This window comes from Rhinolophus ferrumequinum, chromosome 5 (assembly GCF_004115265.2).
Source record: "Rhinolophus ferrumequinum isolate MPI-CBG mRhiFer1 chromosome 5, mRhiFer1_v1.p, whole genome shotgun sequence".
In the NCBI taxonomy this organism is placed as follows: Eukaryota; Metazoa; Chordata; class Mammalia; order Chiroptera; family Rhinolophidae; genus Rhinolophus; species Rhinolophus ferrumequinum.
In genome coordinates, this window is record NC_046288.1 from 54680935 (window position 1) to 54753023 (window position 72089).

Here is a 72089-nt window from a genome sequence, read left to right on the forward strand (position 1 = left end):
AGGACAGACATCAAAAAGTAATCAATACCCCTTTTTTTTGTTTGTTTTAACTGAACTCAGGATTACTTTCATAATCTTTCTCAACACAGTGCTCCAAGCTGCCATTATCCATCATCAGAATGGAATACGGGATAGTTATTTGCTATCTATTGACACTCAATTGGTCTTTAGAATATGGCAATTAGTGTTTTTATTTAACATTTAATGTTAATTTAACTGGACAATAATTCCTATGAAGACAGGGACAAAAATCTATCTTCCCAGACTATGCAGGGATCTACACATACTAGGTAATAAATAAATATTTGCTTTAAATGATGAAATCCATGCAGAAGCAGAAATATGTAGTTTCAGGGTATTCTGATTCATTTCTACAATGTAACAACACCAACGAGTAGGCTCAAAAGAGGCTAAAAAATTATAGTAAAACATGTTTCCATTATTGAATGTTATGCGTCTATAGAGCATGCTCAGTTGAAATTGCTGACACCACAAGTCTGTTGAGGATGCCAGTCAAATATAAGCCCAGTTGGTCGTATCGTTTCCTGCTGCCCTACCCCTTTACCTCAGAGTTATTCTACAATTTGAGATTTCTTTCCTCGTGCTTAAAATATAGCAGAGAAAGACAGTTATAGCATTTTTGTGTGTGAAAGTCACACACACGTTGCCCATTCTTGTAAATGATGATGTGATCAGCTCTTCTATAAATGCCATATAAGAAAAAAGCCTTCATCAAATAGTTATAACAAAATATTAATGTATTCACCAAGACATGGGAAAGTAATGCATACTTTTACCGACTTTTACTCACAAAAGACAGATGTAGGCCAAGGTGTGAGCAGTAAAAACATAATCACATTTTCACCAAACAAAACATCATCACGTGGCTTTGCAGCTAGGACTCTCCCATTTTTCCAGGAGCCACAAGGCAATAGCAGCTACACTCTGACTGAAGAACTCTCTTCTAATGTGGACTAAAAATGGCACAGCTCTCATAGGAAAAAAAAAATCCTTTTTAATTATCTTTCCAATCTGCCTCTAAAAAAACCTGGAGAAAGGGCATGACTTACAAACTGTGGAATAAATTGTTTCTCCTATATTCTTTCCTTTATAAAAATAATGATTTTGATAGCAGTTAATGTTTCAAGGTGAATCCAGCCAGGATCCTTTCAGCAAACTCTCCTTCGTCATGCTTGGCTTCTCTATCATATCTCCCTGAAACTAGATAATCCCTGCCCCTTTTTGGCTCACAGAGCTTTACACATACTACCTCATTAACTTCACAAAGGCCTGGGTGAGCTGGGGAGAAGGGCAGTAAAGCAATACAAGACCTGGGACCAGGTTGCCAAATCTCAAGCGATGCACCAAATGCAAGTGTGCCACTTACACAATTGAGTTCAAAAACTAAGATTTCCAGTTGTTTATTTTTCTCTTATCTCTGTTAACAAGTCCATAGGTCCTTTTATACATGTATTATAGACAGTCAAAATTAAACAAAAAGTGGATTAATTCCCCAGGAATGATCTTGTGTGTGTGTCTGTGTGTGGGGGGGTGGGTGTGCACGTGCACACGCACACATCCTGGAACTACAGCTTTCTGGTGGTATATATACCATCAACCAGAATAATTCCAGCAAAAATAATTTGAATTAACTAGCTACTCTGGAGTAGCTTTGTACAAAATAAAGTGAGATTATTAGCAATAAGTAAACATTATCCAAACTGGCTACTTACCTAATGAATTTACCAGATAAAAACTTAGTTATCTGGTAACAACAGGATGACTTCTGTCGGGTGAACCTAACTTTTTTGGACATATTTTCATTTGTAATTAATCTTTATACTTGATAGAGTCTCCTTGCTTCTTTAGTTAAACTCAAAATCAAGAAATAACTTTTTAACAGATTCAAAAATACAATTTCAGGAAATAACTATATATGTATATATGTAACTATATATAAACATATATGTGTGTGTGTGTGTGTGTGTGGGTGTGTGTGTGTATGTTTCCATTGTTTCATATATACAAATATAGAAAACACTGAAAATATATTGTGAGGGAGAATCCCAGATAGGCCTCCAAAAAGATATAACAGATGTTTCTGAGCTTACTTTCTAAGATTATGAACCATATTATTAGAATATTGAATATAACACAACTGTGAAATGGAAGTAGTGGGTCTTAACCCAATTCCTGCAGAATGTGTATTAACTTCCTGTGAAAAAATCTGTTCTAGATACTCTTTAGTACACCTTTTTTCCACGCCACTGAAATTTTAATTCCAAATAGCCAATCAGATCTAAGTGAATCACTTCATTTGGTTTAATAATAAATAGGTATCAATTGAGATTGGTAAAAAGTACAACATAGGGATTAGAAATTGAGGACTGCAGTATCATCAGAATTTAATTCTCCTTGAGTTCATTATCTATATATCAACTTCTCAAACTACCTTTATTTGCTCCCTGTCTCAACAAATATCTTTATTATTATCTATCTAACCAGTTGGCTCAAGCTACAAACTATTGACTTCTCTTTCTTTCTCATAGTCCTCCACATACCTAGAAAAGTCCTAATTATAATACTTCTTTATCAGTTCTGGAATCAACCTCACTGCCACTACCCACATCCAGGCTACCATCGTCTAGACTAGAATTTGAATTATTCACCAGCTTTAAGCTGCTTCTATCCAGTTCATTCTACAAGTTTTATACAAAGTGGTCTACTCAAAGCCTAAATATGATATTGCCACACTTCAACTCAAAATTTTTCTCTAGTACTGTAATTTTCTTCGGAGAAAGTCTAAATATGGAATAAAATGTCCTTTATAAACTAGTCCTTTTCTACTCTCCAATTTTACTGTGTTTAATTCTACTCCTCCTATGCATGGCAGATGCTGCTATATGTTTATTAAAACCCATTTATTTTAGAGCTAGATTTCATTTCCCAACAGCCTTTGCCATTAGCTATACCCATATGACAAAAATCTGACCAATGGAATGTGAGCAGGAACAATGTGTCTCTTCTGAGGCAGAGTGCTTAAGACATGGGTGTGTCTTTCCCATAGTGTGGTTTTTCTATCTACCTGCTAAATAAAGAGGACTTAGAAGGCTTAAAATGGATAGATATATAAGACAAAGAAAGCATGGAATCCTGAATTCTTACATGGGAGACTACCCCACCAGGAATACTGGCAGTGGGTTAGAATTTGTAGTTTATCTTTTATAGCACTTAGCATCCTTTTAATTTCCACATGATTCTATAGCTGATGCTAATTACCAACTTTTCCTGGAATGTTTCAGGTCTTCACTCGGTTCCAGGTTTGGCACATGCTTTTGAGTGTCTAGAATTCTCTGCCCTCCCTGTTCCTTTAATTTCTCTCACTCCTCAACATCTGTCAAATGTTAAACTTCACTTGTTCTGAAAGCTACCCTTTCCCAAGGCCAAATGTGTACTCCTCTCGTGTGATTTCATAACACCTTGCACCTACTTTATTTAAGCACTTGTCATACACACTGTATTATAATTGCTTATTTATCTGTCTATTCCTCTAGATCTAGCTAGCTATCTTCTCAAAAAGTGATTTGTTCATTGTGTATATTTACTGAGTACATTCTTGTATTCATTCCATTCCCAAATATTTATTGATACCTTATATGCCAGGCACTATGCTAGACAAAGTGGATATAGTAGTAAACAAAATAATTCAAGTCCCTGCCTTCATAGAGCTTAGAGTGGTAAAACAATATAAATTGTGATAAATGTCAAAAAGAAAAATTACATAGGAAATAAAAGAGTATCAGAGACGGAAGGACTAATTTGGATTATGAACTGGCCCATCCAATGGCCTTGAATTCTGAAATACAGTCTTTCTCATTCTGTGGGCAAATTGCCTCAATCATGATTTATAAATAAAAGAACAATGTCAGTATAACATGGAAATTACATTAGTTCGTGCAGTTTTTTCTCAGGTGTGTTAATATTTTGTTCCTCCAATTTCTCACACAGCTGAACCCAGCATGTGTGTACTGGGGTATCATTCTGAGCAAGACACTCATTCACATCAAGCTCTTGCTCTTATTATAGCTCAGTCTTGGCCACATGTTCTGTATTGGAAATATTAATACATTGCATAGTCTCCCTGATAGTTGTGCATTTCCCACTTATCTCTGTAACTCAGCTACCTCATACTTTTGTTAAAAATCTTTTCATAAACCTTCCTTTGCCTGTTTTTTTGAAGGGTAATTTTCCTGTACTTTCTCTAGTAGTTCTTTGGTATGAGGAAACTAACACATCTTTTAAATTGTGTTAGTATTTTTATTAGGATAGTTACTGGGTTTTGTTAGTGCATTGATTACAAACTTTCAAAGTTTCTCAGTTTCACAAAACAATGAAAGTTTCAAGTGGTCTACCCCAAACCTATCATCTCATATGCCCTGCTGTTCTTCTGTAAATGTGATGGAACACAAGGTTTTTCAGGAGCCTATTACTGTGTTTTAGCAGAAACTCTCCTTCCTCCTTGCACGATCTCCTTCTTCCTTCTTAAACTGCTTCCATGAAGTTCCCTCTGGAAATTAACAGGTGTCCTGCTCTCTTGCCATACACCAAACATTGGGCATGTCATGTGGTTCCATCTATATACAGAAAACCTGTCCAAATTTACTTGTCTAGCTGTGAACCTGACCTCTCTACCCAAATCGGTGAGAGTTTTCTGTACGAGGCATTTCAAACTGCATGTACTGTCACTAACAGAAATGAAATGTGGAGAAGACAATTCAGCTTATCATCTTGCAGTGACAGAGCGCTGTGCCTGGTTTCTTTGTCACACTGGGTAATGCCACTATATCAGCAGCTAGCTACACAGGAAATCTTGGCGTAATTGTCAACTCATCACTGTCCTTTGTTCTGTAGATCCATTTTCTTCAACTCTTGCTGTAATTGTACTTTTACTTCCCAAATATGGTCCTTCTTCATTGTGCTTTCACTTTATCCCCTTTTTACATGTTTCATATTAAAATCCTCTCATTATCAGGCTTTGTGTGTCCAGTTACAGTGTAATATTGAAAAACGAGTGAGTTCTAGGGCCAGACAGACCTGCATCAAAACTTTACTCTGTGGAATCTAGAGCAAATCATTCCACTTGTCTAAATCTCTATTTTCTTATATGCAAAATGGGGATAATAATGCTTATTGTGTACAATTATTATGACATTCGAATGACTATATATAAATTAAAATGCATATGTCAAAAACTCTGAATAATAAGATTTAAAAAAACAATTAGGCAAGTATTTGCTAAGAAATTTAAAAGTTTAATATTTTAAAAGGTTTTACAGGCTGTTAAGAGACACACGGGAAGCTCAGAAAAATAGGAAAAAGGTGTGAATGGATGCCTAAAGCACTAAATATAAGATACTAAAATTAGAGAAAGATTTTAATCATACTAGTAATGAGACAAATTCCAATTTGAGATATTATTTTATCATAAAATTAGTGAATAACAAAACAACAAAACCCAATATTGAGATGAAGATGTATTAAATAGAGACACTAATGGTTAGGAGTTTAACCGTTACATACTGTCTTAAAATTATTTTCACAATATTTATTAGAGCTTTTGATTTTTTTTTAATTTTGACTTAGTAAATATCTTTCCAAAAAGTTCATGCCATTAGCATTATCAGACTTCTTTCATAGGAGAAAATTTGAAATATAAGGCAACTTACCAAGTAATTATGATATATGGGATTATATAGCTAAAATGATATCTTAATAGTGCCCTTTGAAAATGAAAACATTTTAAATAGACATTTAGCATGCCTTGGTCCCACTTTATGTGCTAGGTTGACTATGTACAAATCAATTAAAATCTAACTGTGAGATGTTCATGCATTTATATGCATGAAACTTGCTCACTTTGTTTAGCAGATAATCAAGAGAATACTGTTCAAATATGTATTTTAAGCTAGGTTACCAGATGTCTAGCAAAAAGAGAAAATGTCCCTTATGTCTCTCCTCATACTCATTTGCTGCAATAGCCTCAGACAAGCTTTTAACATCTAGAGTGTTTACTATTCTTTTACTTTTACTTTTTTTTTTTTTTTTTTTTACAATTTCTCATTCAGTAATTTTTAAATTTAAAGTAATTATTTGTCTAATCCATCTTATTCCCTAGGGTAGCCCCATTCCAACAATTCCTAGAATTCATCACCAATTTAATCTATTGAATATCCTAATTTTTACTACTCATGATCCCCCTTCATATTTTTTTCCCCCTTAACTTAGAGTCCATGTTACATCATTATAATCACTGCATTACATGAACATAACTCCATTGCCCCTTCTATCTATTCATGGTTCTTTCCAGCTAAATCTAACTATTTACATTAGATCACACTCTTCTGGTGAACATAGATAGAGGAAAACTCACAGCCATGTTGACAGGTTTTACTTTTAATCAATGACCACAGATTTCAAGTGAGCCTTCACTCTGGCCTATTAAGCCTCTCCATTAAGCCCCAATTTACCTTCCTGTTCTCCTGAACTTCTACTTATCTGCATTTTCTCCTCCTTGCTCTTCCAATCACCAACACCTCACTCCCTGACTCTCAGATGATTATGTTTCCTATTTCACTAAGTAAATAGAAGCAACTAGAAAAGAGTTTCCTTATCCTCTTCCCACCCAATCTGCATCTAATTTGATGATGGAGGCATTCTGTCAGTTTCATTTCTTCTCATCTGCAGAGTGAAGCAGGCCCACATGATGAGTCTACTTTTATTCAATCTGTTTCTTTAAAGCTAAACTTAAGGCTTCAGCAAAATACTCAGAAATTGGTATTAGGATATGTAGAAGGGCTTTTCTGATTAACCTTTTTTTTTTTTTTTTTTTAGTAAATTATGAATGTCTCCAATGGTTCCTGTGAAAGTCAGCCATCAATTATTATACCATGCTATCATCTATCTAGTAAGAATATTCCAGTTTATGGATCATGTTGCATAATGCATAGCATTAATATTAATCTAAGGACTTTTATCTTTGCATTTTCCTTCACACTTCCTGTTCATTGCCTTAGATTACAATTCAGGAAACTACTATGGAAGTGTGAACCAGGAACCTGGTACAAATGCCCTTTTCTGTTTCCAAATCAGTTTCAAGATCTATACCACTGTGTATACTGAACTATAAGGGAAAATTGTGGCAGTTCTGAAAGAGAGAGATGCCATTTTTTAGAGCTCTGGTTCTTGTAATTCAGCTATCATGCGCCACATATGTGTAACAGACAAACGATAGTGACCAAATACTAGAGTGGTAGTCAGGGTAAGTAGAGAAAGGACAAAGTAGGTTCTGGTTAAAAAAAAAAAAATCAAAGCACAAAAACGTTAAACAAATTAAATATAAAGTGGTTTCCAAACATGTAAAATAAATAAGATTGCATTCCTCAAAATAAAATATTTCAAATAATGGCACATTATAGAGTATAGACAGACATCTCTATCAGTAGAACCACTTTTAATGGAACCCAAGGGTCCTTTGTTTATACATTTTTTCCTATTCTTTATTCTTTTCCCTATGTTCATAAATATTGCTAAAAGAAAGCAACAAGAAGACAGTATGATGTACCAGAAAAGAGTTAAAAGATTGGAATCCTAGTCTCATTTTTACTGGTTTGTGGTATTGTGACCTTAGCTTAACTCTCTAAGTCAGAGTATCTTCATCTGTGAAATTAGGAAAATAGGATGTCTATAGCCTAGCTATGTACCATGTTTCTACAAAAATAAGACCTAGCCGGACAATCAGCTCTAATGCATCTTTTGGAGAGAAAATTAATATAAGACCCAGTCTTATTTTACTATAAGAACAGGTCTTTATAATATAATCTAATAATATAATATATAATATAATATAATACAATACTGGGTCTTATATTAATTTTTGCTCCAAAAGACTCATTAGAGCTGATTGTCCAGATAGGTCTTATTTTCGGGGAAATACGGTAGTACAGAGCTAATACATATGAGAAACTGACTACCAAAATGCTTAGTATACTCTGAATACTAAACAAGTGTTTATTTTTTTAATCATTGCAGAAATTTTGCTGGTACTATCCTTGTCCTTCTCTTATTAAGTGAAACACCCTTCCTAAGTAATCTCAACCATTTCGATAGAAGCCACTATAATTATTTTATGGTGATGCTCAAATCTATATCATTAGTGCAGGGCTCTTTTCTGAACTCCAGTATCTACATGTGAGTGGCCTAAAAACAAAACAAAACAGAAAAAGAAACCCAAACCCTAAAGTGAACTATGCTGTCTTATCACTTTATTCCAAAACTTATCCTTCCCTGACACTGCAAGTCTCATGAAACGGTGCTACCAACCACCAAGCCAGAAACCAGGCATCATCCCAGGTTTCTCTTTCTTCTTCACCTCCATTTCCAATACATGGGCAAGGGTTATCAGTTCTACCCCTTCACCATCTCTTTATGCTATAATTCAGGCATCATCCCAGGTTTCTCTTTCTTCTTCACCTCCATTTCCAATACATGGGCAAGGGTTATCAGTTCTACCCCTTCACCATCTCTTTATGCTATAATTTCTTTAACCGATCTCTTGCCTCTTCCCGTTTCTTTGTTCTTCTCCATGTCTCCAGACGTGTTCTCCTTCAAATATCACCAAAGTGCTCTGTCTAAAGACAAAGCTTATTTTACCACTATTAAGAGCATCAACATCTCTCCTTATGACACACAGAATGAGGTCCAAATTCCTTAGTTTGACATATTGGACCCTCTAAGATCTGCAGACTTTTCTGGACTCACATACTCCTTCTCCCACGGTAAGCTCTGGCTCTCAGGAGGTTGCAGTTGTCTATGTACATGATTATGTCCCAGGCTTTCTTACTTCACCAGTTCTGTTCTCTCATCTGAGAATGGCATTTCTGCCTCAGTCGCAGCTCCGTCCTGTCATTGACCCATTGATAACCAGTTCATCTTTCCACTCATCACTCAAGTATTACTCCAGAAATCTCTCTGATATCCTCTTCCCAGATAGAACCAATCAGCCTCTTGTATGACCTTTCTGTATCTTATATCTACTTCTATCACCTGTCCTTAAATTTGCAATCCATTCATGTATTTACATGGTTGACTCCATTTCTACAGTTCAAGTTCCTTAAAGACAACACCTGTATCTAATTCGTCCTCATGGTGTACTCAAAGTCTGCACCAGCTGGTTCAGAAGACAGATGCTACACTACAGGCTTGTGATTTGAGGAGTGTTTAATAACGAAGCTTATTTTAAGGGGTGTGGCAGGAATTTGGGAGACCACTAATGGATAAGTCAGAACTTGGAAGGTAACAAACATAGAGAAAAGCCATACTGGAAGGATAAGGGAAGGGAGGAATTACAGAATGCAGAGAGGATAGTTATGTAGACGGGGCCTCCTGTGGTGCAAGAGCTGTGGCCTTTCCTACAGGGGTGTCATCAGCCTAAAGCAAACCCCACAAGGAGAGAACTAAGGTAATAAACACTTTTGTTTCAGTGTCTTCCTTCCTTGCTAGTGGCTTCCCATATTCTGAAACCAACACCCAGAAGCCAGGGGAAATGCAGCCCACTGACGTAATCCATATGGTTAGCCTTGGGGGGGGAGGGTGGGCAGAGCACACTGGAACGACAAAGGATAATATAATGCAGGGTCTAAAGGGGCTGCCAGATCCTAACTGCTTAAAACTTCTATGTTGAGTGGGAATTTATCGAATGATTATTCATGTGCCTTTGCAACTTGTACAAAATGGACAGTAAAGAGTTAAACACAAATGCTCTGGAATAGCATTTCTGCCAGCTTTACACAGGATTATGTTGTGCAGCCACTTAGCTGCTTCAGCAGAGAAATACTTTAAAGGGAAAGAACAAGAAGCATTGGAGAAAAAGGTTCTGTCACATTTCCTGGGGGAGAAATGTATTCCTGGTGGTTTTACCCAGAAGGTGGTCCTTTCTGACAAAATGGTGATGTTTACGGAGGGGAGATGCAAAAAATTATGAAGGCTTGCATATGACCACACATAAGCAAATAGACACAACAAGAATGATGTCCAAATGAGAATGCCAACAGCACAAGGATAAAGAGAAGTGAGTTTTAGAGACAGGTGGGGAGAAGCAGCAGCAGCATGACTGGAAAGGAAGGAGAAGATGGAAAAATAAAGTGAGATAATAAGGATTTACTGCAAGGAAAGCAGGTAGTGATATCAGCAGGAAAATGAGATATCTGCAGAAGGAATCAGTAAATCTCCCACGAAACTCATAACAACTGCGAGAGCCTTGGAATAGCATGTCTGCCAGCTTGGAAGACTGTCCAAGAAATGACAGCCTGCTCAGCCAGCAGGATCTGCAAGGACAATGTATGTTCTGAAAGAAGACAAGGAAATAAGAGCGAAAGATGAGAAGATCTGGACCCAGGCTATCTAGATGTAAACTAATGCATTCCTAATAATTGGTTAGAGATCTCTTTCATTAACTGTACATGTACGAATTACTTCTTTGCTAAACTGATTATCATTTTTATGTTCTGTATATAGAGAGCTAATTTCAAATAAATCAGAGTCGATTAAGTTCTAATCATGTGGTGTCTAAATATCCTAACCAGGTATTGTTTATGAAAGAAATGCTGACGTCATCAATGCTAGAAAAGAAAAATTCTACGAGGCAGTGCTTAGGAATGTGGACTTCATATCAGGTATATCTTTATGTCAATTCTTGCTTTACCAATGAGCAGTTATGTTAACTTGGTCTCTGTCTTAGTTTCCTCTTCTGTAAAATGAAGATAATCAAGTCCTGCCTTCAGAGGTTTCTTAGGAGGATTAGAGGAGTTAAGACGTTTTAAATTATACATAGTTAACGTGTGCTAACACAATGTCTGGCACATGTTATATGTTGAAATCCTAAACTAATTATTACTTCTAATGGAGCCTACTTTTTACCTTTTTACTTGTTTTGCATGAGGTTGAAAGGAAAAATAAAAATTGTTACATTTTGAAGACTGTAAAATATTACACAATTTAAAATATCATTATTACTTATAATCATTTAATGGTATGGGGGAAATTCACCTAAAAAGTAGTGTGAGCCTAACAATTAGTAGCAAATCAAAATTCTAGATTGATATTGGATCGTTAGATTATCATATAACATTGTGATTATAGTGATAGATTAATGCATAGTATTATTTTATGAATTAACTATATGTTAGTCACTAAACCACAATATCATAAAGTGCCTCAGTTTTTTAAATAATAGTTTTCCTGAGATATGGTTTTAACAAGTAAACAGAGAGTAGAACACCATATTTGTATCATCTAAATCTTAGATTAAGAGTTATTCCACTTTGTAAGTAAAACAACTACCTTTGTTTAACACATAGTGGGTGCTTAATATTGAAATTTTCTAACTAAATAGCTGAGACTTGTTTTGATCAAAATTATGGTAAAAGTCAGGAATCAAACACATGGAAATAAAATCTTAGTGATTAATTACTTTTACCTAAATGAAAGTCTTTGTAAATATAACTGATGCAATTAGCTGAAAAATGAACAGGTTTTAAACATTGAATTAATGAGTATGAGCCATGAAAAACACCACACTTCCCAACTATTTCCTCCAACAAGTGAAAATTATAGGCTAGTCAAGATACATTTTTGCTTAATGTTTATCATTGTGTAATTTCTTTGCCATAACTTAAAAATTACAATTTTTGAGTCAAAATGTTAGATTTTTATTTTCCTGTTCATTTCTATTTTCTCTTGGTACATTGTAGAAAAATGGTTTTTAAAAAATCACCTTTTTCATCAGAAAAAGCAAAGGAATAGACTGATTAAGAAGTACTTACTTGAAGTCATTGAGGCTGCAGTGTGCTCAGGAGAACAAGTATGAGTCCTTGGCATTTTCCTGGTCCTTGCAACAACACAAGCTGGTGAAACATGAAGAGACCCGAGGTCAGATATTTTGGCCAGTTTAATTTGGAACTTAACTTTATTTATTCTGTACCTACAACATCTGTAAACTTAAATCAAAATCATTCTTCCATCCCAACATCCCTGAATAAAATATCACACTACACTTTCCCCCCACTAATGGTGATTCACTAAAGCAGTGTCAGTACTTTTGAAGTTGGGGACTACAAAGGAAACTAATGGATATATGATTTTCAAAGGTAATCCATTTTTTTCTTCCTGGTCAAGATGGTGAATAGGTAAATGCTGTGCTTACCTTCTCTCACAAACATTGTCATGTGGGAACACTGGTCCCGCTCCCTGCACCAGAACACAGGACATGGTGAGGCCAAAAATGAACCAATGGAGCCACAGATAGGGGAGTCATACCACTATAGTCTTGCTGGTGGTTGGGTTGGAGACACAGGAAGCAGTAGCCACACAATCTGCAATCTGCCGTCTGCTTCTCTGCCAACCAACCCCTTGCTAACTGCAACACGTGCTTGTTAGCTCAGCCATGGCAGTTATATCAGTGGCCAATGGCTAACCAGTTATAGTTGATGGCCAAACAGTTACAGCTGACGGCCATCTACTACCCGAGCCAGCACCTTTCCGTGTGAGGCTGAGAGCCTGGAAACTGCTCTCTGGGACTCTGTCCCCAGAAACACATCAAAATTACAACTAAACTACAAAACAACCATCACTGAGAATCATCTGATGTCTAGCTAAACCAAAGCCCTACAGCTAAGGACATGCAGAAGAAGCCACCTCGAGAATGGCAGGAGGGGCAGACACTGAACAGGATGGTTCCACACCTGTGTGTGACCAATAAAAACCAGGAGGGCTATCTCAGCTGCAGAGGTCCCTGCAGGAGGAGTGGGGGGCATCAGCCCCACACCAACGTACCCAACACAAGATTCCAGTGCTGGGGAGACAAGTCCCCACAATTTCTGGTTGTGAAAACCAGCAAAGATTGTGAATGAGAGAGATGGAGGGCAGGTTGTACTCCCAGCTGCTCCTTTTTAAGGGCCTACGCACAGACTTACTTGCTGACAGACTCACTTGCTCTGAGGTGGATAGGCAGCTCAAAAAGCAGAAGGGACATACAAGGAGGAACTGAATGGTCTGACTTCAAGATGAAGGCTGGAGTGGCAGCTTTCTCCCAGACAGAGAAGCTGGTGGAAGCCATTGTTTCTTTGTTGAGCCCTCCCCTCTCCCTACGTGCAGACACAAGCAGATGCCATATCCGAGTCTCCATTAAACTGGCTAATGCAGAGACCAAACCCCACCCAACTTTCTGGAACACCCAAGCAGCTTCCAGTGGCTTTATCATACAAATCGCCCCTGTAGCTCTTGCTGCAGACATTCCTAAAGTCTCTCAAAGGATCACAGAACTGAAACAAGCAGCATCTGTCTTAGGTAGGTCCCGCACCTCTGCCTGAGCAGCTCTAAGCCTAACACTAGTGGCAGCAAGCCTTAGTTCCCAGCTTGGCCTCTCAAGGCACCTCCAAGCATAGCACAAGCAGCAGCCATCTGTGCATTACTTTCAGGCTCATGCTGAACTTGGCCTGCAGCAAGTCTCTTCCCAGGTGGCCTTGGCACCCAGTGGCCAGCTTCAAACTGACCTAAATCATCATCTAGCTGCTTCCAAGGATGACGTACCCAAAGAGCACATGGGCAGGCACCAGAGTCCTGCTAAATCAAATCCTGCTCCATAGGGTCAGCCTGTTCCCAACAGCTCCTTCACTATAGTCCGGGCCAGTCCTCACAACCAATGAGTCTGAGGGTCAATCCCTTCCATTTATATGCAACCATAACCGGGGCTCAACTTTAAAAACAGAACACACACAACCCACACAAGTGACACACCTAGAGCACCAAGCTCTAATGACCAGGGTGATTGTGCCACTGGGCCCCACAGGACACCTGCTACATAAGGCCACATTATTAAGGCCAACAAGACAAAGCAGCCCTACATAATACATAGAAACAAATACAGGGAGGCAGCCAAAATGGGAAGATAAAGAAACGTGTCCCAAATAAAAGAACAGAACAAAGCTCCAGGAAAAAAAAAGAAAAAAAAACTAAACAAAATGGAGATAAGCAACCTACCAGATGCAGAGTTCAAAACACTCATTATAAGAATGCTCAGTGATCTCAGCAAGAACTTCAACAAAGATAGAAAACATAAAAGAGGAACCAGTCAGAAATAAATAATACAAGAATGAAATGAAGAATGCATTACAGGAAATCAACAGTAGATTAGATGAAGCAGAGGATCAAATCAGCGATACAGAAGATAAGGTAGCAGAAAACACCCAACCAGAACAGCAAAAAGAAAAACGAATCCAAAAAACTGAGGACAGTCTAAAGGGCCTCTAGGACATATCAAGTGCAACAACATTTTCATCATAGGGGTACCAAAAGAAGAGAGAGAGCAAGGAATTGAAAACCTATTTGAAGAAATAATGACAGAAAACTTCCCTAACCTGCAAAGGAAATGTATATTTAAGCCAGGAAGCATAGAGAGTCCCAAACAAAATGAACCCAAAGAGGCCCACACCAAGACACATCATAATAAAATGCTGAGGTTTAAAGACAAAGAAGGAATCTTAAAAGCATCAAGAGAAAAGCAGTTAGTTACCTACAAGGGAGCTCCCATAAGATTGTCAGCTGATTTCGCAACAGAAACTTTGCAGAACAGAAGGGATTGGCAGGAAATATTTAAAGTGATGAAAAGCAAGGACCTATAACCCTGATTACTCTCTACCCAATAAAGCTATCATTTATAATTGAAGGACAGATGAAGAGATTCCCAGACAAGAAAAAACTAAAGTGGTGAATGAATCACCACCAAACGAGTATTACAAGGAATCTTAGAGGGACTTCTTAAAGACAAAAAAAATAAATTAAAGAAAAAAAAAAGAAAGAAAAAAACATGAATAATAAAATGGCAATAACTACATATCTATCAATAATTACTTTAAATGTAAACAGATTAAATGTTCCAATCAAAAGACATAGGGTGGCTGAATGGATAAGAAAACAAGACCCATACATATGCTGCCTAGAAAGACTCACTTCAGCTCAAAAGACATACACAGATTGAAAATAAAGGGATGGAAACAAGTTATTTCATGAAAATGGAAACAACAAAAACGTTGGAGTAGCTATACTGATACCAGACAAAATAGACTTTAAAACAAAGTCTATAACGAGACAAAGAAGGATCCATGATCCCACTACTGGGTGTTTATCCAAAGGAACCCAAAACGCTACTTTGTGGGGACGTGTTCATTGCAGTGTTATTTACAATAGCCAAGATATGAAGGAAACCTAGGTGTCCCTGAATGGATAAATAAGTAAAGAGAAGGTGGTACATATACAATGGAATATTACTCAGCCATTAGAAAGAATGAAGTCTTGCTATCTGAGGCAACATGGATGGACCTAGAGGGTATTGTGCTGAGTGTAGTAAGTCAAACAGCGAAAGACAAATGTCATATGATTTCATATGATTTCACTCATAAGTGGAATCTAAAGAACAAAAAAAAAAAACATTAAAAAATTAAACAAAAACAGATCCATAGGTACAGAGAACATTTTGATGGTTACCAGATGGGAGCGGGTTTGATTGTGGGTGAAAAAGGGGAAGGAGTTAAGAAGTACAAATTGGTTGTTACACAGCAGTCATGGGGATGTAGGGTATAGCATAAGGAATATAGTCAATAACATTTGTAATAACTATGTATGGTGTCAGATGTGTATTAAATCTATTGTCATAAATGGGAAGGGGTTGGGGCAGGGTGAAAAAGGTGAAGAGATTAAGAAATACAAATAGGAAGTTACAAAATAATCAATGTGATAAAAAGTAAAGCATAGGGAATATAATCAATACTATGGTAATAACTATGTATAGTATCAGGTGGGTATTAGACTAGTTAGGGGGATCACTGCTTGAATTATATAAATGTCTGACCACTGTGCTGTACACCTGATGTAATGTACAGCATAGGGATAACAGTCAATAATATTATGATAGCATGGTATGGTGTCAAATGGTTGCTGGACTTATCATGGTGATCACTTCTTTAGGTATATAAATGTTGAATAACTACAGTGTACACCTAAAACTAATATAATATAATATTGTGTTAGCTATTTTAATAAAAGTCTTAAAATACAGACAATGCAAGTGATTCTACTGAGTTCCCTAGGAGAATGGACCCTTCTTCCTACTGTCTCCCTACTGAGAATCTCTCGATTGCAATCATGGATCTCAGTGATGTTTAAAGGGAACTATTTCTTATGAAAAGTTGCAAAAAAGAAAATGCTATTTAATCTGTGTAAGCTAAAATTTATTGAGCACTTACTCTATGTTAGACACTTTTGAACACTTTAGATGTATTGCTTCATTTGAGTTCATAACAACATTAAGAGGTATGATTTCCAATCTTACAGGGGGTTGTGCCTAGGCACAGAGAAGATAAAATCCTTAACTAAGATCACAGAGCAAGTTACTAAGTGATAAAACCAAGATTCATACCTAGGCTGTCTGGCTCCAGAGTCTACAGTCTGAACCATGATCCTATTGCACAGAAATTGTATTTTGGCTAAAATGTAAACAAACCTGATTTTTCTCTTTACATAAAATATATAATTTTGTTGTTTAACACCACCATATGTTTGCTTATGCTCCCTCTATTCTTCATTTCCTTGCCTGGCTGCTGTTCATCCTCTGAGACACGGCTTGGTCACAACATCCTTTAAAACTTCCTTGGGATAAACAAAAGGCATTAGCTATGCATAATGCAATAACCCAGGCATAACTCCATCAGAGTTCTTTATTCATTTCTTCTTCAACAAGGTTCTCATGGCTGCCACGTCTCAGGCTCTGTGCTAGGTATACGTATCATTTAAATTGCTTGTTTTAAGAATCACTATCTTTGATGGCAGGCCTTAATCAATTTTGTATCTCCCAAGTTTGGTAAAATGGCTAGCACATAGTGTGCTTAATATTTTTTAACTGAAATAAAGATTAATATGTTGTGCCTAGTTATATCAATATCATTGATCCATAGCAACAGACCAGGCCTATTCCGAAGACCAAGAAACCGCAGGTAGAGAGTCAGACAGAACCGTAATCCTTTGCCATAACCAGCTTCCTGTAATTGTTTTACTTAATATGTTTAAAAATTTTAAGTATTTCTATGCGTCAAGCCCCATGTTAGGTACTGAAGAGAATATAGGTATCAAAAATGAATGAGGTTTATTCCCAGCTTACAAGGAGCTGGTAGTCTAGTGAGGAAAATAGTGTATGTACCAGGCCGTTTAAAATGAATGTGGAAATGACCGCATTAATAAAATTCGAAAAAGAAAGCACTTTGGGCTGGAGTAATTAAAGCATGCTTCTGAGAAGAGGAGGCATCCAAATTGCAGCTTGAATATATAGAAGTCTACCTGATAACCAAAAAAAGAATTTTTTCAGGGACAGAGAGGAGCCTAAATAGAAACATCATAAAGGAAAAATATTTTGAGCTATTAACTAAGATTTGCCTCTTGTAATGTATTTCCTTTTACGCTTTGCCTCCTTCCCTATCCCTCCTCTCACATTAGGGGAGAGAGAGGATATCACGAAATACAAAGAAAAACCTTTCGGTTTTCAAAAACTAAAGCTTTTAAATCTCAAAAGGCAAGCCTTTGCAGTGAAAGAAACTAAGCCCTGAACCATTCAAGGCATAAAGTTTATGCCATAAACAAGGAATAAAGGACCAGATCTCCCCACTCAGACTACATAAAGATTCCACAGACTGAGGAAAATGGAAGATAACCCAGGAGGAAGCTAGGGCTTAGATGCCGTTAGGTTCCTAAAAAGGGCCCTGTACTCTGCCCTACCCCAACTTTGGAAGGTATAATTAAACCCTTAGGATTGAGATACCAAAAACAGGATGGGACCTATTCAAACCCAAGGATAAGAACAATAAGAGCCAGCCTTGATCAAGCACTTAATAGGACCAGACATTATTCTTACCGAACTTTGAGTCATAACCAGATTATGAGGGATTTACCAGTATAGTAACACCATTTTGCAGATGAAACAACTTGATCAGAGGGAGGTTAAATAATTTATCCAAGGCCATTCAATGAGAAATGGCAGAGTTGGTATTTGAATCTGGGTAGTCTGATTCTAAATAGGGCTCATAATCATTGTGCTATGTAAGGAGGACACAGAATTACCTAAGATTTAGTTTCTAACACCAGCTAGGATTAGAAATCAACATGAAAACAAGACGAAGTACAGATAAAGAAAGCAAGCCACATTTTTTGAATGACTGAACTGTGGACATAATTGAAAATAATGACAGCTTTTCCGTGAATGATCTCTTTTAATCCCTCCAACGGCTCTATGAGTGAAACCATTATTATCAATTGAAATAAGATAAAGTGGAAGATCACATATATTAACAGGGCCAAGGTACCATAGTTAGTTGGTGGCCCGACAGTATGTGAACTCAGGCAATCTGACTCCCAAATCTGTTACTATGACCAAATCTAATGACTATGTCATCCATTTGTACAAGAAATGGCAACTTTGGTGTCCATGAAAATGCACTGCTTATATCTTCTGCTATGGAAAACATGATAGGCTGATGGCCCCAACTATTATCCTTCAAGGTCCATCTCATGTTCGTTCTAATGCTACACCTCCTACCAGTTGCTCCCATCCAATGACTGATCATGGCAAGGCAACATGTGAGGTTCCTCCAATGTGGATTTTGGCTTAAGGACTCTTATTGGCCTGACCACATCTGTATTGGACTTGTGCTATAGTCTGAGACTCTTCCTACCTAATTTCTCTTCCTTATCCCTCTCCCACCACAGCTGTCAAACCTATATCATGATCTGAAGCTTGCCCTCACATTCTGCTGCTTATTTACCCAATAAACCTCTTGCATATCTAATCCTCTTTTGGCATCTCCTTCTCTGTGGACCCGACTAATGCAAGTGGTACTGAGAGTGGTCAGAGAAAACAAGTGGTAAGATGAGGATTTGGTTATGGCTCACTAACCACCCTTTCTGAGTGGAAGGTGGGTCACAGAAAGTCCCTGGCACAAGGCCCAATTGCTAAAGGCTTCACTGAGTGATGATTTGCCTTTCAGGTATAATGGTTCAGATATCTGAAAGAAGATGGAGTTGGCTAGTTACTGCTAAATTGTATTGATATTGACATCTCACAGAAGGTGCCACACTAAGGGTCATTAACAAGTAGTTAATAAGTATGGAAGCCGGAGGGACTCTTAGAGCATACAATAAACCCTTCTTTCCTGGAAAGGTAGAGCAGAACAGCTAAGTAGCAGACCAAAGATCTGAAGGAGTCACAGAGTTCCAGAGACCTTCAAGTACTCAGAAAAGGGCAGATACGTTATGTTCAAGTCAGGACCCTGATTGGGAAAACCTGGGATCTTGAAAATGTGATAGGGACACACAGATGCCCCTGAGGATGTTGGCACTGCACTGATCCCTTAGAGCTTGCAGAGGAACTTTACAGGTCCCCCCACATATTAGAAGATGTTACAGAGGACACTCTTCTGCAAGGCAAAATGTATTCCCCCTAAGGCCCTGTCTACACCTCCGCTTCTGGCTTCCAGGTCCATAACTAAAGTTAAATCCCAGAATTACGCAGCTGGATGTTGATAAGGGAGGAAAAAGACTATTTGGATGCACTTGTAAGAATTAGCTAGCATGTATAGGCAAGAGCAAGGAAAGTAGCCCTAGAAATGTATTTAGAGACTGCTTAATCAAGAGGGCCAGAAGGTAAGACTGGTTAAGAAAAAATTAATTGACTTGGGGGAAGGGGTACTTTCTCCCAACTTAACTTTTCCCAGGTTGTGCATCCTGGCAAAGACCCTGAGGAATGGGCAAATTAGCTGCTCGCATGGGTCAGCCTAAGTAGATCCTTCGAGGAACTTTGCTACAATCTATCACTCATCCTACACTATCTTCAATCCTGTACTCTCCTTACACAAATCTCACACATTTGTTATGTTTTGAAGTTTCTCCCCACCTTCTCCTATTCCTTTCCGTAACAAATTTCTTACACCTCTAATCCTGTCTTATTCTCTGCTTCTAGGAAGATCTCTACTAACACAAAAACTAACAGTCATTGGTTTTATAGGAGCAAAAAAAGAAAATGTGGCTGAAAACTAAGATCTGGATCTGACCATGTACCTTAAAAGTCAGGCTGAGGAACCATGTCTTCTCCCCTCAGTGAGATGTTATAGTGAAAAAACGGATGAAGACTTATAGTCAATAGTTGGCATAAATGAAGGTTGCTGTGAATATAGTAATTTTGGAGTCAGGGTAAGAAAAGAAAAAAGGACTGGGAATAAACATTTGAAAATTATTTAATTTTTTAAAAAAATTTGAGGTAATAATGCGTGTATCACTTATGTTGATGGGTGAGATAGTTATATTCAAATGCTTGACTAAACCAATGGCAATAACAGGTGGTCAGTAAATTCCTTTTTCATTTTGCCTTGGAGCAGTCCCAAAGGCCCCGTTAGGAGGCTTTGTCATTCACCCTTAGCAGTGCTCCAGTGAAATAAGACATGAGACAAGGGTCTATTTAAGTTCAGAAAGTGTCACTTGATTATATATGAAAAGTTAATACATTTACAAATGCATGTATTTCATCTGCAAATGAATCACCACACACTTCAGATATCCGATTAAAAAAACTCATTACGTAATAATTAAGAAAGAATGGTTTGTCACTAGATAAAGACAGTTACTAGGCTGAAGGTGGGGAAGGAGGGAGACCTCAACAGAGTTCGCTTCTTTCAAAGTTTGTTTAGTTTTTTTAGTACTTTGCATTTCTTGAAATATTTTCTTACTAACAAAGTAGAAAATAATTTATGAGGATATTAATCTCCTTTAAAGAAGCAAAATGAACTAACATTAACTTTGTGCTGATACTGACAGAATCTAATATAGATGAGGCTTATAAAATGTATGCTTGTTTGGCATCTACTTTAGTAGAATACTTTTTTCAGTGGAAGTTTTTGAGGAATATAATATTTTATGTCATTACTAAAATTTGTAATCTCTTTGTGACATTAACTCTAAGCAGTTACCTTTTGAGGAATGAAGAGAGCAGTGGATACACTTAGTTGACTTCCTCATCCTAAAGAAGAGACATGCAAATAAGTGATTAAACATTAACTTATGCTAAAAGCTACAGAATAAAAGTAGCAGTAGCTATATTTGAATTATCCAATATCAAATGATATAAGAATCCTTTCTATCAACTAATCAGTTAAGCTTTGAAATATGTGAATTTATCAATGTTACCAATGTTGTAAACATAAATATCTCGCTTTTAGGATGAATACCACCATTTAAAAAAAAATTAGTGTTTTTATGTATGTGTATGTATTCTACTAATGACTCAGGAGTGATGATTTGAAAATTCATAAATATGAATATAGACTCATTATTAAGTCTAGCCACTTATTTTAAATAAGATATTCCAATTAGATTGAAAGCATTCATTGTCATAAATAAAAGAAAGCATAATTAAGTTTTCTACAAGCATATTTAAATGTCACACATTTGTTAGATTTAACAGCAGTGTACCTGAATACAACTTTTCATGTTGATATCTGTAATACAGTTATGTCTATTTTAATCCAAAAAAAGTCTCAGACTATTCAAATGTAATGAGAACCTGAATTCAGGATTTACAAGTTATTTTTCTTAGCATTAATTAATTTAGGTGTTTTATTTTTATACACACATATTTTAATCCCTCTACATGTTTATGTAATTATAAAAGGTCAAATTATCTAAAATTTTACAATTCTTCTACTCCAACTTGGAGAGCAAGAAGAAGAAACATTTATATATGTACAACAACCAACTATCAGCTGAAATTCATAAAACAAACATATTTAATTACTTGAAGAAGTTTTTCCATGTTGAATATTCCATGTTTCCATGTTAATGAATAATACCAATTGATTGACCTGCATAACTGAAAAGCCCTAGGCTTAACTGAATCTGGGTATTTAGGATATCTTGTTAGATGTCTTTCCCTCTGTCTTGCATCTAGGCTTGATTCTGTTTAGCTTCATTTTCAAGCAGATTCCCACTCTTGGGAATGAGCAACATAGTCACCAATAGTTCCAGTCACACCATATTCCATTGTGGCAATCTTAGCAGAAAAAATGTTTCTCTTTTTCCAGTGGTTTCCAAGAGAGAGAGAAGAAAAAAAAAATCCTGATTCTGTTTGGTACGGATCTTGTACCTAGCTCTGAATCACCAGTCTGTACATTTATTAATCAAGTTTGGCTCTTGTGTTCCTTCCCTCCTTACCAAAGCTAGGAGTATGAAATCAGTCCACCTGAACCACAGGGACTGAGAGGAGAGGAGGATCTCTCTCATGTTGGCTAAAAATAGAGTATGGATTCCAACACTTGGGAAACAATAAGGGATAGAATTTTGCTGGAAAGTCTATCAAACTTATTTGTAAATCGACTTCTTCATCCCAGAAGTAGTGTTGTGCTCATGTAGACTCAATCAGAGACATAATGGTATTGTGTGCACCTGTTGTGTGTGTGTGTGTGTGTTTATATGTACACATGACTAATTAATAAAAATGGATCTTTCAAGTTAAATACAGTTATCATACAATTGTACAGAAATTAATTATCCTATTACAATTTTCAGTGAAGAACTCAGTTTCTCTGCTTCCTCTTTCCTGCCACTTCCTTACCCATTAACCCTTTAGTAAAACATAATATGGTAGACATTCATCATCATTTTCCTGCCTCCTTCTGTGTTTCCTTCCTCCTTTTGTCTCTTAGTACTTTCTTTCTTCTCTTTCCCCCTTTCAGTCCTTCCTTGCATTTCGCCTTCCTCTTACTCACTTTTTTTCCTACCCAATATCAATTTTCCTTTTTGTTTCTCATAGTCATATCCTAATTTTCTCTGTGAACTTCTTTTCTTTCATTCTCAGTAAATGTGATCAGGAGAGGCTTATCTCCACCCAGATCTTAAGATTAACTAAAACTTCACTCTTTACAGTGACTGCTTAAGCGTTGGGCACACAATATAATTTAGGTCAGTTGAATCCACCAAGAATTAATTTCGGAATTTTTGCTTATAGGAAAGAAAAAGTTTCCCTATATAGGAATTCCTAGCAATGGAAAATAAACATTTAGAGGTGCTAGAGTCCACAACATAAATAGATAAGTCTTCAGAATAAAGCCAACTGAGAATTAGAGAGAGAGAGAAAGATAAAATAGTGTGATCCTTGCTTTAGTTTTTCCTCAGGACTTTTTCAATTATCTGAGATAATAAATTCTTCTTCTGTTATTTAAGCCATTGTGAGTAGTTACATTTTCTACCTTTTTAAAGGAGTAAACAACTATGAAATAAAAGATTCTGAACAGTGCCACTCTCATGGAAACCAGAACCTCATTTACTTTTCTAGAAAACAGGATGTCTAATTATATTGAATCTAATCATCTGATTTGGTGGTTCCAACTTAGCAACTCACAAAAAAATTGAGAAAGTTGGGAATAAGTTTATGAATACATTAGAATAAGAACATGGATACACTGGTCTTTTAGTATAATATTATCTGTTATTTATTTTTTCACCCTTTTCCTATACAACTCTGCTATAAATTGTAATTTGACTATGAACATAAAGTAAGGAGTGACACACTTTATTTCTTTTTAAATGTTTTAAGACTTCTAGTGAAATGCCTTTTTCACACTGTAACCTGTCATAAAAACCTATTTATTTTACTCACCAGTCTTGAATAAACCAGTAAGTAGTCTACTAAATTTGGCTTACCTAGAAGTCTTTTTTTTTTACTTCTCTTTTTTTAAAAATAAGCAGATAAGACAGATACCTACAAGTATCAAAATGATCAAAAAGAGCTATTCAGAGACACTCTTATGGCATTGAATTGCTTCACTGTCTTAAAGTTCACAAAGTAAGACACTAACTTTAGGCTGTGAATAAAATACAAATTTATCTTTCAATTATAATTGATATTTTATTTTTTAGTTTATTTTTTAGTATTGATAGTTTACTATTTGTGGCAGCTGTAGGGACAATTAAAGAATTCTAAGTAAAGCTGCTGGAAGCAGATAAAACCTATACCAGATTCCTCCATCGAATACAGTTTCTATCTTTTAAAGACAGAAAAGGATCAACAGTCATTTAGATTTAAATCTAAATCAAGAGCAGGTTTATTTACCTATTACATGCACCTTCCTCTAATAACGTAAGGAATGCATACATAGATTGTGTAATGGAGGATCCAAATGTACAACATTGGCAGTGTGTGTGATAATTACCCACAAGAATTAATCAGCATTCCTCATGGCATATACAATGCAGTTAGAATAGAAACAGCAAATCTGTTCAAGCAATGCAAACAAGCTGCATAAAAGGCTAAACAAGTAAAAGTATATCATCAGCCATGACTCAAATTACATCTTTAAATTGTGTGCCAGCTTCCTTTAAATTAGCCATGTAAGAACTAGGTTTCTGACAGACTTTATAAACTGAAAAGTACTACATCTTCTCAGCTTCACAGTTTTGCTATGGTGTGGGAATACATTTAATAATTCAGCGTGTATATTAACCTTTACTGGATGCAACAGGTATAGTGCTGTGGATACTTATGTGATGTTTCCTCAGTAATGCAATGATAAAACTCACAAGTTCTACAGCCATTCACAGTGAAAAGGTTGCCCAAGGCCCTACCGACAATGTTGATTGTAGTTTTATATTTTTCAAGAGAATTTTTTTTTTATTCTTTACATTTCATGAGATTCTCAACATTTTCCACCAAATTGAAATCAGCAGTTCAGTTTTTTTTTGTTGTTGTTGTAGTCATCGTTTTTCTTGTTCTGGATGTATTGAAGGTCCTCTGGATTTTAATGGACTAGAATAATTACCATTTAGTTCTTTCAGATTTGGAGCTACTCTGTTTAGTCCTCAGAACTCTGGTGTTGAAGATTCAATAGGGGAACTTATGATATGGAGAGATTTCTCTCAAATAGTAGGTTTGAAACTTAAAGACCGGTCGAAGGAAATTCTGGTACAAAATGCTTTCTCTTGCATACAAAATATAAAGAAACACTTCTCTTCAAACCATGCTCCCTGTAATGCAAAGATTCAAGGGTAAAGAAATAAAAACAATACGTATTAAGAAATTTGCATGCTAATATTTTTATGGTCTTAAGCCATTGTTTTCCCTTGTGAAGGAAAGCTTACACAAATCTGGAATCTTTCTTGTTACTTTCTTGTTACTGGAAGTCAACCAAACTTAATTCAATCCTCAATTTGTGGTTTTAACATCTACCCACTTTATGCTCAAACATTTCTGTCCCTGGTGATGTTGAATAAGAGATAATGATTTCATATTCTTTAATGGAATTGCCAAAAAAGAATATAAGAACAGAAGGATAAATTATGTTATACCAAATACAGTAGAATTACGCTTAAATTTTTTTTAATGCACTAGCTTAAAATTTTTTTAATGCACTAATTCTGGTCAGCATTAAAGTTTGAACTTGATGTATTTATATTTGTGTTAGGAGAAAAGATTGTCCTATGTAGTTATTGCATTAGAATGTGTATGGCTAAACACAAATAAGTGTAAGCTTTTGCATGCAGTGCACATGGGATAAATTGAGGGGGATGAATAGTCGGTTGCCTGTGGATAAAGCGTCACTGGGAAGAGAGCGAAATAGAAGAATTTATGTGCAGAATTTTTCCTTGGGTTTCCATTTTTCTCTGAGTGTGGGTTAGTGTGGGAGATGGGCACTACTCAAATCATGATTAGAATACAGGTGAAAGTACATTTGGAGTTGAGTCCCAGGTCTCAGTCCTTGCCCTTCCTCTCCTTATCTAGCCATACTCATTCCTTTGACAATCTCATCCAGGTTCCTTATTTTGAAATATCACCTATATCCCCAGCTTACAAATCTACCTTGAACACCCAACCCCATATATCTAACTGTATGCTTGACATTTTTACTTGAAGGTCTGAAAAGCAGCTTAAACTTAATATGTCCAAAACCAAAATTCTGTCTTCTCCATGTCAGTAAGTGGAAACTTCACTTTTCAGGTTATTCACATAAAAAAAACCCCTGTATTTATTATTAATTCTTCTCTTTCTTACCTACTTAAAGTCTTACTTGCCTACAAATTCTATGTCCTTTGTTTCAAACTATATGATGAATTCAAACTCTTGCTACAACCTCCACGGCTACCACCCTCTTTCCACCATCTTGTTTCACTTAGATTATGGCAACGGCCTCACCAAACTGGTCTCCCTTTATCTATTCTTGACCTTCTATAGTTTATTCTCAACACAGAAGCCAAAGTAGTTCTTTTATAATATAAATTGGGTCATGTCTCCCTCTAATCAAACCCTCCAGATGTCCTTTTTCACTCTGAGTAAAAGTCAAAGTCCTTAACATGATACTACACAATATTTTCTTACTTCTCTACCCATGCTACCTATTATTTTCCCTCCTACCAGTTGCACTCCCGACACAGTGGGCTTCTTGCTGGTCCTTGAAAACTCCAGGCCCATTCTCGTCACAAGGTCTTTGTACTTGTTATTCCCTTTTGCAGGTAAGCTGTTTTCAAGACATCCACATTGCTTACTTCCTTGCTTCCTTCAGGTCTTACCTTAGATGTTACCTTCTCAGGTAGGCTTTCCCTAACCACTTAAAACTTTACTCTCTTCCTCATCCTCTCACCCCACTGGCACTCCTAATCTCATTCCCCCTCCTTAATTGTACACATAGTACATATTACCATGTAATAGATGTATTTATTTATTTATTTTTTATGACCTCTTTTCACTAGAATATAAATTCCATAGGGGCAAGGAGTTTTGTCCTATTTGCTTAAGAATATATTCTAGCTGCCCAGATAAGTGAACAGCACATGATAAATGTATGATATATATTTATTGAATTCATTAATAACTGCTATGAAGAGGTAGAAGATACTTTGAGAGCGTGTAATAACTGAATTTGACATAGTCAAAAAGTTAGGGATAACTTCCTTTTAAAAAGTGAAGCTTTAGCTAAGTTCTGAAGGAGGAAAAGGTATGATCCAGGAGGTGAGAGAAGAAAAGAAAATTCTAGGTATTAAGAACAATGTGAACAAAATGTCCTGAGGTGGGAGGGAAAACCCATCTTGCAAGTGTAGGGATTGGAAGAAAGTTTAAGTGACTGGAGCATAGAAAGAGAAAAAAATGACATCTCTTGCCACTCCTTCACTGTTTTCATTTATTTGCGTGTTTATTTCAACCATTGAGTTCCATGTGATGGCAAATGTGTCAGGAACCATGTTTTATTCATCTTGATGTCCCCAGTTGCTGGCACATTGAAGATACACAATAATACTAGTTGAATAAATAAGAAATTAAATCAATTGCTGGTTTGTCAACACACAAACACACAAAATATCCACACTGTTCCTCTCACTGCTGCTCTGCATGATTATGTGATTAGGGATAAAGGCGTTTTCTATGAGGTCCAAGTATAGAAGCTACAGATTAAGTCATCTATTACTGGTTGGATGTGCACTTGAAGCTTAAATATGCAAACATAGACAGCTCAATAATATATTAATATACCTAAAATGTTCAAATAATTTTCAACAGTCCCTTAAATGACTGAAAGTAGGAAACAGTGAACTGAAGTATTAACTAATTAAAGAGCTCCTAAAAAGCCCAAAGATGCCACATAGCTTCCCCAATCGTTGATTCCCAGAGAATACATATTATAAGATGCTGAGTCATCAAATTCAATTGCAACTATACAATGGTGACAGAAGATTTTCTACTAAAGATGTTTAATAACCTACACTGTCCTTAGCTACTGTGGTGCATAATTTCAACCCTGTTGACTAAAACACACACACACACACACACACACACACACACACACACACAAGTATAAACACACAGACTGATCTATGTCCACCCACACATATTAATTCAATACTAACAAATAAAATTATATTTTCAAATAAATAAAGCTATAAATAACATTATAAGGCAATTAATGGAAAGATGAGAAAAGTTCTTGAAGGTTACAATGAATAAGGATTTTCAACTACATATGTTTTACGATGGTATCAAAGGATAAACAGAACAACTTAAATGTTCTCTTCCAACTTTCTTTCCAAATCTGCAGTTTTCCTGAAGCCATATAATTGTAAATAGAAGATCACTTTTCAGAAAAGTCATAAGCAGATCGTAATTCAAACCAGGCAACCAGATTCACCTATCATCTACCAAAGAAGTTATGAAATTCAGTCTTATATTAAAATTGCTTTGCATGTAATTTATCATGATAAAAGTAACTTTTAAAAGTGCTATTCTTGAAAAGAGATCTGTACACTATTTCCAATTTGTGAAATTATAACACCTGTTAACTGGAATAATTTTTGTCATAAGTAACATATTGTAAACAAAGCACAGACTTAGACTAAAAAGATAATTTGGTTGACATTTCATTTTATATAAATACATTGAAAATAAGAAATTTTGACTTAAAAATTGGCAAAAATATCTGAGTTGCAAAGCACACAAAGATCTTAAGACAAGATATGAGCATAAAAAATCAGAAACAAAATTTACAAATAAGCGAAATTTTCTGTATGTTACTTATGTAGTGTATGCAAATAAAATCTAAAATGTGTGCATTGTGCTTACCTCAAATAACATTTTTCTCCATTAAAAAAGACAAATGAGTAGAAATAAAATGGAGAATAGCTTCTGCATATAATACATAAACAAAAACAATTTTTGCCAATAAACATAATTGAAAAAAATATATGAATTTGCAGAAACCGTATGAAATTATCTGGCTCATAATAAGTTATAGAAAAAATTCTGGCCCTCTCCTTTTGTTTAATTCAATATTTTAAAGAACTGTCATCATTACATATGAACCTCCAAGTATGTGTATCCTTGAAGATTTCAGGTATTATGTATGAAAATATATATATTTTGCCATATTGTCGCTTACACCAAAATATAATGAAGTATAAAGACTCACCTGAAAACTTGCTGAGTATCCTGGAACTCTTATAACTCAAGTTACTGAATTCTTCTTTCTTACCCTATGTAATCTAACTCTGTTGCCATAGCCAAAATATTTCATATTTGTGTTATTATACTAACGGAACACATCCTGAAATCTCTAAAATATAAAAAATTCTCTAATTTAATATTATTTTCTGGGTACACGAACACTTAAAGTTGTTTGAAGTTCCATGTTTGCAACAATGTTAAAGATTTCCAAGATAATATGAAACTGTGATCTACATTTCTTGCAGTTTAAGAAGCATCAAAAAAATTAGATCTTTGTTCTGAAAAGCAGTGAAATAAGGGTTAATAAGCACATTCACCACCAAATAATAAGCAACATGGTTGGAGCACAATATTTCATAATAAAAAAAGGTAACACAATAAAACTTTAATCTCAGAGTATTTCTGGGAGTGGCTGAAGATAGAGTTCGAATGTTGCATATTTCTTCACGGACATTAATACTTTCAAGTACTATCACCAGGACTATTCATTCATAAGGAATTCATGGGTGCTTTCTCCTGGCACACTTATGATGGAGAAGGAAGGAGAAAAGTTTGGATACACTTATTTCTTCCTCTGGATGACCTTTCAAAGTTGTCAACAAAAATATATCCTTCAGAAATGTGAAAAGAATCATGTTCTTCTTTTTTCCTTTCTTTAAATATATGAGAAAGACAAAAATATATGAGGAAAAACAAAATGAACAAATCGGCATATTTTATGAAAGATTTATATACAGTATTCATTTTGCTAACATAAGGGCAATTGTATAATTATAAACTTTTTATCATAAACAAAATTAGATTGTCAAAATCATATGCTCTTACGTAAAAGCCCACAAATAAAAATTTGTTCATGGAAAAATAGAGATATTTTGAATACTAAAGTCCTTTATTCAACAACACAGAAATTTCACAAAAACAACTTTACTGGGCAAATTGAATGTGTTTTTTTTTTTTTTTTTTAAGATTTTTTACAGTTTTGTACATGCCCCATAAGTAATTTTCTTTAATAAATACACTGTTTTCCAAAACTGCTTTTTTATAATTGCACAAGCATACATACACCTTACACAAATATCTATTAGAAAATGTAATAGATAACTGCACAGTTCAGAATAGGAGAACACTGTGAAAGGAGTACATTTTGTGGCCCATGTTCCTGATATATCTCTGAGTTCCTCGCAATTGTGAAAACAGAATCCCTCCTAACATAGTAGCTGTCTTTCATTCACTAGGAATACAGATCTCAGTGTGAAACTGCCAAATTTAATAAAAACAAAATCTAAAACATTTAGCTGTTAGATGAGAACCAACTGTTTGATATCACTGTGAATCTAACCATGATCAAAGACCCACTACAGCTTTTTGCTAACGTATTTGACCCTGAATGGTGTGTTCATTTAACTGCTTTCGTTTTCTCATTATTTGATTACAGATAATATCAGCTTAAAGACTTCATGTGTTTTAGTATTAATTGTACAACTTACATGCCAGGGGTTCTGAATGAAAGAAAAGGAATATTCCTTTCTTTTAGTGATTGCTTAATATTAATTCATAGGAAGCTCACTATCTCTCGCTCCCTATAAATGTGTTTAGAAGAAGGATATTGGGTGTTGAGGATTAAGCAACCAGGGGGCATTTTTATATACTCTTATACTGGAGGAAGATTATTTTTGTCTATTCTCTCAAGGATGGACACATTTCTGTATATATTCCTCCACTTGTACACATACAGGTAGAATCCATCAGAAAGCCATTTTGGTCTGAAAACCTGGAAAGAGAGATTTGCATTATGGTGTTCTTGTGATGTTAGTTAGGGTGCTGAGTGACAGCTGACAATGAAATCGGTGCATTATGCACCACCACCCCAAGGATTTTCCATGTTTTCCCCAAATGCTGACAGTATATGGCATCCCTTCGTCTACACCTAGAGAAAGCAAGACTCCTGTGTATGTAGACTTCTCTTTACAAAGTTATATTTGGCTTATCTGATATGTAATTTTTTAAGCTGTGTAGATAGTTCACATGATCTATATACACTGAATATGAAACATACAGTGAGGAAGTTTTAAAAGTTACATTTCATTGGTATTTTAGAATGATGAAAATGTAAACCTTTAAATCACCCGCGTAGGGTCATAATGATATGCTTTACAAGTTCTCAGTACATAGATTTAGCGGGAAGAGAATTAGAGTGAGGCCAAAAGAGTAATATCTTTTTTCAATATCATCAACGAGAACTTTATACGCACCCTACATTATATAAATAGAGTTTTACCAAAAACATAAAAAAGGTGGTGTAAAAGAACAATATCAAGAATAAAAACATGTAAGAATTAAAGAAAAGCTACACTTTTCCATTTTAATAATCAACAGATTTTCTTTCATTAAAAAATTGAATTGACATGTAAAACACCACATTTTACAATATACAGATTTATAAGTTCTTTAAGAAAACCAACCAACAAAAACACATCAAGACATGCAACACTAGCATGTATTTTAGACTCTTGGTACATTGCTATGAGATCTTTATACGTTACTGTATGCCTAATTTAGCCCGAATAGAAAAAAGTTTGTTTCACTTCTGTAATAACAATCATTTTCCAAAAAGCAAAGCAAGCTTACCGTTTGAGTGTGAAGTAAGTTTTCACTTACTTGTAATTAATTAGCACATTGGTTAAAAAATAAGTAAAATAAAAATGGAACTAGAAAGAACTCATATAGCTCTCATTGTTCCTACAGCAGAAATAGAAATTCTAACTAGAAACCCTCAAAGGAATATACAGCAAGTAGAAAGCTATCTCAAAATTAATATACAGCACATTTTAGTCTGTGATTTTTCAATTCTCTTCTCTAAACATGGATAGGTGTAATACATCATGAATTTTCCTCAAAAAGGCAATTTGATCATAACTGTAGACCTTGCATTCATACTCTAGGCAAGTTAACTAACACAAACTTGTTTTTCACACTGGCATTTATAACTTATCCACCCTTCCTCCCTCCAGAACTCTCATGATGAAGTGCTCCTTCCACGTTTTTAAAAATCTCCTCTGTTAAATTACTTCCCATTCAAAACTACAAGTAGGCTTTTAAAATTACTCATATGCTAGTCTTTCTAAGATTTTGAGTCCTTTTCATCACCCTCTCTCTTCTCAAGTTATTTTTCTTTGCATGATCCATTTTGCTAACATTTTTCAAAAGGCTAAATGGATATCGTAGGCTAAAATCACTGGCTAGTGGATAAAGAACAAAAAATGACAGTAACATGGCAACTTCAATACTCTGTGTTTTTGCTAAACTCTGTTTTATTGCTGAAGCTGAAAATAGTCTCTATGATATCTGACAAAAAATAAATAAACTTTTTAGGTATCATGTCATCACAAATAATATTTGTCCTCCTGGGACAGCCTTAGGAACCCTGACTGCCATAAGAAAACCAAATTCTACATGAAAAGGTGACCCAGGACCTATGAAGCATTACTCCTTTGTATTTGGGGGCTGTTTGCATTTATGGAATTCCACAGAGTGGGGCCCTGTCTTCTCAGGAACGACAACAGCATCGAGTGACAAGAATGGACATGGGAGCAATGGAACATTCCACTGGGGGCCTAGAGGAAGGCCACAGGTACGACTGTGAGGCTATGAGAAAGGAAGATAAAAAGATTAAAATGCCTCACTTTTATGAAAGTGTTTAATTCTTTTTAACTTAAAAATATACCTAGCCGTGCCTCAATGCAGGAGGCCTTCATGTGTTCAAATTTTAAAACAAAACTATCCCCTTAATATCATACACGGAATTAAAACATTTGGATACATTTTATGGTTTATTTTTCCTACGAAAATATAAGGCAAAAAATAAACAAACAAAAAATACATACAGCCCTGCTGGACTGGTCAAAAGATGTCAGTCATGGATTTCTCCCCCTAAGATATGGTACTTTATTCTGTATCCTAGAAAACACTGTTTAATTTTTTTTTTAATACAACTGATTCTGCATGTTCCATCTACTCTGAGTACTCCGTCTTACAGTGCAACCCAAGACAAGTCAACTACACTAAGTATTTGGGAGGTATACCCTTCTGTACAGCTCGTTTGTAAGCAATGCAAGTGCATAACCACTACTCTAATATAGTGCTCAAAAGATTAATTGAAACTTTCATCACATCTTCTCCTCTTATAACAATACAACTGAAGGTCATTGCTGGATGCATCATAATCTTTTCATCTTGTAAAACTTGGCATCAAGTCTCTACAGAAAGATGCATGGCAAAACATGCCACTGCTGTTGCTGCTTCTAGAAACAACTGGCAAAAAATATTTAAAGCTAAAATTTATTGCTCCAGATTTAACTCGCAGAACCATACTGTTGTGTACAAACTGTTAATCTCCATAGATGCTCAGACGTGATTGTCTCCTTGTGTCTAAACACACAAAATACAAGCTGCTATCTGTACAGTTTACAGTACTGAAACACATATATTTGAAAATGAAGTACAGATATGTACTTTGCAAAGATACATGATTTTACAGCAGGGGTTTACCTAAACTTATTTTTTTTTTACAGCCACTTTCAAAATAGACAACAACTTCACTAGTATAGCTAAATTACATCAAAGAAAGAATCAGTATATTGAAAGTAAATAGACTGGCCAATTCCCCAAGCTCCCAGATTATTTTTATATGTCTTTTTTCCTTTTCTTTTCCTTTTTTTGAAGAAACCCCTATACATAAAATGAAAATAATATCTGGATATTTTCTTCAGTGGTGGACTAAGCAGTTTCTTAAAACAAGACATTAGTTTGCCCTTCACTTCCAAATGCCTTGAAAATAAGATATACTACTGCTTTAAAAGAACCATCGGAATGCTTCAGCGCTGGGAACAGGTGTTCTCTATAAAAAAAGAGCAAGAAAACAAGTTAAGCTTTCTTTCCATGCCAGTATAAAATTAGATTTTTCTCCTTTACACCTCAACAATATTTTTAGTCAGCAATACACAACATAATGACTTGTATATTTCAACATTTAATAAAAATGTAAGTGTTCAATCTTAGAACATTACAAAAATTAGAATATTGAATTTAACGCTAATTTACTGAATATAATGATTAAAAAACACTGGTCTAAAAAATAGAGGCAACATAGCCTAGAACATGGATAGAAATCAGAATAAAGGTGAAGGTTCAAACTATGAATCAATTGCAGGAAGACCAGCCAGCAAGTGGGCTTAACATCTGTACCTGCTACATACATATGCATCCTATGCAAGGCTGATGTTTAGAATTCAGTGAAGTAATCTTATTCTGGAGAATTTCTTTTATAACAGGACTACAATAAATATTACATCAATCTTACTTCTATCACTTAACAACTACTAATGCGAAACATTCCTGCATATAATCTAATCAGAACAATACTGACAAAATATATCACTATTTTAAAGTAAGTCTACATTTTCACCAAATTAATGTCATATATATGAAACAAACTTATACTAACCAATGATACTCAATGGAACATAACTATCCCTTTGTACCATAAAAATACTATAGATTTCCAAAAGAGTAATAAGCTAGCACCCAAATATGAGAAATGCTTTTAACAAAAAGTTTATAGTTACTATGGGTTTTCTTGTTAAACAGTAGTTAAGTCCTGAATTTTCCTCTCTATTTAACATTACAGCAATTCTTCATGCCTTACTTTTTTTTTTTATAAATCATAATCACAAGAGTACATATTAAAGATACATCAGAAACAAGATAAATGTAAATTTTCCTGTAGGGGCAAATGAAAGAAAACTGATTTTATTCCTTAGACCAGTCCAACACGCCTGTGTAGACCATAAGATGGTAAATAAACCGAGGATAAATAAACTGGTATGTTGAATGTTACCAAAATATTGAATGGGTATAGAACACATACACACACACACACACACACACACACACACACACACACATACACACACAAACACATGCACATACCTGGTAAAGATTAACAGCACTTGAATTTCATATTTCAGAAAATACATAAAAATGCCACTATAAACACTTTTCACTAATTGGGGTTAGCTATATTTATGTTCTCACACATGACTTATTTGGTTGACACAGTCTTACTTTAGTAATGCCATCTAAAAATAAAAGTGGATTACATGATTAAGATGTCAATTGAAATTTAAATGTATAAACTAAGTTTTCTGGAAAGCGGAGCTATTTTCACCATCTGCATTAAAAATATATATTTTTTAAAAATTGTCCTCACAGTGAACACAATAAATTTCAAAATGAATGTGTTAAGAACAAACTAATGTTATCTAATCCAAGTTTGCATATATGTATATACAAAGATATTTAACTCATGCAGTATTTTCTGAAAGCCCAAATCAAAAGGTCCACTGTTACCATAAAAAATAGTTCTTATCTTATATTTTGCTTCTGACTCCTCATGTTTTCATCTGTTTTATTCTCTCTAGCTCACTAGGCATACCTGGATCCCCATCATTTGGTTGAGAAAAAACCCTTTACTGCTTTCTAAAATTAATTTTTGAATGATAAATGTAATAATTACATATGCTCATCACATTTATTTAATCATCATTAAAGGAATTAAAGGAAACATAATATATTCATTGTAATATTCATGCTTCACACACACACACACACACACATATAAGCAGTAAATGAAAACTTAGAAGTTTATACCAGATGCCAACTTGCTGCCTGATGCCAACTAAGAATAAATTTTATATATGTATGCATACTTATATAAATGTAGTCGTTTTTAACAAGATAAGTTAGATCCAAGCATATCTATGCAATTACAGACTCACATATGAAAAATAAACATGTGCATATATATTCATGTATATTCACATTTACATGTATAGCATATGACAGAGATGCCAACTTAGTCTCAGATGCCAACTGGAAACAAGATTGTAAGTATATACTTATGTAATTTTATATCCTGATAAACATATATGTTTATAAGAGATAAACAGAAAAAATATATGGAGTATATTTTTTAAATAAGATGAACTCCTTATGTCTTAAATATATTTTTAAGTCTCTTTTCCAACTTTTTGCTCTTCCTGTGTCTCTTTCCACTACTCAGTGTTATTTGCAATATTCAGAAAAAGCAAGCTTTATAAAATGCCACCTGAGATCAAAGGTCATTGTTTTAAGAAAAAAGATAAGCACTTTTCAATGCTTGTTAGAACAAAAATTAATTAGCGCAAGTATGAGAAAAGAGCTGGTTTTCTATATTAAAAGGCTCTGTCACAAAATAGCTCTGTGACGTGCATACACTGAGACCACTATGTATCTCCATATACGTATAAGGATATGGACAATCCACTGCTCCAGAGGAAGGGAGAAGATAAGCAAGGAAGCATCTCTTAAAAATGATTTCTCTTTTATATTAAGATATTTGAGGTCATGGAGCCTAAAAATGATTAGTACGGTAATCACCTAAAAGCTGTGAGAAAACTTAAGGAAAATCACTGGCACATCAATTAGAACAAATTATCAAAGCATTCAACCAGAAACTTGAAGTGTCCCTTCTCTAACAGTTTTATTTCAGGGTTAAAAAAGTAACAAAGCTCCTCAGTGCCCCATAGGCCACACAAAATGCATGATGCATATCCAATTTCCTGCCAAATTTTCACTGGGCTCACTGGAAATTTACTTTAGGGCTGGACTGCATTCTTTTCAAGATGGGTGAAGCAATACTGTTTTCACAGGTAAAATATTGGGTTAAATTACAGGGTTTTGATTAAGTCTGTACTAATTTGGGGACATACCTTCTCCAATTTTGTCATCTAATGAGAGCATTTTTGTAAGAAGACTTCCATTTTAAATGGCGCAGGAGCTCTGAGCACCAACGTGGGGGATTACACACCCTGACCCCGCTACCTTTGGGTTATATAAATTCAGGAGTCCCAGCTGGGGAATCACACTCTTGATGAGATTACAGTGACTTTCTGGATCTCAGTGATGCTTGCAGGAAATCGTTATCCTGAGTGACAGGAAAGCCAGATTCCCCAGGAAGAGAAGGGGGCGGGAAGGAAAGTTCATCAGCATTGGTTAAGGCAGCCCTCACTGCTCATGCAAGGTGCCAACATTGACAAAGAGCCGTCTTGCTCCCAGGAGACTAGACTGGGAGAGCTGGAGACGGCAGGTTTGCAGCCCCAGTTTTCCGTCAGGTACTGCTGTAAAGCATGGTGTTCCAGAGAAGTCATCCCTATATGAGCCAGATATGAAACGACTTTCAAGCTTAAAGGAATAGCTTCTGTTTCCCTGCTAAATAACATTAAAAAGCCAGCGTATTTCCTTGAATAGAAGAATGCTATAATCCAAACCCAAGTAGATTTTACATTTACTTTTTAAAATATGATTATATATTAATATGTCTCTGGAAGAAACGTATTTCAGTTTCATTTTCATTAAATCAGCAATGAAGAAATAATTAAACACCATAAAATAAATAAGATTCCCAAAAGCGGCCACCTTAAGAATTAAGCATGGCTTTCTCTTTTTTGGTGCTTGCTAAGCAGTCACACGGACTATGTAGCATCTTCAGGGCCTCTACATACTCTTGTTAAAATATATTAAGTCTGATAAAAATCTCACTTCCTAAAAACTGAAAATGCTGTTTCTATAACTCCGTACATATGGAGACAGGTGGCACTGGCAATTCATATCTCAATACAATATTTAAAATACAGCAGTATTCAGGAGGCAGTAAAACGAATCGTTTTAAATGAGCTCAACATGAGTTTTTGAAGAGCAAATTAAAGATAACTCAATGCTAAAATTTACTGCAGAAGACATGTTATAAATTGAGGTAATACGGATGACCTTAGCAAATTCTGTAACTAAAGTTAAGTATCTTCCCACTGTTTACTCATACACTTTCTAATCCAAAACTCAGTGATTTCCCTAAGCCTTCAGAACTATACTGTGAAACAGGATGGCTCTAATGCAGTGATTTCCAAGCTGAAGTCAGTATTTTGGGGTACCATTATTCTTACACTAATCACAAAACAATTTCTTCCACTCCCATTTATTATTAAAGAAACGTAAGTCATCCAATCATTTTCTGATTCCCATGTAATGATGCTTTCTCCAACCAAAAGCAAAGCAATTTCAAACTGTAGTTAGCCAATACAACCTCTTGTAAAGTCTTTTGAAATACCGTTTTCACTGTGAGGAGTTCCTACTGTTAAGTTTTTGGACGCGTGGGCATTGAAGGCCTTGAAATTGGAAACCACCACTGAATTTGATTTACCTCTTCACACTAGAACTTGAAAACCTTAATGAACCACTGAATTTTGCAACAGAAAGTATGTGAATAAATATGACAAAATAAAATAGTAAGTCACTAGTTTGCCTTTAGATATACTATTATATGTTGTTTTGCCCTCTTTTGATACTTTTCAACCTTTGGGGTGTTTTAGATGAACAAAAGGAAAAGAATTCCCGATGGTAAAAAAAAAAAAAAAAAAAAAAGTACTTTTTACCAAGATTTGATTCACAAAGAATGCTAAAATATCAAGTTACATATACTGACAATATTTAAAAACTTACTAGTGGAAAGTTGTATTGTATATAAATGGAAATGGGAAATTGTATTATATATAATGTTATGAATGTGAATACACACATATGCACATTAATACAAATCTTGGATAATGAATTGGTCTAAAATGATACCTAGCAAATGTTAGATACCCCCTCAGAATGTTTTTAGCAGAAATACTTTTCTATATTCTATTTACAAATAACATTTTAAAAATCATAATCCAGCAACTACAATAGAATTATTAGTAAATCCAGGTACAGCAGAGGTAAGTCTGAGAGAAAAATTATCTTACGATAAATGATAATCTCACAGTCTAATAATTTCCTATTATAACAAAAAACAACTTTACATTTTAATAATAATACCTTAATTTAAAAACACGAGGATTGACGTACGTATGCACTGTTTTCACTTTTTTTTATTATTATTTGTTTATTAAGATTTTATTTTTTAGAGCAGTTTTAAGTTCATAGCAAAATTAGGGAAGGTGCAGAGATTTCCCATATGCCTCTTGCCTCCCACACCTGTATAACCTCCTCCCTCATTATTAATACTATTTTTTTTTTATTGGGGGAAAGGGAACCGGACTTTATTGGGGAACAGTGTGTACTTCCAGGACTTTTTTCCAAGTCAAGTTGTTGTCCTTCAACCTTAGTTGTGGAGGGCACTGTTCTGTTTTCACTTTGTAAGTTATACCTAACTTACTTTCTCCTTGGATCCTGCTGTAATATATATACTCATATGTATCATATATGTCATATATACACACACACACACACACACATACATACACACACACACACACTAGGTTAACTTTTCTCATAATTCATTGTTATTTCTCATATAATATGTATAAAGCTTTGGTATACTCACATCTGATTATTTTCTATTATCCAGATATAAACTAACACCACCTATCAATATTACCACTAATTAGAATATTAGACCCCTCTTTAAAAGGAGGAAAGCACCAAATAAGTAACTGAGTAATTTAAGGACCCAATTTTTTGGAGGCCTAAGGTGATTATAGGGAGCATTTTACGTGTTTGGTTTCCAAATTGACATTTGTGGCCAGGATTTCTCTGATTAATGGTAGAGAACTAGAGATGGGTTTTCATTTGAATGGGTGCTCTGAGGGCTCCTGCTACTTCTGCCTTAAAAATAAGCAGAATCACCATCACCACTGAGATGGCAGGATTTCAGACTGTGACAGCAAGACTTTAGACGGTAAGCCTGGCTAACTTTTGTAAATGAAAGATGAGTTTATATATTATGTTGTGAAGGTACTAAGTTAAGTCAATATGATGGTAGAGCCCATTAGGAAAACAACTGTCCAAATAGGAATTTGTGTGTGGAGTGGAAGAGTAGGAAGGAAAGTAACAGCTTAACATCATGATTCACACTGGTCAAGAAGTGACCAGAAAAGGCACCCATTTTTGGTCCTAGTATCTAATATAACTACTTTATTTAGGCAAGTCTCTTGATTAATGCGATATATGATTATTATATTTCAATCATATAATATGATTATTATAATTCAATTATATTTGAAGTATTTGGTAAAACACTTCAAACCTCATCCTTCCAACAAATAAGTAAATTTACTGTACTACAAATAGTAGTTTAATGATTGAAATGTTCTTTGGCCTATGAAAATAAATTATAATAGAATGGTACCAGCAGAAAGAGGAAAAGTTTTCCACAAATTTAAAAAATTTGATCCGCAAATTTAAAAAGGTGTTTTTGAAAAATTGCTTTATATAGTATTTTTAACCTTATGTACAAGAAGGAGTGTGAAAGAAAATTAAAAGTAAAATTGAGATTTAAAAAGCAAAAATTAGTTTAGTAAAATCAATACTATACTGTAAGAACGAATAAAGTATTTAAAGTTCATTTTATTTATATGTTTATGTCATTTATGAATCGATATATAAATATAGATGGTTATAAATAAATCTGAATACACACACACACACACACACACACACACACACACACTGCAGAGACAAAAGTTAAATTATTCTATCTCCCCTCAAAGTCACTCTACTAATTCCTGCTGAACTCAACAATACCTTTAGGTGAGATCATTGCTAATCAACGATTGAAAACAATCAGCATTCTTTTTATGACCAAGTTGTTGGACAATTTTGAAAATGTAGATCAATTCTAAAGCAAACAGTGAACTTTCTTGTTCTTTTATAGAAGAAAAACATTTATGTAAAATGTGAGGAAATGGGAGGTAACTTAAAAATGTATATTAAGATGTTATTTTTAAAACCACAAGAGCTATGATTTAGACAGCCTCTAGCTTATATGCAAATAAAATATAGTAGCTACACCTAACCTCTATAAAAGCAATTCAAATTATGGTGCTTCTCTTTGATTATTATAGATCTAAGAATTTAGAAAATATTCATTTTTTTCTGTATTATATAAAAAGTGAAAATAAGTTTGATAGAATTTTTTCTCTTAAGCTGAATTCTGTAAAATTTTGGATGTAGTCATTGAACTTCATTTTGTTCAGAATCGTCTATGATAAAAATCCAAACACTGAGGCAGATCCAGCCTAGAAAACAAAGCATTTTTTATGTCCATGAATTACTTAGAAGAATTTAGAGAAAATTTCGAGCATTTCAGTCAATCAGATGTTATCACAATAATGTACTGGGTTAGAACTATATTTTTGAAAATAATACGTAGCTTTTGGAATAGTTCGTCTTTAAACAAATGTTTAATAATGGCAGGTGCCATCTGAATGAATGTTAAAATTCAAAATCGTTCTGACTTTCAGTCATTCTCCTTAATTTTCTTTTTTAAGTAATAAAAGATATACAGTAAAAATTGTTAGACTTTAATTTTATCAAATTATGATATGTTACTCTTTAGAAGTATAATTTGGGTAATCTCCCTTATTCAGAGGATATGCACTTTTAAGAATTCTCTACTACCACAACATCAGCGAGATTTGAAGTATTTAGATTCAAATTTCTCCTCAGGGAATTTTCATGAACTACTTTTTCTATAAGTATCATGTGCTCCATCTTTTTGCAAACATACTCATTTTCACATAGTTAACTAGCAAAGTAAACTAATAAGCCCAACATTTTCTCAGGCAGATGATTTATAAAATGCAGTGATTAATATTCTTTTTGTAATTTTTCTGGAGTCTTTTTCATATGTGCAATTCTGTATTTTCCAGCAAGTTCTTCTTATAATCTTTAAAAATTATACTATTTTTGAACAATTAGTCTGTATGAATGCTGGAGAGCGTCTATCTCCCTAAACACCATCATTAATTTTGAACACTAGTTTCCTCATCTGGGCCTTTGTAAGTTTCTAATTGCAGACTTAAAAGAATTAATCTTAAAAGAAAGAAAAATGAGAAGAAAGAAAAAACTAGTTAATTTCCCGAAACTATTTTTTCCACTCTAGTAAACGAGAAGAAACAATGCTAAGAGCTTCTAGTGGGTCTAAACCCAGATTTATGTAATCTTTTCAAAAATGTTGAGACATTAACCATTTCCACTAATTTCTTATTTAAACCAGACTCAAAAAGATAACCTTGAGCATGATAATCCTTTCTGCCAACAGGCTCCTTTCTGAATTCCTTTTAATCTGTAAAACTACAGTCAGCCTGCCTACCCTCCTTTCTTCAATCCCTCCCTCCCTTTCTTTTTTTCCTGCCTTTACTTCAGTATGGCCCTGTCTCTTATTCAGGTCAAATAAGGGTTGCCACCCAGTACTCTGTAAAATATGTTTGAAATAACAAGTCATACCGTAGATTCTCAGTATGTTCAAATGTTCAAGGCAAGTTATTTATCTTTTTTTTCATTCCTTGAAAAATTCTGTAATACTAACAGAAAACAATAGTATACCACATAACTACATGAGGTAGCCAGGTAGAGACCACAGACAGCAGTTTGTATTTCTTATCTAGATCTGGGGAAGAATTAAGCCAAGGATGAATTAATGAATCTCAAGATTTTTAAATAGGTGTGAGATGCTTCCAGAGTTTTCTAAAATTTCAATTATATCATGTTAAATATGTCCATTTCCTAAGATTGTAAGTGGGAAACTAAGTATCTTGGATAAAATAAGATACTCTATTGTTAGGGAACAACATGGGTATTGGAAAAAGGCAGGAATAAAGAAAAGTTTGAGTTCTTTAAGCTAAGGTATGTGCATGGGTGTACGTTTGTGTGTGTGTGTGTGTGTGTGTGTGTGTGTGTGTGTTTATTCACAGCACTTACTACAAGTCTTAGAAAATAACAGTCCCTACCTAAAGATTTGTTGACTTGAACTGATCAATGGTTTACCATGTATTCATGATACACAGACCTGTCTAGGGGAAGTAAAGACACATTACTTATAGAAACACATTTAAATTTTATGTTTTATCTTGTTAACATTGTTCCATTCACAAATATAATTTCTTTCCTCACTACAGACTTGTTCGATAGTGTTGTTGCTGTCACTAAACTATTGTTAAACATTTTTGACTGCAACCAACAGTTAGAAATACATTTGACACAGCAGCCTAGTATGTGCCTACATATACATTTATGCATGCATACATTATTGATGCAGAAGTTTAACAATATGTACTCTTACTACATGTGATACACTCATATATTTTCATTCCACTCTATTCTAGTTTCTAAAAATCCTGGTGGTAAGCCAACAGATTGGTTTCATGGACCACTAATGTGCTATCATTTGGAGTTTGAAAAACACAGCTTCATGCCACACAAATAACATATTTATGTGAAGAGAATCACCCAAGGAAAATCCAAAGCCCTTCCATTTCATAATGAATTTAACTCTCTATATAGCAGCCTTACATACAAGATCCAATATGTATGTCCTTTGGGATGAAAAAAATGCCAGTGGTCTCTATTTTGTTTTTCATGAATGAACATTAGAGCAAAGTAATGTTTACTAGGAGATTCCACATTTTCTCACTTCTCATCCATCTACATACAACTGAGAATTTTATCTCTTTTCTTTATTCTTGACTCCATTAAAATCATCACTGATCTCATTTAACCAATAAACAAGAACATTTCCCACAGATAAGTCTTTTCCCAGCACAGTTATTTTTCTGGCACTGATTCACCATCACTCAGAATCATCATTTCCACACAATTAAATTCATGTAGCCTATTATTCTTTTTAAAATGTATTTCATCTCTTCACTATGAAAAGTTTTGGAGAAAATATATCTTCTCCAGAAATTGCCAGATTTGCTGAAATACCCATGATTCTTCCTGATCTATAAACATATATCCCTTTTTCTTCTCATCCTACTACTTGATCTCTATTCTTTTGATACCATCAATCATCAAGAGTTTTTTTTAAGTCCTTGAGCAACAAACAGCACTTTCAGCAGTTTTCTCCATACTCCGACACTTCCTTCACTTTCTCAAGAATTTTCTGGAAATATGAATTTAGATATTTAGATGCAAATGAGACCCAGATGGGACACTTCCCACCCATCTTGGAAGTATTCTCTTTTAGTTACACTTGGGAATCCTTCTACTAAATGTTTCAAAGTGATAAAAATAATACTATCAACTATAGCACAATCTGTTTTTCCTTGTCTCTAATTCAGCTGCCACTTCACTGAACTTGAGCCTCAACTCTGACTCCCAAACCAAATGTACTGAGTCAAGTCATGAAAAATCTTCCTTGTTTTTAGTTTCCATTCTCGGCAAAACTTCTATAACTGCAGAGGCAGAGCAGACATCCATATCCTGTCTTGACAAAGTTCCTTCCAGATACTACGGCATTGTTTCCTGGCTTGAATATCCTTTCCCCTTTGTTTTTAATGCTGTTTTGGTTAGTATTCCTAATCTTTTAGGGCTTATCGCTGTTTTCTGACAGAAAACCACCAGCCTTTTCTATTACAGCTCACTGACTTACTTCACAAATACTCTCTTCTTATTTAAAAGAAAAAAGAAGTCTCTGTAGTCACTTCACTCACGTTTTATTTCAAAATGTCCACCTGTTTGATCCCAACACACACACACACACACACACACACACACACACACTCACACACAAAACCTATCTTCCAAAACAAAAGTAACTGTACAGTATTCCAGTATTTGTTAAATATGTTCTCCAACTAGAATTCATAAGCAAGCATTTAACCATTTATTCCTTCCAATGATTTTCTCAAACTCACAATTCACATTTAGAATCATTCCCTGTATCTGTCCAAATAAAGACAATAGTAGCCAAACGAAGGTACCGAGTAAGTAAAGTGAAACACACACACACACACACACACACACACTATTAAAAAATAGATAAATTAATCGTGGTGATGTGCCTTTGATGGAGAAAAAGGAAGAACACTAAATTATCTAATTACTGACTACTGTAGGCAATTTGACAGGTATAAGCACAGGAAAACTTGTTTATTGGGTTTATCTTTCCAAGTAAAATCAAACCAGGTTTTGATGAACTGGATGATTAAAACCAATGTTTAGATTTGTGAAAACTATAAGTAACCTCTTGGTCCACTGAACTATCTCTAAACATAATTTTCTTCTACTCTACTTTTTATTGATGACTTTAAAATAGGAGAGAAATTGTATAGCATCTTCCAGTATGCAAAAAACATTAACCTACATATATATTAAAAAGCTATAAGGTAGGTTGATATTAACGCCATCTTATAGATGAGGAAATAATAAAGTCAGAGAAGTTGTACTGATGTATTCAACATTGTTTAAGTGGTAACTTACTTAATGCTAGTGGAGCCTCTTCCAAAACCTATTATCTAAATGTGGTCTTGCAGCCCAAATGTAATTTTTAATCATAAAACAAATAAAAAGCCAAGAAACTAGTAGTCGATTTTCTGATTATAACTTATATTTGGTTTATATCAGCCAAAGAAATACATCTTTAGTATCAGTTCTTTGAAAAATTAATTTTTGGCTTTGCCATTGTAAGTAAGAAATGTAATGTGAAATAGATGAGTTAAACATTAAGAAATAGAAAAACAAAACAAAACAAAATTTAACAGGCTCCCTCTCATACCTGGCTATGGATTCTTCTCTTAAAATAAATTAAGAGAAAGCCCCGAAGTTTCACAAAGGAAAAATATTTCTCATAATGTTTTAGAGTAGAAGTTAACAAGCCTGCTGGGCTCCTTTTAGCCCCTGCAGAGCTAAGTCTTCAACATTATTAAATGGCTGTCGCATCTGAAGTATGGTACAACATAACTCAATAAACAACAGCAAACATATGATGCTGAATGCAGGGAGGCTTTTCGATTACCCTGCAGAATAATTCAATTTCGGGACAGGTGTTTGCATGTGATGGAACAAGATAGGACTGAAGGACAAAACCACCGGTGTGCCCCTACCCTCAAGATTTTGAATCTCCTAAGGATAACAGCATAATGCTAGATGAAAAAGTATGTTAAGAATGAGCAGAAACATAAGTGAAGGAACAAAATTCTGCATGCACAAAATTTTCAAAATGTCCACTAATTACAAAAAAGAAAAAACTTGCTGAAAAACAAGTTTTTCTAAAAAGTCGTATTTTCTAGAGTGCTTCACTTCCTCAGCCAAGATCGTCTCACATTCTAATCGGTGACTGAAAAATCACACTTATAAAAATGAAAGATTTTACCATTACTTTAGGTTCATTTATGCTTTTTAAAAACTAATCTAAAAACAAGACCACAGCAATTAATAAAAGAGCAGTCCTTTCTTCAGTTTGCATATTTACACGGGCCTTTCTATAAATCTTGAATTTAACCTATTAATTACATATTTTATATGATGAATACATGAGTTTAATTTTTTTCATATAAGATGAGGAAAAATAAATGTTAGAAATGGAAACAAGTCTACCCTTGTGAAATTTATTAGGTAGCAGGGCATTTTGTTATGCTTAAAAAGTAAACTGTTTTCTGGTAAAAGTGAACTACATATTCAGACAACCTGACCAATTGAGGTTGCACAGTAAGTTCTAAGAGTACCAACTACTCCAGAAGTGTTTTATGAAACACACTGCGACCTATTTCTGAGGAATACTCAAATAGTTTTATGTTTTACTTTTGATTCCAGAAAGAATATTCTACCAGTGTTTCCAGGGTCACCCCATCATAGACCTTCAGCCTCAAACCCATTAAACCAGAGCAAATATGGATGAAATGCCCATCCTGTTTGCACACCTTTGAACTTTTAGTTTTACAGACTATGTTTTATTAAATCGTTTTGTATTTATCAGTCTGCAAGTCAAACTATACAAAACTCTTAACTATTCACCCAGGAAAATAGTTGGCTAAGATTACCCAAAATATGCAGCAATATAGTAATCAATTTATTAAAAAGTTTTAAAATCAAGTAACTTTTATTTCCCTCATCACTACAGTTCCCATTCTTATTTAAAATACCCAAATATTTTTATCAGATTAAATTGAAGTCTAAAGTTTGTTGTTGTTGTTGATTTACTCTGATTGGCTTTCTAACTGTTTGTTTGTTTGTATTTTGTTTCATGATGATTGAATTTTGAAGAAATATTCTAATAGGACAATTTACAAATTAATTTTAATTACTTTTTTTTCACTATTCCTAACTGCATTCCAAAAGATTGCTCATAATTTACATGATATTTGAATGGGTTGGGAGTATTGTTTTCATTTAGAAAATATTAAAAGTGTATGGTTCTTTCAAAAATAATTTTGACTATCTTGTATTAAATTTGGTGATGGAAAGAGAATCTCATTAGACTTGTATCACAGTCTGATACCTTGGTTATAAATCTATTTTGTGACTTCAGTCAAAGCTGAATTTTTCTGTGCGTTTCTCTTTTCACTTATGAAATTCAGTATCTTTTACCTACATTATTTATTACATTCTAATGTTAATATCTATCATTTTGTTTGAATTTATTGAAAATAAATTCATCTTTCCCTTTGACAGTTATATATTTGCATCTTGAGATTAAAACAAAAATTTATATTTTTTATGCTGGTATGCTTTTGATTCTTAAAACTGAAAATTGAAAACTCATTTTTAAATTATAATCTAAAATGACAAACTAGCAGATACTTTAATTTAAAGTATAAAACATTGTATTTTACCTATAAATTTTTTTAAAGTCACCAAACTTCAAAAACTTATGACATGATCAATTATTGACTGGTTTCATTATTTAACTACAGAGAACAAGTTTGAGTGACACACCTACTTTATGTATGACCAATGAATTTCTGCATGTATTTCTTCAGGAAGCAGGTGCTTTCCTTCTGTACAAACTGCAGACAACACTGTGTCCAGAATTTTACAATTGGCATTTGTGTGGCTGGGGCTCATAGAACAGCATATATATGTAATGTGCGCCCCACCCCCTACCCCTAAAACACTTCTAAATCAAGTTATCAAGTTTGGGGCAATATCTGGATGTTTTCCACCACACCCCTTAGAAATTCAGCCTAATTTGTGGAAAATAATTGTTGGCCTGTACATTCAGCAGATAAATTTTAAAGAGAGAAAAGAAAGAGAATGGAATTATCCTTATTCCTGACTTTCTAGTTTCTCAGTCTTTTCACTCTAATGTGTCCCTTTCATGTTCCTCCCCCAGTGCAGGGAAAGCCTGGGTGGTGGCAGTGTGTAACTCACAGCAGAGAGCCAAGAGTGGGGGCAGGGAAATCTCCCGAGGCGCTGCTTACTAATGTAATTCCATAAATCAGCTAATGGGAGAGAAACCAGATCTGTGTGGTCTCTAATGCTGTCCCACAGAGATCAATCATGTCACCTGAACAATGTTCACGGCCTGAGAGGCTGGGGTTGCCCTCGGGACAATTTTATCCCTTGAGCCATATCAAGTTGGGATATTTTAAAAAGTTAGATCTTAGTATCAGAAATGTAACTGCTGTGAATATAAAATCTGAAGGATCACCTTTGTATGAGACAAAGTGCTATAATTTATTATCATAATATATAACCACGTTTTTTAAAATATCTGATAATATTGATCATTTAGGATACAAATTTTTAAGATAAGTTTTGTCACATTCGGGACATACAGCATTTGTAATAACTGCTTTGAATAACTGGTGATAATTTTTAAATATAGTAATTGACAAAATGAAGTGTTATATGCGGTATCACAGGAAAATTAGCTTTATGTGCATTATCATATGGAATTTTATTAAGGAGGTGATTTTATAGACAAATTTCTAAGTCATTAAGATGCTCCAAAAATGAGACTAAGGAGAAACTATGGAAATAAGTAAAGCAGTTTTAAAAGGAATGCTAGATGGAAGGCTTTAAAAAAAACATGGGCAAGAATCCCAACACATCCATGTGAGTGTGGCTTAATTTCACTTAACTCACCCTGAAAATCTGCTTATGCATCCAATCTTTTGGATAAGAATAGGTCAAAGAAAAGAAGGGCGCATGAGGTTTGATGTGATAAATAAGAATATAAGTAATGATTATGATCCAGATATTAATCAGTGTCCATAATTTAAAGCTAACAAATAGTAGCTACTGAACTTACCCCTGAAATCCACAGGTATATCCATAATGAATCCCCAAATTACTATCCTCAGCTAGGGCATCTATCCAATCTGCAAAACATCTCCATAGATGATGATAACGTACAGGAACCAAATCAGAGAGGGAAGCAGGTCAGCAGGGGGGCTTTTCACCAACACACAACCACTGCTCCAGTTTGGTTCAGTCATGTAAACCCTGTCACTCTGACATGCGGCCAGCTGGTTTCCTACAACCATAACTGGGTGGTTACACATGTGCTTAAGGCAATCATGCTGCCATTGCCTTTTAAAAATGACCTAGATAGAACCATAGTCAACTAAACACACACACACACACACACACACACACACACACACACACATTTTTTCTTTTTTTCCGCCAAAAAGCATTCTATTAATAATTTTAGCCTTCAACCACGCCCCATTCTCTGGTAGGAAGGGTATGTACTTAGGAAAACATCTTCAGAGAGCTCTACAAACAGAAATTTGTTTCCCTACCATTCACAACCCATCTTTTGAAGAGCCACAGAACTTTCGTGTACCTGGATTTTAAAAAAGAAGAAAAGGCAATACTATGGAATCATATGTGATCAAAATGCCCAAGGAATGTAAACATCACAAGTTTGTGGGGAAACAATCAAAAGGGAGAAGTACCGAAATTTATGAAATTTGCTTAAAGGGACAAATCAGCAGAAAACCTGTTGGTATTCACATTAAATTCCTTCAGAGTGGTCACTTACTAAATACATCAGAATTACACATTGGTCCTGTCCACTAAATACCCTAAATTGGGATGCAGGCAGTGCCATGGGTCTAGCTAAAGATGAGGCCTATTAGTAATACCAAATCTATAATTCTAGATACCATAGTTCAAGAGGAAAAATAAAAGCCATGTAGTTCTTAACAACTGGGTATTAACGGAAAATTTCAGTATGAACTGAGCTTTAATTTACCATGGGCCTTAGAGACCTAGAAGTTCAAAAGCTAAAAACTAATTTTTGCCACCTAAGAAAATACAAGGATCTATATATTTTAAATTGCTATTATCTTTACTCAAGCACAGTTGCCAATGGAAATGTAATACCCACCCACCCTGAATAAAATCAAACTTTTGACAAAGGGATGAGTTATTTTATAGAGTAATAAATGCAATATTTTGATGGAACTGATCACAGTAAATGATGCTACCAATATATACTGATTTTTCTTTGAATCCCAAAGTGCTACATGCTTTAATTTATATTAATAGAACTTTTTAAAAATCTGTATCTTATTTGTGTTCAAACCTGCAACAAAGATCTTTAACTCTTTTGTTCTTTTAAAGACCAGTTCTTCATGGTGAAAACTCATTGAGGAAGTGTTCACAATTTTTTAAAAGAATGTGCAGGTGTCCTGATGATAATTTGTGAGAGCCACTCTTACCCTATAATCCAGCCCATAGAATACTCTCTGAGGCTAAATCCACTATGTTCTCATGTACATATGAACATCTAGCCATCCACTCTGTAAATTTTATCAAGGGGCTAAATATGATTACTTGTCCATATCTCTTGCCTAAAAATACCACCAAAACCATTTACCTGTGATTTTCCTTTTTTGTTTTGACCATATGATCAAAACATGAAATTTCCATTATGAAATTCCCACCAAACACATCAATCTCTGTACATAATTAATGCCTAATTTAACAATTACTTAAGTGAGAATCTGTACATTGTCTGTTTTAAGGACATATAGGAAAAAGAAACTATTATTGACCATCTAGGGTATCAATCAAAACTGTGCTTGGTGTATAGCACAATTTTATAACCACAAATATGGTTACTTTGTCATATACAGAGCCCAAAGCACATCTTTTTCTGGCAACTGAGTTTTAGGTATCATTTGTTTCTGAAACCATGTAAAACCATGTTTAAATAAAATTACCATTACCTGCCCAAAATGAACTAATTGGATCGCTTTATTCTAAGTCAAAATCTCCTTAAAAATTGCAGATGGTGTTCCGCTTTCTATACTATTTCTGCTTTCTCAAAAAATAATAGATATGCACAAAATAAAATAGTAAACAGAAACATTGTGTCATGGTGAGGAGAAAAACTATTGTACAAAGGGATAGAAAATCCCCTTTTGAACCCCTCTATTTCAGCTTCAATGAGTGTGTGTGTGTGTGTGTGTGTGTGTGTGTGTGTGTGTTTTAATGGGAATATAGGCTTGTGTGCCACAAACTATGTCCTCACTATTATAATTGGACCACTGGTAAGTCTCTCTTAGCTAATAAAATTATATAGGATGTGATGTGTCCAATCCTTTGGGCAGAGATACTTTTAAAAATAATAAGGGGGGGGGGAGGGCATATGAAACCACCAAGGGAAATTTCTGACCATACTGAATGTGAAAGTTCTGATTTTTCAAACCAATTACATTAGTTTTCCCTCAGAGATAAAAAGGAGGGGCGCCCTCCCCATCTGGAGGGCGGTTCCAGGGAAGTGCAGCTGGGGAGGGTGGTGGAGAGGCTGTGCCCTCCGCACACCACCGACACCGGTATCTTACAACCCGAATGAAGCTTCAGGAAAGGGGCACTGCATCTTGAAGCCAGACATGAAGCCCTGAAGGGAAGAGGAGAGGGGAGTGAGAAGGGAGGGGGGAGACTGGGAAACAAGAAATCATCTCCTCTGACCTCTAGCGAAGTGCCAGGTTTTTTCTTTAGCTCTTCACATTTTCTAAATTTGCAGATCTGGTGTCCCGTTTTGCGGTTCCTGCAACTGCTGCAGACGCCACAGTTGATGAGCCTCTTGCAGGGCACGCAGACCCCACACCTTTTCCTCTTCTTCTTGGCCGGGTTGGCTCCGCCAGCTCCCCCCGAGGAGGACGAGGAGGAGGAGGAATGATTCTGCGGGCAGTCTGCCAGATTGGCAATTTGAAACGCACTGTCTGTGACGGCTGCTGAGGCTGCTGCGGGGGAGTGAAGGGCTGTCATGACGATGACCCCTGGAGGTAATGAGATGCCCCCTAAAGCCGGGATAGCGGAAAAAGTCCCCACGCGCTCGGGGAGATTCATTATCTCTGCTTCAGCAGCGCCGCATTTGAGCTTGTTCATGCATTCCCCCGCCAAAGGTCTGCAGTGTTCAGGGGATAAGGTGGAGAGGAAATTAGTATTTGCCATTTGCAACGACGGCTCTGGCGGGCAGCCAGCTTTCCCCAGCCTCTGGGAGTCGTTTCGGTGGTGCATGCTGGTCCTGCCGCCGCCGCCGCCGCCGCCGCCGCCGCCGCCGCTGCCGCCGCCACCGCCGCCGCCGCCGCCGCCGCCGCCCGCGGGGAGGATCGCAGAGGAGGAGGCGGAGGAGGAGGCGGCGGCGGAGGAGGATTTCCTGCCGCCCCCGCCGCCCCCGCCGCCGCCCCCGCCGCCGCCGCCCCCGCCGCCGCCCCCGCCCCCGCCGCTGCCCCAGAGCATGGCGGTGGCGGCGGCGGCGGTGGCCGCGTTGTCGCAGTTCCAGGGGGACATGCCGATGCGCGCGGCGGCCGCGGCGGCGGCGGCGCTGCTGGGGAAGATGGGGGTGGTGATGCGCGCGATCTTGGCCGCCTGCGGGAAGGCGCCCCCGTTGGTCTTGTAGAAAGAGGTGGCGAAGGAGCGGTAGCGCTCCATCTCCGAGTTGTAATCCACAAGGCTGTTCAGGGCCCCCTCGGGCAGGTGGCTCTCCTTGGGCAAGCCCGGGGCCTCCGGGCTCGGCCCGGGCTCCACGCAGACATTGGTGTTCATGGTGCAGGGGGGGAAGAAGGGGTGCAGGGTGGAAGTGGGGACCGTCTGGTCCGACACCTGGGTAGGAAAAGGGGGAAGGTGGGGGGGAGGGAAGGGGGTGATGGTGGTGTTGGGATGGGGGCCGAGGCGGGAGGGGAAAGAGGGTCTGGGTGGGAAGAGCAAGGCGAAGACTGCTTTATTTCTCTCTGGGGCGCATTTCCACAGACGGTGAATTCCCAGGCAGTGTCTTCCTTTGCATTATCCTCCAACTGTTACAACTAAAATAAAGAAAGTCATTCCAACGAGCTGCACGAGGAAAAAGATTAAAAATAAACAGCCTTCCTCACTGTACCCCACCGCTTACACTGAAAGCTCCCACATTCTTCGTCAGGTCGTTTGCATAACAATCATCAAGCCGTGACCCCCACACACAACCTTCCCAACCCCGCTCCCTTCCTCCCTGCTGCACACCACAGCTCCTCCCCCTTATTCTTATAACCCTCCTGAGAAAATGTATTAATAGCCAGGATACCCAGGGAAAGAGGAAAGACTGGGGTGACAAATGCTGAGGGAAAAGGGCAATTGGAGTGCTAAAGACATGCAAATCAGGGGTGGGAGGGCGATACTACCTATAAGCAGAGGGCATTTAAACATTATGAAATGTGTGAACAAGTGCTGCCTGGGCATGCAAATGCTGTAAAGTAGAAAACAGCAATGGCCCTATGAGGAAAATGAACAGGAAATTAGCAAATGAAGTACAGAGAAAGTCTACAATACAGCCTAGTATAAACTGTAAGCAAACACAATACAACTGAGAGCTAAGAGACTGCCCACATACAATCTGAACTAAAGAGGCAGGGAAAAAAGAACTACCAGCTGCCACAGTGTCCTTCTGTGTCTGCGGTCATTAGTTTGAATCCCAGCACAGCTGGCTCTGTTAGGGTCTTAATTCAATGGACCAAGGACAGGTCTCAATTGTACAAGCCATTTGGTGGTGGGGCTTGGTGGGGGTAAGAGGGTGGTGTTACACTTGTTAGAAGAAAGAAAGGGAAAAAAGGTGGACTAGATTTTTTTTGAAATACTACAAAAAATGTCACAGGTTTTAAACAAGTGCCTGCAGCCACTGTAAGAATATTCCCAATAATTCCTGCTGAAGATTCCTGTCTCTTCCCAAGACCAGAAGAAAGCATGGGACTTTTTTTGTGTGTGAGGATCTGTCAGTCACTGGTTTTTACATTAAGTAAATGTATGTGTGTGTGTGTGTGAGGGGAAACAGTGTTGTCCCTTAAGGTGTTGTTTACCTGAAGAAATAACCATTAAAATGATATTTTTCTTTTGCCCCTTTTAAGAGGAAAGTTTAATGTTAACTGGATATTTGCATTCATCTCTTTGCTTATAGGCCATTATTTTGCTTTAGGAAGAGGTATTTTAGTTGTTTATTACAGAGGAAGAGGTACATCACAGCCTTTTAAGAAGAAAAGCAAAGACATAAAGTGTATATGAACCTAAAAAAAAAACCACACAACAGTTTCTTTGTTTCCAGATATTTTTTTTTTAGGCCAAAATATCTTTTTGTAGCATCTTTTGAAGCACACATATTGGTCTAGAATATGGTGTTCAGGGAATTCTAAATGGGGCCCAGTAGTCTCAGTCTCAAATATTCAGTTCAAAATGGATATCAATTATAGTAATTATGCTTATAATTAGATTAATGAACCATTTATGCCCAAACTCCAAGTGCAGAAACTTCAAGACCTGCTTATGAGGTGCCCTAAAAAAAGGGGGTTTATGTAAACAAATCCCTATTAGGCAAAGTAAATCAAGATAAGGAACCTCACCCCAGGCTGGATTAGAAGCTAGCAGGCATCTTTCAATCACAGCAAGTCCCTAATCACTCAGGAACCACCTCTGTGGTTTCCTATTAGGAAAAACTGCTCCCTTCAGAGCTCTGATGGCAATACAAAGGGTGCCCCCAAAATGCTCCTGGCTAAATATTCTTGATGCTTGGAAGAGGGTGGGGGCAGACACAGCAAGAATATGCATATAGCTTCAGTTTCCACGAATCACATTGTAACTGCTCCTCAAAACTAGTTATGCCAACCATGCATTCGATATCATCACATTGAGTGGAGGGGAAAATTTCAACGTTTTAGTCTTTTGACCTTGTTCCAAATAAAGAAATAATTTAATGTCCCCTTTTCAGAGTATTAGAGTGGTGTTTCCAAACACAAGCTTTCCTTGTTGCCATCACCTCCCCCTTCCTCCCTCAAGGTTTAATGCCACCAGAAACTGTAGAAAATGATTGTGCCCAGGATCCAGGTCATTATTGTTTAATCAATGCATCTCTGGAGCATGAAAAAGGTACCTAAGCCACAGCTATTGTTTGGATTTTCTTTAAAAAGCAAAATAACACACACACAAATAACTAGAGTCCTATTGCAAAGCTAAATTAGACATCCATACTTCATGATCCTGTTTTGCCTTTAAACAATGTGACTGTACATGTCTCATATTGTATGTGTCTGGTCTACCAGAGACATAGAGAGCAAAGGTCATATTTAACATTCAGGAGGAGGGGCGGGTGCAGATTAATTAATAAATTAATACAGCAACGCCTTTTGTTGCTGGAGTCCAGCATTAATAATCGACTTGCACAATCCCAACGGACAGCAAACATTTAAGAGAGAAAAGCCCGAGAAAGAGAAAGAAGGATCACTTACCAGTCTCTTTTTATTTGGGGAGCCTTAGAATTTGCAGACGCTGCCAGTCTGCCTTTAATTAGTTGCACATCACCCCCTAACACAAAGAAACACAAATCCAGATGTGTCTTGGCAGCTCCCAATTACAACTTTAATACTTGTAAACAAACTGTTGGGGGGATAAATAAATATGCGGATCAAAAAAAAAAATACCTGTAAATGGCTTTTTTTTCTTGTTGCAGAGAGAAGGAGGAGGAGATGGTGTTAGTGGTGGGGGTGGAAGGAGGAGGAGGTGGGGGGAGAGGAAAGAGCCGAGTGTGAGTGTATGTGTGAGAGCGCGGGGCTGTGCTCGGTGGTCTCTCCTCTCCCAGCGCGTTGCTCTCCGTCCGTCTCCAGTCGCTGTGTGCGAGGGAGGGAGGGAGCCGGGGAGTCCTCTCTCTCTCTCCCTCTCTCCCTCTCTCTCTCTCTCTCTCTCTCTCTCTCTCTCTCTCCTCTCTCTCCTCTCTCTCCTCTCTCTCCTCTCTCTCCTCTCTCTCTCTCCTCTCTCTCCTCTTTCTCTCCCTACCCCCCCTTCTCTCTCTGTTTGTGTGTGTGTGTGTGTGTGTGTGTGTGTGGTTGCTGGGGGAGGGGAGTGCGAGCGCCCGGCGAGGGAGGAGGCGGGGGCGGGGGCGAGCGGCTCGGAGGTGAGGAGGACGCAGGGACGCGGACACCTACTGATGATTGGCTGCAAATTACACGGGGAACAAGAGGCGCACGCGGGCCCGCGCTCCCTTCACAAATCCTCTCCGCGGCGGTGGAGCCACGTTTCCCTGCTCGCCCGCCGCTCGCCCTCCCTCCTCGCGACGGCTCCCCGGCTCAGCCGCCAGCACAGGGGGCTGTTGATTATTTTCTTTCGCTCTCAGAGATAATTGTTTGGAAGGGATTGGAAAGAGGGCGTTTCCGCCACTCTCTCGCTGCGTGTGGAGTGTGTGCGTGCATGCGTGTGCGAGTGTGTGTGTAAATAAACTTGTCTGGGTTTTCTGGCTGGGTTGAGAAGAGAGTACAAGAAACAGAGAAAAGGTCGTGTTTGTTTGAAGAATGCTCTTAGTTCGCACGCTACCCCGATGGCTTTTAAATAATTTTCCTGGTGTACCCAGAAAGACCAAAAAAAAAAAAAAAAAAAAAAAAGTACCTTAAGGTCTTTAAAGTAAGAGAAAACAGATCAGTGTTCTGGTTCAAATCTTTTGAATATTATTATGCCAGAATGTAAAAGAGAGAGAGAGAGAGAGAGAGAGAGAGAGAGAGAGAGAGAGAGAGAGAGAGAGAGAGAGAGAGAGAGAGAGAGAAATGATATGCTGCCTGACCGATCTCAAAATCAATCTCAAGCTCCTCTCTCCCTTTCCACCCCTCACCCCAAGTCCTCTCTCCCTCTCTCTCTTCCTCTCTCTCTCCCTCCAACCCTTTTCTTTTACTAACCATTTGGTAGTTTCAAGCATTAAATCTGGTTTTTAACTTGCTCCCTATTTTTAATTACAAACTTCATTTAAACAAAAAACTACTTTTTAGCTACATTAATCTATTTTATACTAGTATGACTCTTGACACTTGAGAAAAAAGTTCAGTAATTCAAAGCTAAATCTTTTTACCACAGGTCAAGTATAAATAAAACTCACTCATAAATGCATTTATGAATTAACTTGTTCACTGCTGACTTAAAGAAAATGAAATTCCTGGATACATGCTATTCTATTGAAATGAAGGATGCTTTACTGGAAATGCTTATAAAATAAGATAATATGATTGATTCTTTTTTGATAATTTTTGAGAAAAAATTAGTGGCTAATGATAAGCTACAGAAGTAGGAAAGAAATAATTCTGATTGTTTAAATTGGTATTAAAAAGCAAATTAAAAGTTTTAAAACTTCTATAGTAATGCAATAGTATAATTTCATAAAAGGAAGAAAAGTATCATAATAAATTGTTTATTTTATAACAAAATGCTGAAAAGACACTTTAAACCATTTTGTATTTGAATTTTCAAAAGATTGGCCTTAACTATATCAAGATTCTGCCAACTATGGAGGATTGATTTTCATAAGATGTTCAGTATTGTGGTGTGGATAAATTAAGGTGCTGTTTCACGAGAGGGTAACTATGGAAAATAGGGGACAGGTTATCTTCTGACTCATTAATATACATGTGTTGTCATTTTTAAAACATAGAATAAGTTTGGTTATAAATCAATCAAACTGGCATCTATAGACAAAATAACTGGTGGTTAATAATTACTGAAGTTCATTGATATGATATTGTTATACTTTTGTTAATGCCTTGTAAAAGCAAGGAAAGGGATATTCCATTTGATGGTCTTCTTTTTAGCTGAGCATCATAGGAAATTTATCAGCAAAATGTAGGCAACTTGTAATGAGTGAAAACATACTGGAATAATTATAGTAATGATAATAATGATAGCAATAATAATGACTTAAACATCTTTTTAAAATATTTAAAATATCAGTCCAATAATAGAAGTTTTGAAGTTTACAAATGAAGTTCTTTAAATGAAATAAAGACATGCCTTCTCATGCCAAATTTGCTTACCTTTTCAGAATGCTTCAAACTCACTTTCAAAATGAAACCTTAAATAAATGAGAGAGAATAAGGCCTTACTTCCAAAGAATTTTATTTTCTAGCTTATAAAGGAAAAACTACAGAACATTTAGTCTTAATAACTAAAAATTAGAACTATTAGCGATCCATCTGTGTCAGACATTGTAGTAAGTAATCTGCAGATATTTTATTTTGTCTTTTCAATAACCATATGAGATAGTTATTATTATTTTCACTGGAAATAATAGGTCTATCGAAATTATATACTTCTATGGAAAATTGAGCAAATTGAGACCCATAGAAATTAGATAACCTTGATTGGGTCATAAAGTTAGTATGTAACAGGGCTGAAATTTGTACCCAATCCTATCTCCAAAGCCTTATGCTTATAACCTCTACCCTAATTTCACTATCAATAATTAATTAATCAGTAAACCCCCTTTGCATACTAGAATGTTACCTTTAATTATGATCATAGATCCCTCATTAATATCACATTAATTGAGCATATAGAACATATGATAAACAATATACTTCGTAGCTCTGCTATAACATGCATTGCCTTTACACTAAGGGATTAATTACATTCTTAGCCAATGTGATAAAAGGAAACATTGCTTTTCTGGTCGACTTCATATCCTTTCATTTATTTATTTTAATACTAGCTTTGACACTTACATACCTGCCATGTCTCACACTACTCCATGTCCTACCTTGTCTTCTCCAGGATGATGTGTCAGGGTTTTAATAAAAACTATTGAGAACAACTTAGTCCTCTATTAACTCTCCTTCAGAATCCACAGTTCTATAAACTACTAAAACGTAAGGTTCCCTCTGCAAAAAACCTGCTACAGCTTCCAATACCTGGAAGTGCTTTGTGCCTTTACTCTGATGTGTTTTGTGATCTGAAGTAGGAGTACAGGGGCTTGCTTCATTGATATCGTTATGGGGAAATAAAAAATTCCAACTGTGGTATCACTTGAAAAAGTGTCCCCTACTCTGCAGAAATTTTGTGTTGTGCTGTCTTTAAAAACACTTCGGCTTTCCATCATGATTGTGATAAATATTATCATCATTATCTTGAAATCTGTAAAAAGGAAGTTTATCCATTGTAACAAATAGACTCCAAAATGTATCCGTGCAAAAACTATAGAAGTATATTTTTTTGTTCATGTAGCCATCCAGGGTGAGAACTTCAGATCAAAGAATGACTGTCCTCTATGAGTGATTCAGGATCTAGTTTCCTTGCATCTTGGGACTTTGCTATCCTAGAGGGACTGCTTATCAACTACATTGAGTGAAAGAGAAAAAGAGCATGGAGGAGGCATGATCCCCTCTTAAAGACCTTGGTCTTGAAGTGACCCACAGCACTGCCGTTCACATGCAATTGTCAAGAACTAGTCACATGCCACAACTTGGTGCAAAGATTGCCAGGCAGACACTTCCTAGATATAACTCTATTACTGCGGAGGAGATAAACAATTTTGGTGGACAGTTGACAGGTTTCCCCCACAATGGAAGGAAAATAAACCTGCTGGAGTGGTTAAGTGGACCACACAGCCCTGAACCAACATTGTATTTCCTCTACCCCTAGGAGCATTTTTGGCTGATTACTGCCCTTAGAGATTGCCACTAAAAGCAGTCTTAACTTTGGGGAAAGTCTGGCAACTATGAACAAGTTATGCTTTCTTAAAATACCTGTAAGACAGGCAAGCCATGGTTAGAATATTTAAACAAGAATTTACTAAAGAATAAAGAAAGCAGAAATAATACAAGCAGAGGAAATACTAAAAATCTAAAATAAACTGACTTAGAGATAAATCATGTGCATTATCAGTTGTCTGCTGGTGTTTTCAAAACCCAGTGGTAACCTTTAACCCCCCACCAATAAGATGTTCCCTATTCATAACAAATTTTTTGTTTAAAAAATCCAGGTTAGGAAAGGTGTATGAAGCTCTCTCACCTAAAACTCTAGAAACCACTTTCCCAATTCACGTTTACAGTCTGAGGACTGCCTTTTTCCATAGTAATTCACACTGTAATTAATAGTGCAATAACCACACCCTTCATAGAAGGAATATGCGACTAAAACATATAGGGAATACATATAGGGAATACTTTCTTTAACTCTCCTTTGACTGTGGCTACCTGGGATTTTTATTTATCTGTCTTCTTTACCAGAATTTGAGATCCCTGACATCAGGGATTGTGTCTCATTCAGCTGTGTCCCACCCCATACATTGTCTGGCACATGGCAGGTCCCAACATTCTGTGCCATGCATATTGAAGAATAGCATACTTAAAATGTGCGAGTAAGTTCCCAATTGTCTGTAAAATAAAAATGCAAAATTCATAAAATGGCATTCAAAATCTTCTCCAATTGGCTCCATTTTTTAAATCTCATCTCCTATTATACTTTGAAAGAATTCTCTACTTCAGCAAGTCCACTTCTTCCAGAAAACATCATTCACCATACCATGATCAGATGAAAAAAAAATTCTTTAATTAGTAATAATAATAAGCTAAGATGAACGTACTGTTATTAATATGAGACTTTTTGCTTATAATTAATTTTAATGAAATATTATTTTTAAATCCCTTAAGTGAACATTTTAAAGGATACTTTCAGAGTTCTCTGGGTGACTTTACAAGTGGCATTTGATGAAATTAGTTCTTAAAATCAATATTCCGCATACCTGTTATTTTCTACTTCTAATTAAATATCGATACATCATTATCATAATACTGACCTTCATATTTGAAGCTGGCACTCTTACCCTGCCAATATCAGGTCAAGAGCTTTGAGCTGTTTTTCAGCAATGATAAATTTGTCTGAAGCTATCTATATTATCTTGTCTGTCTTTCTAATGACTAACAGGATGCATTTATGGAATGGCTGGCTACTGTTAAGGATAAAAATCTGTGACTATTGAGGATAATGAAAATAATGGGTTCACAGGGTTAAACCCATTACCTGGGCCTCATTAGCACCATATTCAAATTAACTACATTCATCAAGTACACATAGTCACCTATTTTTACATACAGTTTGGACACTAGATGGTTATGTACCAAATACTATCCTGGACATTAATTTTAGAATTGTCCTACGCAAGACCTAATTTGGTCTAGTCCCATTCTTATTTCTTCATGGCATTTGTTCTTGTTATATAAATTCTCATTTCTATAAATTTACATCTCTGATACCCCATGGCAGTGTGATAGGAGTTGTCTCCAAACACAGAAACCCATACAAGTGAAGTAACAATAAACTAGAAATGGAAGTCTCCAGAAGAACCCTTCTTCCATAGGCTCCTGAACTTGCTTGATTTTGATGAGCTTATGGGCTTCCTTGTACATCCCCATATATATTTGGTATGCTTTACTCATTGGATTATTAGAAAACCCAAGCAATAGCATTTTAGCGTTTTTCAAAACACTCATGGAGGAAATAATGGGTCAATTTCGGTACAAAATACCAAGTCCTGATAAGTAGCTTCCAGGTACTAACAGATCTAAACACAAATTTGCAATTTAAGCCCCAAGTTGTTCTTTGCAGTCTCTCATTCCCTCTCTCTGGCAGTATCAAGGCACCCTTCATTGGTTTTTCTCCCAGGAAAATTTGCCTTAGGCATGGAGCTACCTGTGTGCTTTCTTGAAAGTGTTATCTCTTAAGATAGGTAAGTAATGATAAAGTAATAGGAAGTTTGGAAATCTTGTGAAAAATTGGCAATTATGAGCTACTCAGAAAACACTTCGTACAGCTCTGTCAACAAGCATTCAGTGTCACAGCCGTCCACGTTTCCTGGACAGCCCTCCAGAATGTGGCAGCATCAGTTCCTTCTGCTTTCAGCCTTCTCTTCTGCACACATCTTATCTGACAGGATTTACTGAACACTAGAAAGCAAGTAACAGTGTCCTCTCTCTCAACCCCTCTCCTTATTCTTGGTCAAAACCTCAAAATCAGTAACTCAGGTAACTAATGTTCTTCTTGCTGAAAAGGAAAGAAGTGGACTTTTATTTAAAATGAATTGATGAACAGAAACTGGACATTTTGTAAGTAGGCTTCTGGGTCTTTGAATTACCACGCAGAATTTGCCCAATTATTCAAAACAAACAAACTACAAATCTCCAAGAATTTTAATAATGAAGTTATTTCCAAAATTCACTTTCTAAAGACAAATCTCGGCTTATAAAAGTCATATGTTTTAAGCTCTGTAAAACTTTGAAATTAAATTTAAACTATTTTCTATTAAATAATGTTAATTGAAATCACCATATTTGAATTCATTTTTAAACATAGTAAAGAAGTTTTTCATAAATTGTTTGTGATTTTTCTCTTGATCTTGAGATTTGACTTCCAATGTAACTTGGATGTCTGCATTTACAAAAGCACAGGTTTCTGATAGTCTCAATATGATATTTCAAATCAAAATTATTATTATGCTTGATTTTTAAAAAATGTATGTTTCCATTGTTTAGTTTATCTTCAATTAATCCTTTTTAAAATAAAGGATTATTATTTTTCTTTGTTGAGAGGAAGAATTGAGGATAATATCCCTGAGTTGTTAATGTTCAATCCAGGAAGGTTTTTTTTTCCAGTCCTGACCTTTGTTATGCTGTAGTTATAGCAACAAGAAGAGTTCCTTCTGTCTGTCTGTTGTGTTCTCTTTCCAAACTAATGACAGTCTTTTCTAGGCTGTTGTGTAGTATGAAGAATGCTTTACGTGCATTGGTTTTTTGATTTACTGATGCATTTAGCTAAACCAGCCATTTAAATGGAAATATTTTAAATAAACGCAATTAATTGAAATTAAATTTGCATATTATGTTTATGGATATGGATTGTTTGTTTAGATATTTTTCCATATTGTCTTTAAGCTTCCCTAATCAACTTTGCAGTTTAATTTATCAATGATCAAGTTTATTTGCCCTATCGAGAGAGAGAGAAAGAGAGAGAGAGGGGGAGAGAGAGAGAGAGAGATTGAAAAAAAACTAGGAAAGCCCTTTCTTTCTAGGAGGGGTAATATGTTATAAGAATATGTAGTTTGTCTGCTACACTGGGCCACAAAATCTCACTATGACCTTGGGCATTCTAAGTCTCATTTTACTGATCAGGAATATCAGTTTAACTATAGTAATTACCTATCTCACGGGGTTTGTGAGGTTTAATTAACGTTAGCAAAAAGTGTTGGAGCTATTTAGTAGAACAGTTCTATGAAAGGCAAACAACCTGAAAATCACAACTCCCCCTCCCCACAGAGTACTTACTTTTATACACTCCATTTCTTCTTCAGACTTAATATCACATTTCTTACTTTTCTGTCATTCTCCTCTATATCAGAGGCCTTTCCTACTTGAGACTTACCTTGGATGAAAAATGCCTCTGTCTCACTTCTCTCAGTTGCACCATCACCTCCAGAAGCTCAAATATTCCTGAACCCAATAATATCCGGATTAACCTTAATATCCAAGAAGCTGTGGCTATGCACTTCCCTTAAGTCAGAGTTAACAAACTGCCAGTCCGCACTTTGAATTTGAGTCTCTGACACCTTTTGTTTGGGTCCATGGTATTAAATAAACTGAATTAGACTTCTAGCCTCTTTCAAAACTTGGATGATCTAAAAACACTGTGTCTACGTTCCCTCCTGGAAATAGCAGCTGGAACTACAAAAGTGATGGGGTCTCTAGTTTGCCAACATTCTTGGAACTCCCTATTATCTTACACTTGTCCACCTACGCATTGGAATTTGCACCTCTGGGCCTGTGGGTATATTTGTGTTAGCTCTTCACTGCACAACAATGCCTGGCCAAATGGACAAGTAGGGGCTGGAATACAGCCCATTGCTCTACTTGCCAAGCCATGTTCTGGTGGTCCTAATTTACACAGAGGCATTCTAGGGACCAGAAATGGCCTGGTTGGTATCCCAACAATAAGTCAAATAATTAGAGCAGTGAATGTCACAGCCACCTTAATTAGTATTAAAAAATTAGCATCCCATCTTTGAAATTATATCCCATAAGACTATATCTAGATTAAGCTTAAAATCATATTTGATTTTCTCTTTCTCCCCTTTTTGTATACCCATTTTTACCTACAACACATTCCAATGTGAAGTACTTTCAAATAAGATGTAAATAATATGAAAATTTTCATTGTAACTCATTGCAGCCGAAACAAGGACTATACGCAATTAAAAATTAAGAAAATGACTAAAAGAGAATGTAATTGGATAGCCATAATAGTGTTATGTTCCTTTCTTTGGGGACAGCTACTCTTTGAAAGAAGGAGCCACTATTCACACCCTACTCTCTTTCTGTTAACTCCTAACATTTTATAATAGTAGCCCTCCTTGAAAGAGTAGTTATTTTTACCTATTTGTAATTTGGCTCTTTTAAATACATGATGATTTGATAGCATTTCCTTTTGAGTGTTTCTATTTTTAAAGCTATTCTATTCCTGTAATTTTGGCTACATTATATTAGTGAAAGAGAAACAATTCTGCTCCCCAATGGCAATAGTAATTGATTTACACCTCTTTCTTCATCAAATTTCAAGAGTCCACAATTTGAACAATGTCCAATGAAAACTAACCTCTAGATATTTTAAATGACCACTCATTTACTTGCAAAAGAAATCCAGATATGGGTATCCTTTCCTTATACAAAACATAATATAACTTTATTCTTCAATCATAGAGAGAAGGAAGGTTGTCAGATTTCTACTGACTACATGTAAGAGAAAATTACTCAAACTGGCTTAAATGATGAGGTTCCAGCTAGGGCAAGCTCCAGGCAAGGAACAATCTGTGGCTTTAGTATGTCATGGGTGGTGCAGTTTCCTCCCACCTCTTTACTCCGTCATCCCCATCATCTTGGCTCTTCCCTCAGGCAGGTTTCCCTAACAGTTACTGTTGCAGCAGTTCCAGTCATCATATCCAGCCATTAAAAAAAAAAAAAAAATTAAGGAAAGGCAAGGACTGTCTTTTTTTGTGCATATATATTTAGAGTGATAAAATCTCCTAGAAGCACTAAGGCTGACTTTCACTAAGATCTCATTAGCCAAAATTAGGTCACATGCTCACACCTAAACCAACCACTCTCAAAAAAAGAATGAGATTGACTTAGTCTTTTAAGTATCTACTATTCCTGGAGCTAGAGATGAGATCATCCTGAAGCACACGAAAGTGTGGAAGATAAGAAATAGCTGAACATAATCAAAATTCAATTAAGAAAGAGGAAGAAGGAGGTGGGGGGACTGGATGGATGTTGGTCAGACAAGTATCAGTGTCTGTTGTTGCCCTTATATAACTCCATCACTTAATGTCTCCAGCTTAGAAAAACTAACCAGCCCTAAATCCCATAGATCTTGCCAGATTATACACGACAAAAGGAAGTCAGTGTATAGATGCTAGTTCTTTATCATGTATGAATTAGTGAGTTATCATTTCACTATAACTGTCTATAAGTAGAGTTTCTCTTTACCAACATGGCTTTCTGGGCAAAGTTTGGATTTATCAACCTATCCTTACTGAATCCTCTCATGTTCATCATGTCAGATCTTTGGTGCTGTGCTACAGAAATCAAAGGATATCTGAGCTCGAGATACAAAGGACGGGGCTAAAAACTCTAGATATGAGGAGAAAGCAAAGAGAATGAGGACGTTAAACCAAATTAAATGAAAAGAAATGGTAAAATTTTATGGTACGACATGTTTATTTCCATAATTAAGTCCATCGTGAATAATTTCCTCATATCTCCTTCTGGCCCTTAAAAACTACTACTTTCACATATTTGCAAAGTATCAGAAGCAAAGTAAATAGCCAGCCTTTAAATTTTCAAGTTGATCCCAAAACTGACTCAAATTTGCAAAAATCTGGCATAATTTAAAAGTAAATAAATAGAAGCAACACTTAGCAGAAGGTTCGTAACATAAACAAAGCTGTGCACGTTTTGTTTATTTATGGGATCCATGCAAAGTGTCATATTCATTTAAAAATATTCAGCATGAGAATGATTGATCTAAAAAAACTGAATAGAATTAAGGAGCATACGCATTCCTTAAACCTGAAAGTTTGCTAAAAGGAAGAATGACTATTTGTTGTAATATTATACTTGGGAAAACATTTTTCTCCTTTGTGTTTATTCAGATTTTTTTTTTTAACGATTGACTGTGAGAAAAATAGACACTATTTTTGAAAAATGTATTTGAATTGGGATGTGATAAACCTTACCCTTCATATAACACCTGAATGTTACTCAAGGGTAAGTGTTGAAATATGTGTGAAATCTCCTATATTAGTCTTTTTCATTTAATGAATTTTTATAGCACTCTCAAAAGACAAACCAGTTTAAAATCCCTATCCTTGTGGAACTCACATTCTGCTGTCATCTCCTTATCCAGCTATGGCCATTGACTCTTCTGTTCCAGACTGGGTTATTCTCTATCATATTTTAGTTCAATGAACACTTCTTAAACACCAGTTATATACACTGCACAGTGTGAAATATTGAGGAAGTGAGAAACTGCCCTAGAGAAACTAATAATCTAACAGAGACTACTTAAACAAGGAGAAAACACACACACACACACACACACACACACACACACACACACACACAGAGAGAGAGAGAGAAAGATCTGAAGACAATTATCTCACTTCTCTTTTAATGAGAATTTAAATGAATAAGTAAAGTCTAACAAAAAAACAGACTCCAAAACTTCTATATTGTAAGTGTAGAGTGCAATGGCAGCAAACAGGAAGGATTGGACAATTTGGAGAGTTGGTATGCTTCTCAGGAAGAACTCACAAAACTAGTCTTTTCTGAACTTGAATGACTAACAAATGGAGAAGAGGAGAAAGAATATTTGGTGTAAAGGAAATAGTGTAAACAAAAGCTGAAGGAATACAATATAGAGTAGGGTCCACAAATGGTGTGTTGTTGAATGTGGCTAGAACACCCAAGAAGAGAAAAAATGATGAGAAATGAGACCCAGGAAAAAGAACAGAGTCAAACTGCATAGAACTTTCAATGTTAGGCTGAGGAAAAAGGACTTGCTTAGTAGTAAAAAGAGGACATCAAATGTTTTGAGGATAGGATATTTACTATCAGGTTTTTTTTTGTTTTGTTTTTTTTTTAAAGATCCTTCTGACTTACATTGGAGAGGATGATTTGCAAGGAAGAGAGATATTCTGTCCCTCAAGTGCATTTTAGATTCAGATCCCTGCTTCAGAATGGAACAGGAAGGAGACCAAGTAGAAAATTTTAGAAATGCCTAGTTTATACAAGGGACAGATGAGCTTAAGACAAATAGGAGACTCAGAAAAGAACCATCAGGAAGGGAGATAATGACAGAAAATCCCAAAGAGAAGGCTATTCCTAAATTAAAATAATAGTGCTGAAAGGTCAGCAAAGGCTTGAAAGAAGCTGCCTGGGACAATACTAGGGCTGTATGCAAAGCAGTTTTATTTTCACCACTAATTAGTTTGGGAAGAGATGACTATTACTGCCCTGAGTACACCACCACAAGTGGCTTCTGCTCATTTATGTTCCAAAATTATGGTTACGTTATAATTTATTTTATGGGAAGCTATTATCCATTTGATGTGGAAAAACAGAAACTAGGAGTGCCTGTTATATATTGAGCTTGCCCAATATGGAAGCCAACACACTTAGCCATACGAAGGATTATCTGCCATTAAGAGTTTCAAAGGCTTTATGGTTACATGTAGTTAAGATCATCACTTTTCTGGTCTCCACACCTCCATCAAGATGGTAAAGAGAGGTCCGTAATTCTACCCAACACTCACCTCCTCACCAGGTTCAACAGGATCATCCAGACTCACCTCTTTATGTACTTTATCACTAATTTTGTTGGTCACAACCAGAAACCTTGGATTTCTAGGACACAGTTCATTTTCCATTCTCTCATTTCCATACAGCTCTGTATACCTGCCTTTCAGTAGCTGTCTCCCTGACTCCCGAGACTGTTTATCATTAGCAAAATCCCCCATGTCCTTGACAACTTCTCTGAAAGTTCCTTTCTTCTTGCTCTTGCTGAAATGTGGTTCCCTTACAGGCACCGCATGCCCATAGCTCTCTCAAATGGTGAAGACAGGGAAGTACATCCTTGTTCTTCATTGTCACTTACAGATCATTCTATGCTCCTAAACACTGCCCTTCCCTGCTTTAATATTAATGTCGTCACACTACATCATCTGCATTTGTTCCTTCTTTAAATCATCTAAAGGACTTCAGGGTTCTCCTATACCAAAACCCTTTGGCATATTTAACTTTAGCTCCTGGCTCACTCCACCACAACTCTTTTCCTTGATTCTGAGTGATTTCAGTACTTACATATGTAATTCTTTCAGTCTTCTTGCCTCCTTGACCATCTCCTTCCAATGACAATTTCTTCCACCTTATGTCAGTCACTAAACTTTATGGTCACACTCTAGACCCACTGTTTACTCATTGTCGTCCATCTTTCTAGATCAGTTCCTCAAATCCTTGACTCCCAAATATCCTTCAACCCTCCTTTCCACCAGACCTACGACCCATTGATCCTACCACCATTTCCCTCACCCATTATTCCTTCGCTTCCCCAGAGCTATTCAGCTTAGTCAATCGTTATAAACACTCTCTTTCAAACACTCTTAATTTTCCATGATCAATCATTCTGAACACTCTCATAGATATCAATTCACTTGCCTTTCTTTTGAGTAAACTGACTAAGCAAAACCCTTACCCCGGTTAAACATAGCTCTTTATCGCCTTCATTCCTATACCTGAAAAACTAAATGTGGCTGGAATTTTTTTTTTTTTTTTAAACAGGTCCCTGTCTCACTTTAACTTCGTGACATTTACTAATGTGACTATTTAATGTTGCAGCAGAGCAATTATATTATTTCCACATTTTCCTCTCTCTTTTCTTTCTGTTTCAAATTGTTCTCAAACCTCTAATACCCTCTCCCTGTTCTTCATTCCAGTTCTCTCCTTTCACTGAGTTCATGGTAAGCTATGAGAAAAAAAATTCTATGAGCTCCCACCATCATGTCTACTCATCTTCTAGAATCTATACACAGACATTTTTCCTTTCCTCCTTTTAGAATAAACTCTAAGTGTTCCTATTTAAAGTCAAACTTTCCACATTTGTACAAGACCTTATCTGTTCTGGTCTTAATCAAGAACCTCACTCCTACAGTTCTTCCCTCTCTTTCATCAGCAAATTATTCCTCTCGACATATATATATATATATATATATATATATATATATATATATATATATATGTATATTCCACCACACACACACACACACACACACACACACTTAGAGCTCATTTACTCTTTTGACAGCAGAATTACTTGAAAGAGTGGTATATATGCAATGCCACACTTTCCTCTCCCTTTTATCTGTTGAACTGACTCCAGTCAGCCTCTTGTCAAGATTTCCATGATTCACACCTTGTTAAATCCAAAGATCAATTTCAGTCTTTCTCTCATTTGACCCATCAGCAACATTTGGCATTTTATTTACATGGCTTTTAGGAAACCCCTCTCCTGGTTTACCTCCTGCTTTGCTCACCTCTTAACACTGATGTGAACCAAGGGTTACAGTTTAGACTGCTTGTGTTTACTTATCTGTCTACACTCACTCCCTTGATTTTATCTAATCTCATTGCTTTAAATTACATCTGTCTCCTTAAGACTCCAATATGTAAATCTTCAATCTGGACTTTTACATCTAAATATTTTAAAATTCTACTTAAACTATCTAAGTTGAACGCCTCTCTTCCTAACACCACCAAAACTGACCCTCAGTTAATGGTGACTACAATGCTCCAGTTACTCTGATCAGAAATTATGGTGTCATTCTTGACTCTTCTTTATCTCTCACAATTCACATCTAATTCATTAGCAATTCCTTTTGCCCTACTATCAAAATATATCAAGAATCAGACCACTTCTTACCACCTCAACTGCTAACACGCTGGTTGATACCACCGGCATCTCGCACCTAGAGACCTTCATGACGGGTCTCTTTCTCCCCCCTTCACAGTCTATAATCAATACTGCCGCTACAGTGATCCTGTTAAAACAAAAGTCAGATTTTTCATGCCATTGTGTGAAAATCTCAGTGGCTTCCTACTTCCTTCAGAGTGAAAACCAAAATACCTGTAGTGGCTAAAAAGGGCGTACATAATCTGGCTCCCTTTTACCTTTCTATGTCAGGTCCTCCATGCTCAGCCACTCTAGTCTCTTTGCTATTCCGGGAACAGGGCAGGTTTTCTATACCTCAAGACCAGTGTTGTTCCCTCTGCCTGGCTTGCTCTTTCTTTCCCCACATCCACATGGATTGTTCACTTCCTTCCTTCATGCTTTTACTCAAATGATTTCTTTTCATTGAGGACTTACCTGTGTATTTTTTTTTCAATGTTACCCTACAACTTGGAACTCCCTATTTCCTTTTCCTACTTGGGATGCTTATTTTTATGTGTCAACCTGACAGGGCCAGCGGATGCCCAGATATGTGGCTCAATGTCATTTCCAGGCATGCCTGTGAGGGTGTTTCTGAATAAGATTAGTATTTGAATCTTTACACTGACTAAAGCAGATTGACCTCTACAATGTATGTGGGCCTTGTCCAATCCACTGAGGTCCTAAACAGAAAAAAAATAAAATAAAAATGACAGGGGAAAGGTTCTCTCTGCCTGTTTTCAAACTGGGACATCAAACTTCAGACTCAGACTGGATATTATACCATTGATTTGCCTGGTTCTCATGCTTTCACACCCAGATCTCCTGGATCTCCAGGTTGCAGATAGAAGATGTGGGACTTCTTAGCATCCCTAATAGTGTCTGAAGTAGTATAGTTGGGATTAAAAAGAGATATTTCATTTCTGACTATCTCTATTGTTTTATTGAGGTAAGAGGTGAGGAACATCTGGTAAAAGTGAGAGAGTGAGGGCAGATGTAGTGCGTAAAATTAGTGGTAAATACTTGAACTATTAATTCTGGGAAATAAGGAGGGCAGTCCAGGATTTAACAGAATACCTGGAATGCATTAAATACTCAATGAATATGTGTTGACTTGAATTCAGTTAAACAAGCTACAGATGGGTAAATTGGTTGATAGCAATATTGATAGTAGAACCTAAGTAGAATATATTTATACCTTTTGCAGTGGATTTTTAGCTATTCAGGAGCAGAATAGGAGTGTGTGCTTGGATTGATGCAGAGTGTATGACTGGCGTGGTGAGTGTGGCCAAAATTGATGAAGATAACAGAATTAAGAGTCCTGCAAAGATTTCTGTTTTTGCTTTTTAAAAAAACATTTTGAAATAAGAATAGAATTGCTCATAGTATTTCCTTATAATCCTATCAATGTCTATAGGATCTGTAGTAATGCTTCTTTCATTTCTAATATTAGTAATTTGTGTCCTCTTTTGTTGTTGTTGTTGTTAGTCTAGCTAGAGGCTTATCAATTTTATTGATCTTTTCAAAAGACCAGCTTTCAGTTTCATTGATATTCTTTATTAATTTCCTGTTTTCAATTTCATAGAATTTTATATTAATTCTTATTATTTCTTTTCTTCTGTTTACTTTAGATTTAATTTGCTCTTCTTTTCCCAGTTTTTTAAATTGAAAACTTAGGTTATTAATTTTAGATATATACATTTTTTATTTTTAGTCTATGCTTTTAATATATATGCATTTTCTAATATATGCATTTATAGCTATAAATTTCCCTCTAAGCACTGCTTTTACTGCATCCCACACATTTTGATAAGTTGTGCTTTTATTTACATTTAGTTCAAAATGTTTT

At 36.1% G+C, this 72089-nt stretch overlaps 1 protein-coding gene across 2 annotated transcripts; it reads right to left on the minus strand.

Moving 5' to 3' along the window:
• Nucleotides 1–30118: 30118 nt before the first annotated feature.
• On the minus strand, nucleotides 30119–56515 carry CXXC4 (CXXC finger protein 4). Of its 2 annotated transcripts, none has more exons than XM_033105329.1 (4): nucleotides 56386–56515; nucleotides 55693–55768; nucleotides 51914–53250; nucleotides 30119–34022 (listed from the first exon to the last, which is right to left on the minus strand). In XM_033105329.1, the coding sequence occupies exons 3-4, from the start codon at nucleotides 52991–52993 to the stop codon at nucleotides 33978–33980; spliced, it is 1125 nt and encodes a 374-aa protein (XP_032961220.1). In that variant the 5' UTR covers nucleotides 52994–53250; nucleotides 55693–55768; nucleotides 56386–56515; the 3' UTR covers nucleotides 30119–33977. The 2 variants fall into 2 exon arrangements, with proteins under 2 accessions (XP_032961220.1, XP_032961221.1); XM_033105330.1 differs by lacking the exon at nucleotides 56386–56515 and adding an exon at nucleotides 55885–56091.
• Between the last annotated feature and the right edge of the window lie 15574 nt (nucleotides 56516–72089).

Coding starts and splice junctions, on each gene's coding strand:
- CXXC4 (XM_033105329.1), bottom strand. CDS start 52,993: ATGAACACCAATGTCTGCGTGGAGCCCGGGCCGAGCCCGGAGGCCCCG. Junction 34,023..51,913: donor AACCTGGCACTTCGCTAGAG/GTCAGAGGAGAT, acceptor CTTTTTTTATAG/AGAACACCTGTTCCCAGCGC.